This window comes from Balearica regulorum, chromosome 2, assembly GCF_011004875.1.
Source record: "Balearica regulorum gibbericeps isolate bBalReg1 chromosome 2, bBalReg1.pri, whole genome shotgun sequence".
NCBI classification, from domain to species: domain Eukaryota; kingdom Metazoa; phylum Chordata; class Aves; order Gruiformes; family Gruidae; genus Balearica; species Balearica regulorum.
Window position 1 is genome coordinate 134,399,024 of NC_046185.1, and position 72,089 is coordinate 134,471,112.

At 39.6% G+C, this 72,089-nt stretch overlaps 2 protein-coding genes across 6 annotated transcripts; both read left to right on the forward strand.

Moving 5' to 3' along the window:
• Positions 1-20,084: 20,084 nt before the first annotated feature.
• On the forward strand, positions 20,085-39,939 carry TMEM196 (transmembrane protein 196). Of its 5 annotated transcripts, none has more exons than XM_010311883.2 (5): positions 20,085-20,945; positions 32,679-32,735; positions 34,576-34,830; positions 36,687-36,760; positions 39,100-39,939. In XM_010311883.2, exons 1-5 carry the CDS (start codon positions 20,787-20,789, stop codon positions 39,104-39,106), a joined length of 552 nt encoding a protein of 183 aa, XP_010310185.1. In that variant the 5' UTR covers positions 20,085-20,786; the 3' UTR covers positions 39,107-39,939. The 5 variants fall into 5 exon arrangements, with proteins under 5 accessions (XP_010310185.1, XP_075603257.1, XP_075603258.1 ...); XM_075747142.1 differs by having other exon boundaries at positions 20,088-20,951; XM_075747143.1 differs by having other exon boundaries at positions 20,089-20,933.
• Positions 39,940-63,704: 23,765 nt separating this feature from the next.
• On the forward strand, positions 63,705-67,531 carry POLR1F (RNA polymerase I subunit F). The gene is made up of 4 exons (XM_075746051.1): positions 63,705-64,006; positions 64,179-64,320; positions 65,431-65,639; positions 67,070-67,531. The coding sequence occupies exons 1-4, from the start codon at positions 63,789-63,791 to the stop codon at positions 67,467-67,469; spliced, it is 969 nt and encodes a 322-aa protein (XP_075602166.1). The 5' UTR covers positions 63,705-63,788; the 3' UTR covers positions 67,470-67,531.
• Positions 67,532-72,089: the final 4,558 nt, after the last annotated feature.

Consider the following 72,089-nt stretch of genomic DNA (forward strand, 5'->3'; position numbering starts at 1 on the left):
TCTCATTGTGTTTTGCTTAAACACCTCAGCTTTATGTAGTCACTCTCATGATAACAGTAAATGCCCTGAGGATCCACAGAGAGAAAAGGAGCTAGTGGGGAAGTTCTAATGAAGTAGCTTTATTTCTCCAGCATTCAAGAGAGCTATCTGCTTCAGAATAAGCAAAGTCTTACAGAATACATTTTGTTAGCTTGCTGTGAACGATCACAGAGAACTGATTGTTTCTCAGTCCAGCCTACAATAACCAATCCCTCTGGCTTGTCTCCAGTACTATCTAGAAAGATTTCTTCCTCAGGCAAGAAGACTTCTCAATGTGATTTACAGCCAATCCAGCTATCCAGACAGATATTCAGTCTCCTGAGTAGCACAGAAAAAAACCTCTCTCCTTTATTCAACCTAACCTCTTTTTTTTTTTTTTTCAGAGGAAACTTTTGTAGAAGTACTATTAGACTCTGTCTAAAACTTTTTATGGCTTCCTCAGCTGGGGATGCCAAAATACTCAGCATTGATCAAACAGTTCTCCCACCAAGGCCAACAGGATCACAGTGAGCCTCGGAAAGAAGAGCTCCTGAAAAATCACATATCCTGTTAGCCATCTGAGTCCTCTGGGCTATAACAGCAGGTACTGTAGACAGCTATCAATGTTTATTATTTGCATTTGAATAGCATCCAAAACATGTCCTGCTGTGTCCACAGCCCCATAAAGTCCGGGTTGAAGGGCTTCTTTCCCATTTTGGCACTGTCTTAGTACCACCACAATTTCACACTGAGTCCTTGACTCAAAGCATTTACTTATGCTACAACAGTAGAAGATTTTCCTGGGCTCTGTATGTATAAATAGCCTATCTTGCATTGACATTTTGCATTGTGAATTTCACTTATCTTTTTTAATAATTATTTTATACTCTGACATTGTTAAAGCTCTATTGTTTGTGAATTATAATGAATGAAGAACTGGAAGTCTGGCAATAAACCTCCATCATCACTAGGATGTAGAAAAGCCATCTACCCCCACAACCACATAGGACTAATACTGTCAATGTTTTTCTTCTTGCATTAAAGGAAATAGAAGAAAGGTCTGCAAAATTATGTGGCCAGACAAACAAAGATGTGATTTGCTGTGTTTGTTCTTGCTGATTTCATTAATTTTTAATGTGTGTTTTGTAGAAAATATTCCATGAACAATTCCTAAGTAGACACCTACTGTACGAGAAGGATGCTAACAAATGTAATTAGTTAGGTGGGCTTGTATTTAAATTAAAAACTGATCATGAGAAAATACAGTTTCCTTCTTGTTCTGTCAGGTGGTAGAAAAATGAATTGCATCATTGATATAGTTCACTCACCTGAAAAAGTAAGCAGGTAATGGGAGATCAGTGTTTGGCAATTTCACCAAAATAAACAGTGAGAAGATAGTCAAGGTGATTTGCAAGGCCATGAAGAGAAGAAGAAAAAGGCAGCCATTGCATCCAGAAAAGAGCAGAGGATGAGCTTTACTGAAGAGGAGACATCATGAAAGTGCTCGTACCTCAGCACAGCACCAAGCAATCACTTTATTATTTGACCAGATCAAGACTGAGCATGTTGCACGCTGTCTAAATCAGCAGCAAACGTCCCAGCTTCTCTTCCTGTGCACACTTTGGATGCTTTGAGCTGAACCACCCTGCCCTAAGACACTGAGGAGAAAAAAATTACTGGAGTACTCATTTTTGGTGTGCTTAAAACTGGTTTTAACCTTATGAAGTGCACATAGTGTCTTGGAGTTTATTTAAGGTTTTCCAAAAATAACATTGTGAAATACCAGTGCAAGATCTTTCATTATACATATAGCAAACCACTTTCTCATCACCATCATCATCACCATCATCATCATCATCATCACAAGGTGCATGCAGCCCATGTGTATTGAGACAGATTTAATTACAGAAAGGAAGAACTAGTTACTAACAGAAACAAACAAAAAAATTAAACTCTTCATATACTTTTCCATTTTTAACAATGGTAAGGCAAAGTCAGTTCTTACTGTCTTCAAACACCTCCTTTTGTCATGTACTTTGTAACTTTACCACTCTTTTCGGGAGAGATTTTTATAGTGGGATGCCTCTTCCATCTTTAGATTTGTCACCCACCAGCTCATCTATATGGGTTCTTGCTGATGTGGAACATTCTCTCAAATATATATAGGGCTTTATTTTTAAAGATAACTTCTTTGTACTTAAAAGCATATGCACAGCAATGTCTCCAATTGGGCAATTGCTTATGGAATACTCATATCTAGAGCTCACTCTTGAAAAAAAAGAAAATTGAAACTGAAAATTGAAAACTGAAGTGAGTCTTCTCAAATAAGTTGTACAGCACATGACATTTACAAAGTCTAATAGTAAGTTCCATCATTTTTGCTCCACATTCCTCTGGTCAGCCCTTATTTTTAGTGAGGTCAGTAAATGGTATATTTGTAATTACCAAAATGTTGTATCTCCTGTTTAATAAAAAAAAAAAAAAAAAAAATTACCATTATTACCTTCAGAGCACCTCTCCTTAAATAATAAAGATGTAATTAAAAAGCAATCCTTAGAATAAGCAAGGTGCAATTAAAGAGTGAAATAATTAAAAAGTTAAGATAAAAAGAGGCAGAGAGCACACTAGAGAGAAAAGAAAAAACATTTCTAATCATATTTGAAATGGAACAAAGAGGTAGAGAAATATAAAAAGCTATTCTGGATGATTGAACAGATGAGATGCAGCAGTTTTGTCTACACTGAATTTTGTCTGAGCTCAAACAGAAAGAGGTTACCTACTGCATATACCTGGGCATATGCAGTATTCAGGTAAAAAATGAGTAAGATCTCACAAATTGTGGTTCAAGGAATTCAACTGTTATTTTTCAATAAAGACGAAGGGCTGGACACATTTTGAGATAGATTGAAACATGAATATTCAACCCTGATGTTGATAGCTGGCTTCCTGCATGTATACATCTAGTAATGTAGTGTTCTTCAAAGAATTACTTTCTGTACACTTAGAAGAAACTGGCCCAAACAGGTAACTGAAATGAAATGAAAATTATATATGTAACCTGTAAAACCTTTGCAGAGTTCAAGTCCTGGCTCAACTGCCATATCAGCTCATTAGCCTGACTGGCACCAGCAGTAGATGGCTTTTGTTACTCTCTAGTATTAAGACCACGTACAGCAACATTAACTCTGCCATTGATCTGAAGGCTGCAAAGTTCAGCGCCCAAGCTGTTGGTGGAGCTTGAAGAGTGTTACCAACAGGAGAAACTAGTATAACCAGCCTCATTAGGTGTGCATATGGATATTTACACAAATGAACTGCATTTTTGTAACAGTTATGCTATCAAAACTGCTCCCATACCAGCTCATGAGCAGGTACTCATTAATGTTCTGCAGACACAAAGCACATCCCGTTGGCTGAAATGAGTCACAGTGCAAAAACAGAGTACAAGACCAGTATGTGTTTTTCCAAGAAGCTGAGAGACCAAGTCTCCACAAGAATAATTAGCAGCTGGAATAATTAGCAGTGTTAGCTCTTTTAGACCACAATCAAATATTCACTCAAGCCTCGAGGATCCACTGAGTCAGTCTAGGTAAGGCATAGCAGACTGTGTAACGAGCAGCACACAGGGAATTGGGTCAACCGCCTCTTACTCCTGGTCTCAAAAGGATGAAGTGATGGCGGGCAGCCTTTTGGTGTGGGTTCGACCAGTAAGTGCCATTGACAGACACCTTTGCTGCTCTGACCCACAGGTTAATGCAGAAAAGACTAAGAAGCAGCTCCTTGGAAAATTAGCTTCAAAGTAGCTAAATTTAGGAAAATTAATTTCATGGAAGTGATGAGAAGGAAACAACTTGCTGTTTTTTTTTTCTTTTTCTTTCTTTATACTGTGGGTTTCTTTCTCAAAGCCCAGCCACTCAATTCATCAGAGGAGATGAGGTCTCCCCCTAACAGCCAGTGCGTGGAGCAGCAAAGTGCCACTGAACTCAGAGGCTTCCATAAGCCAAGGGAGAATGGAGCATCCTGTCTGCACTGCTGTGATGGAGAGCTGAACTGGCCTCTGTGCTTCCTTTCCTTTTCCCAAAAATGCTTTATGTTCTAAGAGTGAAAAAGGAAACCAGCCAGTAAGAGATCTGCCGGTATCGAGCAGTCTGGCTGCTTGATACCAGGAGAAAAAAAAAAAAAAAGGTGAATTTGGAATTAAAGGAACCTTGCCTGTGAAAGATTCTTTCTTCCAAACTTATTAAAAATAAGGATCAAAAAGTTGAATTCCATCAAAATACATATTTTTAATTAGCTGCTACTGGATCTATGTTTAGGAACTTTATTATCTTTCTGTGAAGCTTTAAATCAAGGGATACTCCACCTAACACTTCCCCCTCAAAATAGTCTCCTGTACTTTGCAGAATCAACATAAAACATTTTACAAAAGGAGGTGGCATGTTGATAAATGTATGTGAGCCAAATTCTACACATACTTAAGTGAAGTTTTTCTTAATAAACACTTTTCTATATAATGGAAACCTTTAGACAAAGATTAACCAGGCAAACCATGGAATAAAAATTAAGAATATTTGTCTAAATCATTTATTACAGTGAGGGAAAACATGGCTTAAGATTTAAAGAATCAAATACACCCTTACCTTGCCATTGAAAAGAATAAATAGAAAATAAGAATAAGAATACTATGTATCAGAAAGCAGAATTTGGCTACCGCTCCCCTGCCTGTTAGCTTGTTTTGTCCATGACACATATTCTTGAGGTGAGATGACTTTATTTTAATTTTGTGACATTTTAGAGTAACTTCATACTTGCTCTGAGCATGAGCTTAGTGGGTACAAAGCAGAAAAGAATGAGCTCAAAGACCTCTTCTCTGCTGGCAGGCATGAGACTTTACAAAAGACACCAGACTGGGGAATGTCAGATGCCTGTCTAAATAATTGACAACTACAACAAAGTAAGGGCAAAAGTCATTCCCAACCAGACTATATTTAAAACTCCTAACCTGAGGAGGCTTCATATTCTAGGAAATGTGTCTGAGATTCATCTTAAAAACCCCGCTGTGTGTTTCCAAGTTCAGTCATCAGCTCCAGTACATTTTTAAATGAGAGATTTACTGAGCCAGTGACTGCACAAAACTAACTGCAGGAAAAGTTACATGGTACTGATGAAAACAAAATATCCTACATTACATTACAGGAAAGCTAACTTAGAAACCATCTGCTGTCATAAAACTTCTAGCTGGGCTTATGCATTTAAAAGAATTAGTTTCATTTATGATCTGAGGTGGTGCTTTGCTCAGAGACCAATCAAGAGCTCGATTAGCTGTGGATGTAATGTTAAATTCCAGTCAACGTATAGGCAGAAGGAAGCAGACCACTATCCAAAGGGTCTGGTGGTTGTATGCCAAACCACTGAGTGGTCACCAAGCTCAGAGGCCAAATTCTTCACCGTATGACTATGCTCTGCTCCTGTCAAACTCAGTGGGAGCAGTGTGCTTACATTGCAAGGCAGAGAGTTTGACAAACAAAGATATTTCTGCAGAGAAATCTTTCTTGTGTTCTTTACGAGTATTGTTTGGGGGTTTGGGGGGGGGGGTTGGGTTTGGTGGGTTTTTTTGTTTGTTTTGTTTGGGGTTTTGGTTTGGGTTTTTTTTTAATAAGCCTGCAAATCTGTGGGATATCGAGAAAATAGATATTGGATGAAATCCCAGTTCCACTAAAGTCATTGGGAAAATTCCTATTGACTTCCCCAGGGTCATCTCCCATCTACAGTATGGTCCCTTGCGTATTCTTTCTTGGTGACACCCAAATAAAATGTGCTTTGCTTACAAATCAAAACATGGGTTGTTTTTTTTTTTAAGCTGCTAGCTCTTTCAGCTCAGCATGGTAGCTGAAATACAAGCTGTGCTTTTCTCTGCATCTCCTATTATTACCTGTCATAAAGAATCCACAATTAGGGTTTAGCTGGCAATTTCATTGCTGATATATGAGGCAGATGAAAATCCAGATTGTTCTTCCAAAACTGTTTTAGCTGTATGTTGCCAATGCAATAGCTTTTTGTGGTGGTGTTGGGATAGTAAGCAGATATTTACCTCCATCCACACTGCCAGATCAGAAGCCCAATGAAATCAATGGGATGGACTCTGAACTAGTAGAAAATTAATATACTCCACAATGTTGCTATCATTTAATTTCTACAATCCTGTGGTTGGGTTTACCGCAGCAGCTATTCCAAAGTACCTGATCTCTGCAGGAATTTTTTGAATGAATGCCTTCAGTGGCATCAGGACCAAACCTGTAATACTTGACACCAGTACCTGCAGATACACACAGGAAGAAGCTGATAGGTTTTGGGGGGGTTTTTTGTTTGGTTGTTTGTTTGTTTTGGTTTGGTTTTTTTTTTTTTCCCCCAAGCAAATGTGACTTTAAAGAAACCAGAGTAGAAGAGAAATATTCATAGATATGAGCATTTCTACAATACCACAGTAATCTGTTGAGAGACTTCTGTTTTACCTACTTGAGAAGTGAGAAATGGAATGCGAGAGAGGATGAGTAGGGAACAACACAGGGTGTTCAGAGTATGAAGAGGGACTATTTTTCTTTTGCAGATTGACCAGTGGAGCAGGAAATGTCTTGTACCTGACTTAGGAGTTTAAGTCAGGCAATTTCTTTACATATGGAAAACATTAGTTTTCAAGTTGCATGCAGGGCAGACAACCTAGTTGGCCTACACCTTAATCTCTGTAGCTGTTGAAGATGACTAATAAAATAACTTGTGGATGGTGTCAGAAACCTAACACTCCTTTCTGTGAGAAATGCTTCTAACTTGATTTCTGTCCTGTTGGAACAAATTCAAGTTAAAACGTTTCCTTTTGGCACAGAATGTCAACATCAAGTTAATAGTTATTATTATATATAGAATAATTTCACATCAATCCACAAAAAATGGAAAACAAAATGACTAAGAGGAAATAAAGCAAATATTTCACATTTTTTTAATTAAAAATGTTATTGAAATCGACTCATTCCCATGTAATTTATATTTTCTCGAAAGGACTGTTCTCTTAAAATTGTTTGGACCTATCTATTTATAGTTATTGTTTGTACTGCTCTTTTTATTTGTTTCTTTTTGCATTACTGCTCAAATAATTTCAAATTGTGATTTATGCTTATATGGCAACACAAAGGATTGAAGCCAGTGACATCTATTAAAATAGCCTGGGTCAGAGATTATGCTGTATTTACCTCATCCTGAGGCATTTTCCTGTGATATTTTTGAATTAATTTAATTTGAAAAATGTTGTTCTGGAGCTAAAATACACTGAGTAATGGTTGTTTTGGAAACTGAATAACAAGAAATAACTTCAGCCCTTTTTGTCAAGCTACTAATTGTTTTGTTTATTTAAATTAAGAGAACTGTATGCCTATGGACATGTTATGAATTCTCAAGATTATACAGAATTCTTTCTGCCCAGCAGCAAAGATTTTTTAAAAAATATCTGTAATTAATGTTTCCTTTCACATACTTTTGTAAATGGAGAGCAAATAAGTTCAAACCAAAATATTCATTTATTTCCAAAAAAGGAAAGGCTGGTTTAGTGGCTCTTCAGTTAATTGGAGGCCTTTATCCTGCTTGAAAGAAGAGTGGAAGTCAGGGACATAGCCTGTCCTCAAGAGCCGGGGTGGTTATCATGAACCATCTCACAAGGAAACCTTGCTTAGGTCCAATAAACAGTTGGGGACCTTCCTTTTAATGAGGATGCTCTATTGCTGACAGGCTCTGGGCCGAAGCATCGTCGTGTCTGTCCAAAACCACAGAATATTGTGCCTTGAGCTGTCATTGCAGCAAAACCCTACTGAGTCAGACCTGGAGTGACACCACTTACTGCTTTCCTCTACGTGAAGTAATGGCGCTGGCATAGGCACAATGCTGACATGTAACAAGAACCAGCCTCTGAGGAGGGCATGCTTTAAATCAAATCAGACAAAAAGGAAAGCACAAGGATTATTTCTATCCTACAAATGGAAATGCAGTATGAAAATAAGAGCCTGGTGAGAGGGCTCACATGGACTTAATGTGCATAAATACCTGAAGGGATGGATTATACCTAAATACAAAGAGGATGGAGCCAGGCTCTTTTCTGTGGTGCCCAATAGCAAGACAGGAGGCAATGGCACAAACTGAAGCATAGGAGGCTCTGTCCGAACATCAGGAAACACTTTTTTATGGTGGCTGAGCAGTGGCACAGGTTGCCCAGGGGGTTTGTGGACTCTCCATCCTTGGAGATATTCATAAGCTGTTTGGACATGGTCCTGGGCAACCTGCTCTCACTGGCCCTTCTTGAGGAGGGGGGTTGGACCAAATGATCTCCAGAGGTCCCTTCCAACCCCAACCATCCTGTCATTTTGTGATTCCATCTCATCAGTAAATCTGGAAACCGACTCTGCCACTGCTCACCCTCAATCCTGTGGCGGGGGAAGCCCCTTACTCTGTGCCTCTGAGCTGAAGTTATTTGTGGAACAGTTTATTCACTCCTTTTTATGTTATTTTCAGGGGACAAGAGGTTCTCATTTAATAGACTGAATGACAATGAGAAGCAAATATCCTGATTCTTATGTATACTGAGATTTCTCTATGCTGCTCTGGAAATGCAGGCATTATACACGATCACGTGGTGTCTGAAGGAAACACAGAAGTGTTTCCTCTCAGTTTTACATCTGCTGATGGCACACTACTTTCAGTCGCATATTCCTGATTGATAGTGATATAAAGGAATACAAAATATATCTGGATGGGGCTTTTTTTTATTTAACTTTAAATATGACTATGAATTTGGCTTAGTAGATTTGTGGCATATTTCACCAGCCTGGCAAATTTTACTCCAGTGAACATTTTCTGTTTTGTTCGTTTGGTTTGTTTGGGGATTTGTGGGGTGTTTTTTTGTTTTGGTTTGGTTTGTTTGTTTGTTTTTTCCATTTGTGATGTCCTGTTTTCTTTATCAATATTATATACATAGGGCCATATACAAATAGCTTCTCTGTCTTTCCATGCTAAGAAGATTTCAGATCCTAAACAAGTAAGAACATATTTTGGTTGACATATTTAAATTATTTGAATGCTTAACCGGGGCAATCACATTCTTCTCTGAAAGTGCAAATATTCCTTCTAAATCAGTAGGTAGAAGGAGGAATGTTAAATAATTTCAAGCAATGCTAAACCAGATATAATTTAAAAAGACAGTCTCCTGTAAACAACATGGGTTGTTTTTCTATATTCTTCAAATTCCATATCTTGGTTTGTAATCTATATCTACAGTGAGGGGAACCATAAATGAATTATGAATGACAAGACAATCTTCCAGGGGTGATGGTTTTTCCTGAGGTACTACAGCCCTGAGAAATAGCTGATGAATAAAAAAGGTGTGTGTGATGTGGTAGGAGTAGGCAAAGTTAAAAACCATAATTATTCTGTAGTTAAATATGGGTGCTTTAATTCATATCCATTCCCACAGGTTAGATTCTCGGGTGATAATTCATTGGTTCAGTTCCACCAGATTTAAAATAGATTAATGCACTCAATGCTTAATTTTAAGTCTATTTAAGTCTGTAAATGACAGAAATTTTTTTGTTTCATCTATATTGAGTTGCATTTGACCACATTAGCTAGGAACCAGTTAAAATATGCTTATTTCAATGATGTTTTATCTTTTCCTTCCGATTCCCAAATATCATGGAGGAGTAAGCAGAAATCTATACTGTTATTTCTAGAGTGCTATTCAAAGGAAATCAGGTACCATGGCCAGAGGTAAAATATATTTTCTTTTATTATATATGTGACTTCTCTTTTTTCCTCCAAAGTATTTTTTTTGATAAAAGCGTCTATTTCTGAACTGTCACCATTTATAATGTAGGCATCTTGCAGGCATGACACAATTTACATTATATTTTAATTTCATTTTAAAAATATCATTAAAATATTTTTTTAAAAATTATGTGTACATTTAGCATTTCATTTTAAAAATGAAAATAATGTTTTGGGGACATTTAATTTAGATTAAAAGTTAATTTTTGAGAAAAATATCCAGCTCAAGTGCATTAAAAATTATTCCTAATACACTTAGGAGAGAAGGCTCATATCGAATGTACTAAAAGGGAAACACCCTGAAACGGCTGGTAGGTCATAAAAATAGTTTTTCCTTTTTTTTTCTTTTCCATGGTAATGTTAAAGCAGTCAAAAGATGCAAAGTATAATCAGTGACTTCTGTGGGTATGGTTTGAAGTGAGAGAGTTTGGAACAATGGTGGGGGAAATCATGCTTTTGCAAGAGACGGTCTGTTCAGGCCCAGTGAAACAAGAAATGTAAAAAGCAAATGGGAATGAAATCTCCTAGAGATGGCTGAGAGTGTCTGGCCGAAGGCAGTGCTCTTCCTCGCCTACAAAAAGGTCTGGTGGAGGTTCTCTCTCAGGGTGGCACGGTCCCAGCTCTGAAGGAAAATGTCAGTCCCGTGAAGATAACCCGCTCCATTCCATCAGAGGCTGCGGTGCTCCCAGATGCAGTTTAAGGAAGGCAGCATGAGAGTTTGTGAAAGCTTTTCAAACACACATTTCTTAGGCTACTATTGTTTTATTTTAAGATGCTTTGATTTTCTTTCTACATACACAAAACCCCTCCAACACTCAAAAATAATTATGAAGTAATAGACAGTTTTTAAAGTAGTTTGGTGTAATTATCATACTGAGCTATAACATACAATGTCAAAAAATGTATCAAGAACACATGTTGGGGAATGTGCTTTGAAACCAAAACCACAACACAGGTCTGTGATCACCTTTTCAAGATGGAAAGCGCTAAACAGAAGTGAAGATATTATTGCAATATGACTGCTAGAAATTATTACAAAATCAGCCTTTACTATTAGCTAGTACTCAGTGTTCTGCTAGTTGGGAAGGTATGGAATTTTTTTGATTTCTGCACTACAGTAATTGCTGCCAGATGGATGTAATTTTAAGATCATTATTTGTAATCTTTCCTGTGCCCTCAGTACTTTATATCTTGAAACAATTGCAATTAAGATGTTCCTCAGCAGTTTTTTGCTGAGATACATTCTTTTCTTGCTCACCCAGGTTAAAACGCTACTTAAATTAATCATTGTACAATTTAGATAAGGAATATAGTTTTGTTGATGCGCTGTTATTTTTAACATTTAATTAGAAAGAGTCAGAGAGCTGATTAGCAGTACAGTATGACAGCACTCAAATGCAAACCTAAGTGCACTATCTTGTTCCACCACATGCAGGTGGCAATGACCTGAGTAAGCAGAGCTCTCCTGGCACGAAGTGCAGCAGTAGCTAAAAGTGAGGGGAGATTTTGATGATGGGACCTGGTTTATTTGTCAGATATGTACAAACTGGTGTGACTGAAATTCATGGGAATCACATGCACCAAGGGCAACCAGCAGTCCAGAGGACTCAAGCTGTGTCTCTAGGGGTGGCTGTTTCAGATACACTTCAGATGCTCTTCAGAGCTGTAAGGCCAGAATTCTAACTTGTAATATTACACCTACAGCATATATTCATATAAAGCCCAGATGTGATTTTATTAGGTGAAAAAGACTCAGGGTGTCTTTGGCGTCCTCCTGCTGTGAACACTGGCCATTTTTGCATAAGCTCCCTAAGCCCATGACAACGATGTGACTGGACAACTTTCCCAGCCAGACAGCAGATCTAGCTGCTGCTGCTAAACCGTCATCAATATATAGAAAATATTGACCAAAAATGTTCTCAGTTTTATAGATGGATGTAGTAAGATTTTAGTCTAGCAACATAGCCCGTGTTGTTTCAGCCGTAAAAACTATTTGTAAACGTTGACCAACTAATAGCCATGACACAGCTATACCAAATTCAACTTACATTTCATTCAGTAGAAAGATTTCTAACAACTAGACAAGGAATTGGATCAGATGAGACATCTTTAATAAAATCATGTGTTACAGAAACTAACAATTTGCTGGGTGTAGTCCAAGAAAAACTATGATTTCCAGGCATGTTGACAAATCACTCTTTCAACTCTATGCCATCTGAGCTTATCAATTTGGAATCCTTTTTCACTTTCTCCATTCAGTGTGTTTCTTATAAAAATTTGGCAGAGAAAAGGAGTTGATGGAGGCATGTATGGTTGAAGGAAAACCTTTTTGTTAACCATTAATTCTTATTTTTGCCTAATGAAAAAAATTGGTATAATTAAAGCTTAGTCCCCAAATACTTTCATTTTTATTTTGATTTTTTTAATGATTTTTTTCTGAACTCTACCGTGGGCACAAAAGCTTAACAATTGTTTTGCAAAAATATAATGCAACAAAAGAAAAACCAGTTCCAAATCTCCTCAGGTAACAGCCCAGATGCCCCATGCTGAAGGACTTTGCTAGACACAATGCATCTCATCAGTGGAAAAAAATTACTCAGTGGGAGATAGATTCTGATATAATTAAAAGAGCTGGCAAAGGGGAAATAACCACGCTCCTTATTCATCTGCAAAACTATCCTAACAGGCTTCAGGTTAGGGCTCTTAACAGGGTTCGTCCCAGCTGTTGCCTCTTTCATGACTCATCCAAAGAATATGAGCAGGCAACAGCTGGAGCCTGGACTCTGCCTTTTCCTTCAGTGTATTGGATGCTAAAAATGAGAGCGGATACCGGTCCTGAGGCTCTCAAGTGCTACTTTCTGGGTTGGCACTATCCCTAGTTTCTGCAGCAGCATAAATTCCTATCATGCACGCGTTATACAGTCTGTCAGGCCACTGAACATGTGCAGGTTTGTTCCAGCCCTCGTTCAGGCCGTGGTCCCATTTAGGCAAACGTGAGCTTTGTGAATCTACGTGATGGAGGCTGTAATGACTCTGATTCAGCAAAGCCCTTTAGTGCATATTTAGCTGTACACGTGGTTGACCCTCATTCAGGAGAGCGTTATTCATAAAGTGAATTTTGAACACACACTTGAGTGCCGTACTGTATGAGGGCTGATATTACTAAGACACCTTCTAACCTTTATTACTTGAATATGCTGCAGGATTCTAAAAAATGATGGCAGATCTATAATGTATTGAAGTTCTAGTTAGACACTCATTTCATGGCATTTTAGGTTTGAGAACACTTTATTACAGCCTGTACTGTAAGAAAATATTTTGACTGCATTCAGATTGGAAGGGTTTAATTGCATCTCAATTTAATGGACTTCTGCAGAATATGAAACTTACCCCACAAAGTGAAGGCCAGAGACTGAAAGATGGCAGAATGTCAGATGGGTTATGTAAGTCATGCAATTCAAAGAGCACTTTAATTTACTATCCTGCAGAGACTGTTTATACATTCTGTTTATATAGCAAGACAGTAATGATGTTATCTCACTTTTGCTTTGTTTTGAACATCCAAGGTTAATGTATTAAAACAAAAAGAGGTGACTAAGTCAGGATTTTTGCCGGGCATTACATAGAATGAATTATTTGGAATAAAGATTTGTGTTCCTTTTCTTATTTTGGATCAGTATGCTTAGTGTTCATCCCAACCAGCAGAGTAAATTGGTGGAGGCTTCTTGCAAGCAGCGGCAACATAAATGACATTTAAAAACTGCTCATTTTATTGCAGAGGACAAGATGAAAATGAAATGTATTCAGATGTCAGTGAGATCCTTGTGTCACAGCTGGTGGTAGGAAGTGTATCTGGTAACTTCTGTATGTTCACACCTAGTATGGTAGTGCATTACTTAAAGTGCAATAGCTTCCAGACTGTAGGCAGGTTTCAGAAATGGTCTGAACAAAATGCTCGCTGTCAGTAAATTTAATGATTACTGAGTAGAGTATAAGGTAGCATTGCATGACAATGGCTTTTTTTTTCTTTGTAGAACTGCTATATGCATGCTATATACCTCTATAACACCTCCCTGTAGCTTCACAGCTTCAGGAGTGGAGCTATGAGATGCACTGTAGAGCTATGGAATAATTTCTCCAGTGGTTCAAAATGAGAGTGAGAAATTCAAAGTGCTTCTATTTAGTGTATTACTGCAGATCATCTTCCTGGCAATCATCGAGGCAAAGGTCCTAGATGGAACTTTTCTTTCTGACTTAGATCTAGAGGTGGTGTGAAAATCCTTCTCTCCTGTACCAAGTTTTTCAGAGCATCCTCTCCAACTAAGAAACCTTGAGATGCTAAGATGTGGATTGTAATATACACGTCAGACAGAGAGAAGCTGGAGAGTTCAACAAGGACTCACTCCTTCAGTATAAGACCCTGTTCCTACCCCAGTTTCTCATAAACAACATACATAATAGCTTAAGTCATCAGGTTGCTAGGGGGAGCAGATTATTTGGTCAGGCTTATGTCAGATGAAACAGGGACTGAATGGATCAACATGGATCTCTGTTTCTGCTGATGCACAGGTTAGAGTGTGCAAGGCAGTCTTTGTCCCAATGCTTTTTATCTCACAACCTCTGGGCATCAAAATAAAAAGTCCTCAGCAAGATTTTTCTGAGTTTTCTATCCCACGCTATTTCTTCTTTTCCCTTCTTGTGGAAAGACTGGCATTATGTGGCCCTTCTTTTCCCCTCATGTATTCAAAACATTCATGTGTAAGGGCTTGGGTTTGTAGCAAGTCCAGGCATGGATAAGCAAGAAACAAGAACACCCTGCATTACTTTCCAAACACTCACTTCCCACTCCTTTCATGGCCCTGCTGCACTGTCCCACCTTCTCTCACAGCCCCAGCCCACCAAAATAACTACTGATTCCTCCTAAACTCCTTGACCCCCCATGAGCACTGCTGACACTTCCCAGCCCTGTCAGTCCCCAGCAATCCCTCTCTGATCTCCTCCTCACCCTTTTCCAACAAGCTACGTTGCCATCATCACAAAATTGCATTTGCTATCCCCAAAAGTGGGTAGAAAAATGTAACGCTTGCCTACATTGTTAAGACGACTAGTAATGGCTTTGTCTACCTTCCTCATGGAAACAAACACAACAGGTTCCATTAAAATGTTCTCCCCCTCTGGCTATTGGCATAAAACAATGACTCAGCTCAGAACAATAAGTTGCTGACCTCCAGTCTTTTCAATCGCCAGCCCTCTTTACTCCTGTCCCCCAAAAGCAGATAGCTCCAAGCCTTTCTTCTCCATGGTAGGGAGAATTTCCCTGAATCCCACAGAAATCCCACGTCAAGATCTTTTTTCCTTACATCTAGATCTTACTCAGCAGGGTCCAATCCTAGACAGATACTATCTCCAGAAAACCCTCCCTTAACAGCTTAAATTACTTTGTCCTTCAAAGCAGGGAGAGCTCCTTCTCAAAGGAAACTGTGCTGACAGGACACTACTGGGCCAAACAACTTTGGAAAGTGAGTACAGTTGAACTCCTCTATGTCCCTAGTAAAGAGCCTGTCCATCCTGCAAAAGAACATAAATATTTTAATGATTGTCTGGTAAATATAGAATTACTTCATACACACAGTGTTTGACCATGCAGTTCAAAACAGTTCTAGAGCAACCAGTTTTCCATTCTGCTTTAGATTCCCCAGTGGGTGACATCTCCTTTTAGTGGATCAGAGGTGACGGGCCCATAAATCTCATCCCTCTGGGTTACCAAATGTCATTTCATCTGATTTATGTTTCCCAGATCTCTATGAGAGGCTATTTAGCATAGGACTACTGCACAAAGAAATGGACAGGAACTGTTTTATAAGCATTAAATTCATAATAGTAACAGAGGAGTACTTGTTTTAATTAGGCATTTCAGTGCTGTCTATTATGCTCATGAACAGAGCTGCTGGGTGAACATGGGTCTGCAGATGTGTCCAAGGCTCTTCACTGGCAGGGAATTATCTGTTGTGGAGCTAGGGAATCGCAGTTCCTGGGAAAACTTAGTCTTTTCTGAGGATTATCCTTTCTTGTGGTTTCCACAGAAAACATATTAATGTAGAAAGTGTGTTTATGTAATAGAACATTGATGTTGGATGAAAGAGACCTTCTCAGTTCAGCCTCAGACTTTATGTACCATGTTAGGCACGTCACTTTAAAGATTGTGTGACTCATATCCTTGTATGTAACATGGAGTTAAGTAATTTCACATGCACTCTTAATTAATATTTTGATGAATAGCAGGAGACTTAGAATTTGTGCACAGATTTCTGATCTCTTCTACTGAAAGAGGATCCTTCTCCCATCTAATCAAGCTACTAAAAGGTGCCTTGAGGGTAACAGACTTTCTTACAGTTCTAGACAAAAGGGGGTAGTTAAGAATAAATCCAGGAAAAAGTAATTTATACCCCCTTTTAACTTGGGCTAGATAGAGTCCATCCAATTTTCACTACCTGAAGCTGAAAATATGTGAAATTTTCCACCCAACATCAATGACTATCATAAATGCTCTAACTTCTCTTGAATGAAAACACATGCCAAGTTGTTTTAGAGTATGTCCTTAATGACTTGATCCAAGAAAATTAATTTTGACCTAACAAACTTACCAGCCACATAAGTGCCACAGATTCTAGTTTTTCTGGGGCTGACCTACCCATTCACCAGAAAGTTTGTCTGAATATTGAGTTTTAAACAGACAAAATCAATCACAGTCCCTTATATCTCCCATACAAGATTCTGATGGGGTTTGCTTCCCATTTTAGAACATCAGTGCATGCTAATATACATGAGTATGAACAAACTAAGGAGTAAAATGTGCTAAGAGTTGATTTTGTACAAAAAAGAGGGATGTTGTAAAGGCTGTTTTGTATGCATTTCTATAGATAGGATGCAACTATACAGCTGGTTTTAGAATGAAATCAATGGACATCTCTTTGTAGAACCCAAGGCACTGTGGCACCCCAAAGACTTAAAAGACATTGTTAGATTGGTGGTCTCCATTGCTTTTGCTTCAGACAAACTTAATTGAAGGAATTCAGGCAACAAATCAGTGTAAAGAGATGGAATCCGCAAAGAAGGGTTAAAGCAGAAGGTGCTTGTGAAAAGAAGAGGATTTGCAGCCTTGAGGCTGAATTTTCCATTTCCTAAAGAATGTCCTGGTAGAAGTCATTTAGTCTATGTCATTTATTGCAAGATAGCTCAACTGGTACTCCTTGGGATTGGCTAGAAAATAAATCCACAAGGTAAAAGAGTAATCCAGCTTCCAACACCACTCAAGTTTCTGTTTATTTTCCCAAGATCTGCATCCTAGTAACACCAACATTTAGGGAGTACCTCCCCTGTTGGAACTGCACCAACTTATTTCTCATCTTCTAAGCAGCCATAGGATGGCTGTACAGTTTCAATTTTATTCATAATTTACCTAGGCTGAATTGGATTCAATGGCCTGAATTCTGATTTAATGCTATAGGCCCAGTTCTTATTCACAATAAAGCTCTTTAAAGTATTGTTTTAGAGACACATGGAATTAGGGAATAAATAAATTCAACCACTTTAACAGGATATATTCAGCTATGAAAGCATGCTCGAAAGTGTTACATAAAACCGGTCATTTCCAATGGAGAGGCTATAACCTTCTTAGTGGCCCTCCTTTCGGTCATCAGAGCTGTATAGAAGGGACTTAGTATAAATTAATCTTTGTACTCTGATTTCTATTTCTTCATTGCCAGTACTATGTCATTCAATTACCCTTCATCCCGCTGTGTGACTAGAATTTTTGTCATGAACTATTTTTAAAGTTCCCAATGATAAAAAAGAGAAAAAAAGTTTTCCTTCAAAGAAGTCAAGAAGAATAAGATTGATGACTTTTGTTCATGAGTCCAACAGTTTCAATTAAAAAATCCAAAGCCCTCATGACTCTAGTTAATTGTACTTTGGAGACAGGATTTCAGTATTTAACTTTCTGCAGTTATAATGAAAACTTGCCTGCACATTGAATTATTTTTAATTTTTTCCCCTAGTATTTCATCATAATCTTTTTGTTATGGGAATCAGAAATACAGGAAACATTTCAAAACCATCCAGCTGAGACAATAAGCAGTTAAATAACTCTGGAAAAGAGTGCGTTAATGCTGCAAAGATGTAAGCATGTGCTGAAATGTATGCATTAATAGTCCCATGTGTAAAGTTAATTGCCTAGATCAGCACATAATGATGATGCAGTACCATAGTACAAATAAAGTGATTACATGGACAAAGACTGTATCTTTTCATTTTAAAAAGATAATGATTAGAATATTACATTTCCTTCCTGTCTTTATTTGAAAGGGTGCAAAACAGAGATAACTCACGCAGCTCCTCCTGGGCAGTCCTATTAACTCTGACTGAGGTCTTGCTTAGCTCTTCACCTCTCTGTGGTCTGCAGATTAGAAAGCAGGGACCCAGAGCACTTCCTCTCCTGCCATTGGGTTCCAGTTTTACATCCCTGCTTTAATAACTGTCGCATGAAGTGATCTCCATCTAGGACACACTTTTCACAAGGTCTCTTCCCAACCCCCCTCTTTCTGACAGCTTATTGTGACTGAAGTGGAAATGTTATATAAAACAAGCTGTTTATGGAAATCTTATTTCTGTCACATGAGCTCTATCCTGATACGACAAGCACTTTATCTGGCTGCAAGTATTAAATATATTAATTATATCTGTCATTATGCAATTCCCCTCTTATCACCACTGGTTTTTATAGTCCTGGTAAAATATACTCTGAGCAGTAAAATCATTGCACCTTAACACACTTTAACGTTTATAACAATCTGACATAATAAGGATACTGTCATTGCAGAAACACCTTCCTACACCCATGTGGGTACTTGAAAATCTGTGCTTTCTCCATCCTCCTACATAAATATAGTAGCTTAGGAACTTTTATGCTGTGCCTTGATTTTTAATGATAAGAGATGTCAGGTACCATTTAAAACATAAGAGATGAAAAGGGGACAATTCAGCTTTAACTATAATGCAGCTTTCCTTTAGATGTAGTCACCTGTTCTGCTTCTGTGAGCTGGGAAAAGTGTGAGAAAATATGAAACAGCTAAAGTTTTAAACTAGAAAGCATTAAGATCCTATTTTAGGACACATTTCTCTCACTCTTGGATACCTAAACAATATAAATAGCTTAAGGTGACAGACTTTGATCCCAGTCTAACTCCACTCACAACAATTAAGTATGCAAGATTTCTACAAATGAGGTCTAAACTCTGGCCTGTAATCATGGATCTAATCTTCTCAAGTGTATATAATACCTATCTATAGCTTGTTCTCTTGCACTTTAGCAAGTGCTCATGACAGTGGTTCAATGGCATCTTCTCAAAAGATAACACACACATTTTGGAGCCCAAAGAAATAAGTTCAATCGGGACTGTGCTAATCTTATGCTCTTGCCTCCAAATTGCACCATCACAATAATGGATAAGTCTAGACTGCCCTTCTGGATTCTGATGTCTGAGTGTAGGATTTCTATACAGGTTAAGAATTCTAGATTTTTGCATACAAGAAAAAAACCTTATATGTTAAGTTCAGATTTAACAAAAAAAATCAGAATGTTTATAGAGAAAATTAGCTAAATCCTACAGGACACTGATATTTTTGAATCACGATCTAGATTTTGGCGATATAATTGTTTAAGTAGAGCTTTTGCCCTGCTGTTAAGGTAAATGTCCAAAGGTTGGTGATCCACATTTAGGAGAGCCAAGGTGCTAGATCGAGTGTTTATGTGCTACCATGTTGTGCTGTGATTGCAAAACCGCAGTTGGAGTGGCAAAACATTCCCTGTATCTGAGCAGCAGAAATAAAGACTGGTACCAAGCAATTCAGTATGGCTCAAGTAGCAGCTCTGGATCTCTTGTTATATTTTGCTTTGTTGCTTGTTTGCTTTAGGACTGACACAGTTCTGGCCGTTGTCAGAGTGACAAGGATGGCTACAGCAGTTGCCTATTTCGGCAATAGTGTTTTGGAAGAGACCAGAGAGTTTTGCAGACATGACACGCTCCTGCCCTTAAGCTAACACAAGAGGAAAATGGACTTCCTCCTGAATTTTGACAGCAGCACCTGGGAGGAGGGAGGCCTGCGCACACCCCACCGAGGGGGCTCACCTTTTGCGGAAGCTTTGCGCGGCGGCAGCCTGCGGCTGGCATTGCCACGGCTCTCCGCGTCCTGCCGCCAGCCCGATCGGGCGCGGGACGGAGGAGGTGTGAGAGCCGGGGTGCCGGGGGGAGGACCGGAGGAAGGTGCCTTGCCTTGTGGCCCTGGGGCGGGGCTGCCGTAGCGCCTCGCCTGTGCATTGGGTCCGGATTCATACATAAATATAGCCGGGGTGGGCTCGCCACACTCCTCTTCCCCCCACCCCCAACCCAGGAAGAGGGGGGGGGAGACAAATAAGAAGGGGGGGGGGGGAAAAATCCCAGTGAGGTCATTTCAATGAGAGCGCAGGAGGCGATCAGACAAGGTCGACTTTTCCGGAGGAGGCGCAGCCCCTGAGGAGCGTGGTGCTGCATACCGACCGCCGCGCTGCCCAGCCGGCCGGCAGCGGCGCCCTGTCCCCGCCGCCGGGCCGGCACCTTGGAGAGCTCCGCCGCGCCGGGGCCGCGCTCGCTGCCGGCGCGGCGCTGCGCGGCGCTGCGCGGGGCCCGGCGGTGCCGGGGCCGCCCCGCCGCCCCTCGGCAGCGCCCGTCGGCCGCGGATGCGCCGCTCCGCCCCGGCTGCCGGCGAAGGAAGAAAAGTTTGGGGGCGACTTAGGGCCGCGGGAGCGCCGGAGGAGAAGGCGGATGCGCGGTTTCCCCGGCTGATCGGGAAGGAAGGATGACCGAGGGAGGATGTGCACCAGCAGCCAGATCATCGGGAGCCTCCTGGTGCTCTCCGTGCTGGAGATAGGGTTAGGGGTGTCCAGCGTGGCCGTGGGGGCGGTCAGTTTCAGCCTGGTCCTCACAGAGCATAAACCTCAGCTGGGAGACTCTTCTCCGGTATGGAGCGGGGTGTGTGTACGTTAGCCATTTCACTCTCTCTTTAACTCTTTATGGTGATGATCAGACCGTGCGAAGGCATCCCCCTCCCTTCCCTTTCCTTCCCTTCCGCGTGTGCATGCTGCGCCGAGAGCCTCGCCGGGTCCATTTCCGATGTGCATGGGCTACAGTCTGCATACTCGTGGGGCGAGGGGGGGGAGGCATGGTGGGGAGAGATGTATGTGTGTGTTGGGGGGAGACCCCTTCTTTCTCGCTCCTTTTCATTTTTCAATTTTGCTGTTGAACAATTGAACTTTCTGTGAACCCATTCTCACACCTGGGAGAGCCCGATGCCTCAAGTGGAACATGGGCCATAGCTTACAATCTTTACATTGACTGTGAGTTTTGCTTTTAAAAAAGAACAGCTCTGTCCCTTATGGCAAGACTGACAAAAAGGGGTTTTAAAATAATGTCAAGGGTATGCCAGCTGAGTTCTGAGCTTTTGGAGAAAAAAGAGAAAGAGGAAATGGGAAGGGAAAGGAGAGATCTGTTCTCATTATCTGGGTACCCTGAGCTTCTTGTAAAATGAACAAAAAAAATCAGACAGCAATAATGGGTTAATAGAAGCAGCATGTTCATATCACAGAACATTTCTCACTTCTCAGAAACATTTCTTATTTTTTCAGTTTGAGATATGCATGTTTCTAGGAAGAATTACCCTCCAAATGGTTATTTATATTTAGAATAGGAAATATTGAATATTCAGCCTAAACATGAGTGGGCATTTTTGAACTCCAAAGCTGGTTTTGGCCAGCTTGGATTGTACAGCAGTATTTCTAAAAGGATTGTTTGCTTTGCTTGAGATAAAATGATAAATGCAAAACACTCTTGGTTATTCATCAGCATAACCTCCTGTAATTTATAGATTCATTCTGACAAAGTGCTTCATGTAATATTCTCACTGTCAATAATTATTAATTATTGACAGCAGTCATAAATATTTTTGGCAGTATATAAACATACACACAATTCTGCACTGCAGAATAGGTAGATGAGAAATGATAATGAAGACCAGATAAGATAAGAGAGTGGCCAACAGGTAATCATATTGTCAAAATCACTTCAAAGAGGGAGGTTTCTGATCATTGCTGATGAAGAAAAAAAGATTTCTCAAAAAGATGTTTCTGTCTGAAGATTTAACGACAGAGAGCAATATCCTGAGTTTCACTGAACTCAAAGAGTTTTGACCAGTGAGATCAGTATTTTATGCAGTGATTGCATTTTGTGACAACGCTATCACAGCTGATACCATTTCATGACAATGCACATTTCCTGCACAACTGCCTCATTCATTTTTATGGTTTCTGTTACCCCAGAGTTTGTGTTATCCATAGATTTAAGATCCTATTACATTAGATGTTGGCTCCAAGGACCTTATAATCAAAGCAAGAGACAGATGTAGGATAAAAGGATGTAAGGGAGTATAAAGAAACAACAAACCAAAATTGATTGGTATAACAGGTGGCTGCATTAACACACCAGCAGTCTGACTGATTTCAAGCTGTTCGTAGGGAGAGTTTGAGAGAGGAATAAGACAGAAGACAATGAAGTGATTTTTGCAGATATTTATAGGAAATTCTCGCCATATGTGAGTGCAGAAGCACGGAAGGCAACCCAAAGGGACTTGTTTGAAAATGTAACAAGTGCGTAAAGGATGTCCACAACCAGAGCCAGCAGAGGCAGGCATCAACTGCTAGGAACTGAGGAAACAGCTGCAGGTTGGGTAGGCAGAGAGAGGCCACAAAGAAGGTGTGAAGTGGAAGCAAGCAGCTTATGTTTCAAGTAGTAGAGGAAATGAGAAATCACAGTGGTATGCAGAGTGAGGTGACATGGTTATACGGGCTTATCTAGTTGGCCTTGAACTAAAGGCCTTTGGTCTAAAATACCACCATTATGGCACCCTCTTTGTACCACTCCAGCAGTTCAAATTGTCTGCTAGGTTGTGTTCTTCTCACTAGAGGACTAGCAGGTGAGATAGGAACAGAAAGGGGTGAGAGATCTACTGTTCTCCAGGGATGCTTAGGGCCATGATTAACTAGGTCCAAATTAAAACAACTGGAGAAAGGTTTGTTTGGACAATCCTCAGAATTCTCCTGCTGCAGAAATGGCATAAACTGCCTTTCTGCTCACTGGATCTTACACTGAGCTCATGTTGCTTGTGTTAAAGAATATCCCGTGCATAAAATATGTTATGTTTTTCCAATTCACACTCTTGAATCAAGGTTTTCCTTTGAGAAATAAACAATAAGGAAAAGAAAGGGACATTAAAGGAAAAACTATTAGTTTGCCACGTTAGGATGGAAAACAAGTTGAACAGTGTTATGTCTCCTGTTGTAATTTACCTGGAAATATACTGAAAACTTTTGACCCTTTTCTATCTTTTACTTATGTGGGTGGAACTCAGCAGAGGCCCAAGTTCATAAGGAAGTAGATGAAGATAGCATCACCATGGAAACCTTAACCTGAATTTCTAAAATTTGGGCATCTTAAAATCATGCACATTCTACCTCCTATATTTGCCTCCTTATGATGCTTTGCATTTGATGCACATTACCTTTTTTCTTAAAAGAGTTGTTCTTATTGTTCACTGTCTCCATTCAGGCAGATAATTTACTAACGGACTAACTTTAAGCATGTGAATCCCACCCATAGGATTAGAGATACAACTGAACTTAAGAATGGACTGAAGTGCTGTGATCATTGCGTGCCCTGCATTATGTATAAGCAAGCCAGGGAAAGTGGAGTGGACAAAAATGAAGAAATGGAAAGCCTCGACAATGTCGACATCAAAAATGCATGGAAACGGGAAAACAGTTTCTAAATTTGTTGTTCTCATTGGAGTTGAGTTGGATTGAAATAGTAAGAGTTGTTTAAAAAGTAGCCAAAAGAAAACAACTGAAGGTGTGACTGACTTCTCAAACTATCTGGAGCATGTAGAGATGACTATCCAATTTATTTTACATCATATCAAATCTGTTCTTTTTAAAATAGACCATAGCTGCTAAATTGAAAAAAAACCCCAAAACCCAAACCAAAAAAAAAACAACACCCCAAAGCAAAAAAACCCAGTCCCATATAAGCTACAGTGAATGTGTTGTTGATTTCTGGATTTTCTTTCTGTTTGTTATGATTGTATTGGTATAATCTAGTGCACAGGCTTTACTCAGTGTCTCCCAGATTTCTTTTTTCCAGAAATCGAGGTATATTTCTGAAAGCCACCATTCCAATTCAGTTACATGATGTACTATAGAAACGATCCAACCAACAAGCATGCTGAACCACTAACACTAACATAACAAGAATGACAGAGCAAAGGCTTTTGCACAAACAAACAAACAAAAAAAAAATCAGAAGATAATCTTTCAAACACTATTCGCAGTAATTTTTACATGGTCACATACTTTCCCATTATATTTAGAACATAATGGTTGCACCACTATCACTATGATTAGTGACTATATATTCACACACACACATATGTGTGTATGGCTCTAATTCTCATTTATTTTGCAGTGGTGAATAAATTCTTGCTATAAACGAGATTCTCTCACAGAAAGAATGAGAGACAAAAGCCACATCTTTAGTCAAATATGCCATCTATCTTCATATGCAAGAGAGATACCTGATGATTCACTTATGGCTATGCCCCTCAAGAGTAATAGCTTCTTCCCTTATAAAGACAAATATCTAAATGTATTTGAGACATATGCATTCTCTGGATGTTGGTTGGTCTGTCTGTCTGCCTGTTTGTAGGGGCAGAGTTATTGTTTCCATGATTTGTGATTGTAGCACAGTGGAAGTCTGCCTGCCCATTAAATCTGCATTTATAGTTTGGCCACAAAAATGTGCTCCAAGTTGGCACTTGAAATATTTAATTTCAATTACTTTTTTTTTTTACTCAGGATTTGAAGGAAAAGGTTCAGTCAGTATAGAATTCTCCCAGAGCAAGAACATCATTTTGGACTGTTAAATCAATGTTGGTGGCCTAAAATTTTACAACATTAAATTTTGCATCTAGTTTTTAGTGCTGCCAAGTTTCCTTTGGAAAGAGCAGTCAAACTGTGTTTTGGTTTTGGTTAGGGTTTGGGTTTTGTTTTTGGCTTGTTTGTTTTTTGTGTTTTGTTTCAAAAGAACACTAAAAAATCACATTATTCTTTAGCATGTAGACAAAATGCAGATGTGATCCTACTTTATTTTAGCATGTGCATTGCATTTTCATCAAACTGACCATATTTCTGGTGGACTCCTGCTCCTGATGAAATGAATCGCAGCACTGTCAGTGAGCTCAGTGGAAGCTGGAGAGAGTTCTGCACCTAGAGATGAGGGAGGACGTACCGAACATGGGAGCTTCTTGCCTTGGAACCAGGACAATTCACTCCAGCTGAGAAGTCTTTCAGTATGTTTTCTTTATCATTCAGACCTTCCAGAAGCATAAACCAATCTGGAAGAGGGTATATCCAAGGGGACTTGTACTTCCTAGGTTGTATTTATGAGGCTCTCTTGAATATAGACTAACTTAAGCATATGCGTAAATGTTTTGCTGAGATAAGACTTTAGTTCACCTGCAGGGAATAATCTTTAATTTATTACTTTCTTGAGATGAAAGCAGTCATATTCAAAACTAAATATTTGATACAAAATCCAAAAAGCTTTATTTACTATTTGTTATTCTGATAGGCCTAAACAAGTAAATAAATATTATTATCTTGTGCTGAGAATTTGAGTGGTTTTCCAGATGACCAGAGGTTTTTTTGAATCACTGATGGCAGGTAGACTTTCAAGTTCAGAGACCCACTTCTAAATTTACTTGAGTGTTTCTAAAATCCATTTCCCATTTTTAAAGCATCTCTGCAGGCCTAGAACCAGATGAAAGGATTCACTATTCAAAGGGACTGGAATGGAATTTAAATTGCTTGAACATGGCTTGAATCAGTGGGAATTCTAGCACCACCTGAGCTGATATGACCAAACAGGGGACAGCCAGGTCAAGGTATTAGCTCAGATTTGACATGTCTTAACACTTCAAATAGCAGAGCCCCTTGTTTTGTCATGACAGAATTGGTGGGACACAGGATTTGGTTGTGGCAATGCTGTTGCTTCTGGTTCCAGGTCTGGATGACTTGCAGCCAGCTAGACATTCCTGTCCCCACAACCCCTTGCATGGGACAACAACAGCATAAGAAGTTTCTATGCCCCTTTTGCAATTATCGTGTTTCTCTACGGAGATAACAGGCAAACCTATTACCTAGGCTTGCTCTTTTTGCCTGTTGTCATTTTTCTCTGGTTTGATGCCTTTGTTTTCATGAGTGGATTCTGTGCTTTTTATGCCTGCACTAAGAAAACTTAATCCTTGTTCTGAAATACCGCTTCGAAGAAGAGTTACAATTAGAGATACCTTCCCTGCTCAGTTCATCTGTTAGGGATATTTCAGCTTTTTTTCTCATTTGGATAGAGTTGAAGCAACAAGATTATTAGAATCATCCTTTCTAGTCTAATTTCAAAATCCTGGGTCTTCTCATGGCAGTCACATGTTTATACAGTTTTAGTGTAAAATGTAGATTTTCTGGTTTACCCCTTGACAAGAGTAGATAGAAGTGAAGCTGTTGATTCTGTCTTGATCATTTATTCTTCCAAGTGGGGGATTATTTGAATAGGTATGATATGCTTACATTTTCACTGAGTTACATTCAAATTTGGAATAATTTCCTTTCCTTTATTTCATCAGATACATATGGATGACCCAGAACACTGGAGGGCTTTCCACACAGTGTATGTAGTTTGGGCTTCTTTGTCATGAACACTAACTGGGGATCAAGCAGTCCCTATATTCAACAGATTTTCTCTATGATTTTCTTTAGCCTCTCTCCAGAAGGATTTTCCATAGACAGTTTTCATTTTCTCAAGGGAATTACACTCACCATTGCTTTTGCCTCCTCAAAACAGAAGAAAGAAAGGTTCCTTAGCTTCAATATACAAAATAAAATATTTTCCTTTCTTCTGCGTGATGGAAATGAACAAATCTTTGGCTCTCTGCAGATATAACTAAATCTGAATCTTTTTTTCAGTAAGAAACCCCCTTTTTCCAGGAGAAAGTGAAAGAGGCCAAGTCTTTCATTCCAGAAAATATGAAATAGGGATGGATCCAAACCACAGAACTTGAATCTAAATTGAGATTTCAGCCTCCTTACTGAAATTTCTGGGTGTTTGGTTATGTTTCAAGCCCATATTTAACATAAAGTAAGTTCAAGCAGGCCCAAAATAAACACTCTCCTTTTCTGGGGCATCTTTGGTTCTTTATTCCAAAGTTCAACAGATTGAAAGATTTTCAAATATGCGTATAGAACACAAGCAGGCACAACCACAGTATGAATGGCAAAAACTCCACAGACAATGAGATGCTCCTGCACCACCTTGCAATCACACTAGTGCTATCAGAGGGACTCTGACTCTGTTAGGTCCCAAGCAAATCTTCACTGAAAGGGAAACTGAGGCACTCACAGCCCACTGAGTCTCTAAGTACCTTTTGTGCTTTGTAGTCACTTTCTTTGGACTTATTACACATCACCCAAGAGTGGTTTTTCGACTGTCTATTACTGGATGATGCATTCAATTCTGGCCTCCTCTGCTAGTCTTGACATGAAATATCATGTATCATAGGAGGTATGAATAAATCTGCAACCAAAAGTAACCCAGAAGTAATGGGAATTTGTTGCAAATAGTGATCTATGGAGGTTTTAAAGTGAGATTTTGGATATTTTAGCCTTTTATGATTTTTCTGATTAATAATAATTAAAACAAAAGTCCAACAGTGAAACATCTGCCTCAATGAATTCCAGCTGAAGGTCCCTCTCTGGCTTCCAGGGCGTTTTGGAGAGCTTATTAATTTAGCTTATTCTTCACAAAACGTTTTAGCCTTATTCTTGGTATGAGTTGTGAACACTTCAACAATTGATCTTTCTTTATAAGGAGCTTACTTTCAGTGATATATTTCTTTTCCACTCCTGATTTAATATATTTTCAGTGTAAGTGTGTTTTCCTTAACTTAGTTCAGGTTTCACATGGTTAGAAAATGTAACTACATTTAAAGAGTCCAAGAGGTTGGTAAAAATTGACTGAGGATAATCAATGATCACGTAGAAAGGGGCAAGTCCTCACCCTGACCATGTTAGTTAGTTATGGGTAAACTGTAGTCGAGAGTAGCTCAACAGTTACTAGTCAAGTTTAAATGGTATGACATATTGACATGAAGATAAAGGCTTTTATGATAGCCATGAACAGACAGAGAGTGACAAGACAGCAGAGCCCCTGGCGGCTATATTCCAGTTGGCAGCATTATAAAATAGAAGAGTTCAAAATTAAAAGACAAATAGGAACAAACATAAGAAATTCCTTTTGAGTCTGATTTGTAGTTGCATCTTTTTCTGGTACAAAGAGCTAGCTCTCATCTACTTTTCACTGCTGCTGATCAGAACACTGAGATATCAAAAATTTTACAGGAAATTACTATTGCACCAACAAAAAATTCCTGAGGCCCTAGCTATTCTACTGAAAAGCAATGATAAGAGTCACTCACGTAGTCCCACTGACTTCCTAACCTTTCTAGAGGTCTCCACGTGGAGAAGCCTGGCTAAGGCAACTCTGTGTGAGCAGTGTTCCTGAGACCTAGGTATTGCTAATATTCTCTCTGTAAAGCAGGTTTCCACTCCTTCCAGTGAATCAGAATCCTCTGCAGCTTCAGAAAAGAGTAGTAAGCTTGGCTTATCATTTTCAGAGCTTTACATGAGGATTAATTGCCTGACATTGTGGCTCAAATTCATCCATTGGTTTTAATAGCAAAATGCCTGCTGACATAAATGAATAACCATAATTTTTCTGGGCAAGCCTTTTCTCTATGAATGTAAGACACTGTTATCTAAAAATCCGCAAATAGTATTAATCCTTTGCTACTGCCTAAGTGCTTTTCTCCCAAGGTTTTTAGCATGGTCAGGCACACTAGTGCACTCAGTTTCAGAACTTGCTTGTCTCGTAGTCATACGGATTATAAAACTTTGGCATGACCTTCTCAAGCTCACACAAAAGAACATGGAAGACCAGGAATACCAAACTCCTCTGAGTCAGAATAGACTAGACTATACTAGACTAGAATATTTCAGTTGATTCTCTCTTGAGTTCTCTAACTCCAGGACACCTTATTCCTTGTGTATATGTATAAATATTGTAGATGTACAGAGAGAGGAAATACATACAGAGTATAATACAGACCCTGACACAATAAAATATTATTGTAGAATCATACAATATCTCAGGTTGGAAGGAACCCATGAGGATCATTGAGTCCAACACTCTGCTCCTTGCAACTACCTAAAACTAAACCATATGACTGAGAGTGTCATCCAAACGCTCCTTGAACTGTGACAGGCTTGGTGCCCTGACCACTTCCCTGGGGAGAGTGTTCCAGTGGTTGACCACCCTCTCAGTGAAGATCCTTTTCCTGATGTCCAACCTGAACTTGCCCTGATGGAGCTTCATTCTATTTCCTCGTGTCCTGGCGCTGGTCACCAGAGAGAGGAGGTCAACACCTCCCCCTCTGCTGCTCCACTTGATGAAGTTGTAGACTTTGATGAGGTCACCCTTCAGCCTTCTCTTCTCCAAGCTGAACAAACCAAGTGAGTTCAGCTGCTCCTCACATCTTTTGCCCTTGAGGCCTTTTACCGTCTTGGTCGCCCTCCTCTGGACACACTCTAGTAGTTTGATGTCCTTCTTATAGCGAGAAGCCCAAAATTGCACACAGCACTTGAGGTGGGGCTGCACCAGTGCAATGCAGAGTGGGACAATCACCTCCCTCGACTGGCCGGCTACGCTGTGCTGGATGCACCCCAGGACACGGTTGGCCCTTTTGTCTGCCAGAGCACCCTGCTGACTCATATTCAACTTGCCATCAACCCAAACCCCCAGGTCTCTTTCTGCAGGGCTGCTCCCCAGCCCTTTGGCCCCCAGTTTGTACATATAACCAGGACCACCCCATCCCAGGTGCAGAATCCGGCACTTGCTCTTGTTAAATTTCATACAGTTGGTGATTGCCCAGCTCTCTAGTCTATCCAGATGTCTCTGTAAGGCCTCTCTGCCCTCAAGGGGGTCCACAGCTCCTCCTAATTTAGTATAATCAGCAAACTTACTTAATGTACATTTGACCCCTACATCCAGATTATTAGTCCAGACAGTCCCTCAGATACCTGAACAAGTATGGAATACAGTAGTCACCACTTGGTCTTGAGAAGCCAGTACTTTAGGGCTTGCAGATTAGCTCATTCACTATTTGGATTTCAACTGGGAAAAACTTAGGTAATATATATGTATATGGCACTACATAAAGGTGGTTTGGAAAGGTGTGTGTCCTGTTCTTGAAAAATAGTAAAGAATAGCAGAACTGCCCAAACTAGTGGGTTCTAATGCTGAGTGAATCTGTAATTTGTTGTTGCTCCTTTGGTTATACACAAGGCTAATAAAACTTGTTCATTACATTCCCTTCTGGCTAGCAAAGATTGTACAATGGAAATAGAAAGTCTTCTCCTATCGAAATCAATGGTAAGAAATCCATTGACTGTAACAGGAGCAGAATTAGAACATTCTTGAAAAAATGGGTGACCTATTCTTTCATCTTTGAAGGTAAATTATCAAAAACCCAGCTTTTTAAACTAGTTAACACACACTTGTTACAAGCTGAAACCATCTTTGATGGTATCGTCCAGATCTTTTCTGTAAGCTTTCCAGAACTCATAAACTTTTCCTTACACAAAATTTTCCTTTAAAGTCTATTCAATCACTACAGAGAGAAAATATATTATTAATCTGCTTTATCAAGTCTGACTGAATAGAAGTGAATTACAGTGATGTCTTGAACAATTTTTTTTTCTCTGAGATTTCTGCATTAATGTTGAGAAATACAAAACACATGTGAAAATCTGCAGCGTGCCATCAGTTGAAGGCAATCTGCAACGACAGGATTCAGAGTGAAACTCCAAAACTTCACAGAAAGTCTGAGTGAAAACTCACAAGGCAGGTGTGATAGTTCTGAGCTGAAATCTCCTCTGCTTGTGGGAAAGGGGCAGAGTGAGCCCTTCCCTTTTTTTTTTTTTTTTTTTTTTTTTTTTTTTTTGATTGCTATTCCAATGAGCGAGCTCTAGCAATTACCAGTTGTATGTCCTGGTATGGCCTGAGCCATTCAGCACCATGGTCTACCTGACCTGGACCTCTGCATAACTGGATTGGTATTAATTCCACAAGCTTGGTATACAGGTACATAATATAAAAAAAAAAAAAAGTAACCATATTAATTGTGGGGAACTGATTCAATGGGTCTAACTCAGAGTAAAAATACATCTCAAGGCTTATACTTAGCTACATGCATGAACTACTTTAGTTGGAGGGAGATAAACTATGTATTAAAGCACCTCCTCAACTGAGATACTGAAATTGCAAAATTTTGGAGGGTAAATGAGATGTACGTGCAATATATTACATGGAACCTGAATGATGTTTAGAAAATGCTTAATTTTTTTTCACTTCTTATGTAACAGCCAGGTCTGTTCTGTGATTTAATCCTAAATTAAGGTCAGATAGAGCCTTTTGCTAGAAATACCATCTCAATGCAAAGAGGGTGTGGAAAAATCCAGTTTTAAAACTATAAAATTCCAATGGGGGTGTAGGGTTAGCTTTACTGAAAATAAGTAGCATAGATTTCTCAATAAAGGAGTTTATGAGGTATCAAAGAAATCTTTTGACAGTATTACAAACACATGGAGAAGGCCTTATTGCTTTCATAAAACAACTGTATTCCCAACCATGACTGCTCCCTCAGGGACTGTTCGTTGTTCCCCTTGTTAAACTTTTTTGGAGGAGGAAAAAGAGCAGTCAGAGAATGTCGTCTGGCTTTGACACAGGTCACTAAAAAGCATTAATATCTATTCATATCAGCTGGTAGGGGGCATTTATGTTTTTGTTAATTAGTTTTTTGCCTAATGCTTGATGCGACAATTAGCAGATCAGTTTGTGAAAGGGAACTACATGAAAAAAGTAGATACCTTCATGCTATCTCTTGCAAAGTAGGCTATCTAGAATCTGAAACAAATTTTCCTGCATGTTCAGTGTAGCCACACCAACAGATGTACTTGTATTTACATCTGCACCCAAAGAGGTGACCGAATTGCATTCTTGCCCAGAGTTCCACTGGCTTGAGGACAACAATCCATGTATGATCCCTCAGTGGTTCACACTCTAGGATCAGGGCATTAAGTACCTCAGCTGTGCTTGAAAGCAGATGATTTGGATCACTGACTACTACCTCGGTAAACTTTTCTGAGGGGAAAACCAAAAAAGGGTAAAAAGGCATCTTTTTCTTGCAACATTGTTTTTTTTTTTTTCCCATGTTTTGTTTACCCAAGTGGCTTAAAAATAGGAATTTTTTTTTTTTCTTTTTTAATGAGTAATCATCCTCAGTTTGATTTCTCATTCCAGTTTCTTCTTCTCGGATAAGTGTGTTTATGGTTGAGTTATAACTTCCTGAAACATAAGGTTTGTGATAAAAATTCTGACAACAACTGTAACCATTGCCTAACCTACTGTTGTGGTCACCACTACAGCAACACAGAAGGATTTAAACTTGAGACCTTAAATGATGAAATAATTGGTGTTTTTTTTTCTTTGCAGTTTCTGCTTTGTGGCATATGTGGAATATTGTGTGCCAAAAAAAAATCTGGACTTGTTGTAAGTTTTTCCACTGCATATATAACACATAAATATTTGAAAGGCATACTTATCTAACTTGAACTCCTTACTGGGGGCTTTCTGAGTCCAAGTGTTTCTGATAAAAAGGCAGTAAAAATTGCAAGTCAGCAGTCCAAAAAAAGGAATCAGCACTTTGGGTTAATCAAGCAAAACAAGGCAGTTCTGAAATGGTCTATTTAGGTCATGCTTATTTAAGCCATGCATCTCTATTTATCGCTGTCTGGATAAATATGGATGGAAAACCTGTTGACACAAATTTATGTCAAGTCAATAAAAAGTTCCCCAATAACTTCACTGGATTGTAACTTCTCTCCCGCAAAAACCCATTTCTGTGTAGTGTGGCATGACTGGGCTGCCACCTCAATGAGGCTGCTGACCAATTTTGATTCTAGATAATGTACCTGTTCAGTTTTAATTTTTTGCAGTCAGAATCAAGAACAAGCGATGGAGGATGTCTTCTATCTCTGCTAAGAATCAGAAGTACAGTATTTTTTCTGACTGCAGCAAAAAGGTGTTATTACAACACAAATCACAGCAGAAGTGTATGTTAAAGATATGATCCTATTGTAAATGATGTCTGGCTTAATTTTCTGTCAGCTTGATCATTCTGCCATATACAAATGGAAATAACGTAAAACCAGCATAAGTGTGAAAGGAATCAAGATCTCTCTCAGATTTTTTTTTAATATCAATGATATATATATGATATATATATATATCAATAACCCTGTTACAATGACAGTCTCATTTCTTAGAGCACGTGGACCAAAAACAGTTTCTAAAAGCTGTCTATTCTGGTGGTCTCATGGAATAGTCATTTTCCAGTGGACTGCAACGTACTGCCTGAATGCCACATTTGTGATGAAATTCTTATCCCAGTTGTGTACAGAAGTGGTCTGTAAGGCTCCATAAATTGTTCCTGCCCCAGTAGATAAGCACATGTACAAAGTCATATTGACTAACATCAAAGGCCAGTCTAGATCAACATCTGACAGACCAGCAATATCAAGGGAAGTAAATAAGACAATAATTTAGTAGTGTCTCCATAATAAGGTCTTTTGCCCTTGAGTCATTTGTGGCTCAAGGACATCCTGAACCAAGGTGGCATCTTTGTGATTAAAGTGACAGGAGGTCCTTAAACATGTCTCATTAATTGAAGCCTGTTTCACATCCTTCTAAAGTTCCTAAGTTAATGAAGTTAAAGACAAACAAACACATAGTCACCACGCTAATCTTCTGTAGAGCTGCATCACAGATTTCTTTGTTGTTTCTATTGCTTCTTTGTCCAGCATATTCACCTTGAACACTTTTGAAATCCCCACAAAAGCTGTAGGAAGCCACCAAACTGCTGTCTGACTGAACAAATTGGAATTGAACAAGAGGCAGAGTCAGGTGGCACACAAAACAAGAGAGATTAACTGTGAATACATGAGGCGTTTACTCCTGAGGAGTGGTGAGAAACCGCACAATAGAAAATTATGACACATTCTATCATGTTACTGTTTTGAATGAAACGCTGGAAATCAGAAGATTTGTGTCCTAGTAGCCCTTTTATTGACTAGCTTTTAACATGAACAACTCATTCTACCCAACTTTATCTTAGATGCAACATCAATCTTAACTCTTGTACACCAGAAGGTATTGTATTCCCTTGGAACTCTGAGGGGGCCGAGAGAGTTAAAAATGAATATCTGTGAAGTGTTTTGCAATCCATGATGCTACTGAAGCACTGAGTTATGGTTAGTCTCATTTTTTATATGAATGAATCTGTCTCTGAAAAATGTTACTGTGACATAACCTCTCTTGTCTTTCCTGACAGATGATACTTTTTTCTGCCTGTTGCATCTGTGGACTAATCGGAGGAATCTTAAATTTTCAATTTCTTCGTGCTCTGACAAAGAAGTCATCTGCTCTCTATTCTTTGCATCTTGCCTCCATGTCTCTTGCATGCATTGGAATTGGTGGTTGCACCCTTTCTTCATGGCTCACTTGTCGGCTAGCCAGCTATGAACAAAGGCGAATGTTCTCAGAAAGAGAACATTCACTGCATCACTCCCATGAAATGGCAGAAAAAGTGAGTTGTGTGTCCTCCCTTAATTGTTCTGCTTCTCCTAAAATGCTACTGTATGTGTTACCATTTACAATTGGCAAGAGATGTATTCAGTTTTCAGTTTTATGTGAGAAAGAACTTCTGGGAAATGAAATGCTGCCATTCTGTGTAAGCTTTATTATGTTGCATTATATGGAGCTATTTTTAGGTACTGTATATTTGCAGTACATCCATTTCAATGAAGTACATCCATTTTCAACATAATTCCATTGTATAGCTATTCAAGAGCTTAGCTGCTAAATTTAGCACTTCATAAATAATTGGAAGCCTTATTAATATGGATTATCATGTATTGTACTGTGAAAAAGCACAGAATGCTTTCTGTAACCACATCATTGCATGCTTCCAGGATTTAATCAATTTCTTCCTCTCCCAAGTACTCAGCTTATAAAGCAGGTTATTTAAACACAAAAGCCACAGTTCACAAACCTAGATGAGTAAACCCACACATTTAAGGGCATATTTAGACAACTAAATGAAACTGGTCAGATTTGCAGCAGCACTGAGCATTTATTGCCTTCCTCTTTAAAGGAAGCTTACCAAGGTGTTTAGGTCTAAGTTTAGGTGCCGAAACAAGCTCCCATAGGGCCAAAAAAATTAATTGAATAGAATTCTTGAAATCAGCTCTTTGGATTTACAGATCTGATTAATATTTGAGGAGTAAAATGTTCACTGACATCCTGTGCTTTACATTTGGACTTTGTATCCAATGCCTTTCATTTGAGAAATGAGTAGAGAAGGGAACAAAAGTCAAGTGGACTGCCCATCTAAACCTCCATGTGCAAGTTTGCATTACAGTTAAGTTCAACAGTCTGTATCATATCTACTGAGATCTCTGAAGAGCAGAGCAAGGATTAATTCATTCAGACTGCAGAATGTTTTCAGATTCCCTGACAAAACATGATGTAACAGTTAATTGTCCATTAAGTAAAAATTACTTGTCGCTATTCTTTGGATTCTTAACTGAGATGAGACTCCAAGTAGAACTATAGACTGAATTCACCTTAGAAGATATTTGAAGCATATTTTCAAAAGTTAAATAGGTTACAACAGTAACGTAAACCAGGGTGATAAAATCAAGAGAAGAGATACATTTCTTCCTCTCATTCTAAAATGAAGCAGAATTCTTATGAGCTGTGTAGGCAAGTAAGACCATGGTCTTGCAGATGGTAGGCTAGTTCCTGCCTTTCAAAGACACTTTTGCCTCAACAAGGACAAAGCCCATTTGAGAGAAAAAGAGAGAGGTAAAGAAAAAAAAAGTGGCCTGGGAAGAAAAACCTTTCAAAATACAAACACCTGCCAACTCTATCAATTTGGGCTGAAGATGACCGTGTATAGCAGTAGTTCACTGCCTCCTTTCCTGGCCTGTTGACCTACTGAGCTTTTAGACACTTATCAGTGAGGACTGCCAGGTGCCCACTTATCTTGGGTGAAGGGCCATGATGCATGTGCAGAGCAACCCTATTGCACATGCTCAGCGAATGTGGGATGTGCCCGCCAATAATGGACTCCCTGCATGTGTGTTGTAGAATCAAGTATGCATGCGTAGATAGTCTGATCTGGGACTTCTTAGACCTACAGCCTGTGCACAGCCTGCTGCTGGCAGGTTTGAGTACATTAGCTCAAGGCATGCCCCTAAAAAATAAAGAAGGCTACTTAAAAATTTACATTAATTAGGCCCTGATTTAGAAAATAGCTTTAAAGTGTTTTATATATAAGACTATTTTGTATATGTATACTGATAAACAGTAATATAGACATGTACTGCATGTGCATTTGTTTGTGCTATATTTATTGTATAATTGTTATATTTATATTAGAGATTGAGGGGTATTGAAATAACCGACCTGCCCAGCTGCCCGGTGGTTCCCCCGACACCAGAGTTACCTCCAAGGTACGCTGAACACTAGGGAGTTACCATGTTGTTATGTCACTTCAGGAAGTGCCACCTCTAAGAGGAAGTCATAGTTTCAGCTAATCAAAATTGGCTGATGCTGTGATGTCACTCTGAGTCAGGAACGGTGCTTCCAGGTAGTGACATAATTCTATGTGGTGAACGCTGCAATCTGGAAGTAAGTTGAGTATTTAAAAATATTCACCCTAGTTATAGACATCCAAATGCTCCTATTTGGATGTTGCCACCATTGACTCACTCTGCTTCTAATCTCTGTGCTCCTTCATTTCTTGAATTCAGCAACATTTTTTAATTTATTAATACTTTTATTTTTGAAAATAGAAATATTGGGGGAAATAAATGGTTTTCAATGTTTTCTGAAATAATGATGATATTCTAAGAGCTGATGTCTGCAGACGATTCAAGTGATAAAGCTGACAAAAGGAAACTTACACTCACTCATGCGTAGCCTTCTGACAAATCATGACTACCAATCTGTGGCTGACTGATGGTTAATATTAAATGGCTTTGGCATTCTTGGTCCCTTTCCCAGCTGACTGATATGTTCAGCTTAGATCCAACAAAGGGTTTAGGCACCTACAAACAGGCAAAACCTAGTGCCTTGTTTCAGAACAGACAGCCCCCAAACTGGGATCCAGAGACCAGTGTCAGGCATGCATTTTTCTCTCCAGTGTACGAAGAGAATAAGGTGCCGTACAAAACCATCCACCACCATCACCTGCCAAATGGAGAGCTCGGTAGTACAAAATGCTCAAAATTCAGTAAGTTTGCACACTTACTTTCTCTGAAGCTTAAGCTTGATTGAGGAGTATTAATTGGCAAGGCTACTTGTTTTGATGGCCCTAAGTTTACTTTGTAGAAGAACAGGACATCCTTTTTTTTCAAAAATTTGGCAGGGAACAACTAAGTCTTGTGATCTGCTTTATAATGTAGCTGGTAACACCTGAGAGAGGAGGCACCAGTGCTTCCACTTTATGTTAAAATCTAAGTTCTGGTCTTTGCCTCCCAAACTATTAATGAATCAAATACTGTGGATTAAAAAAGAGAGAGAAAGAGTCAGACTAGGAATAAACACCAGGCCCTAGAATTTTCTTCTCTTTACCAAGAATCTCAGGTACTATGCTATGGAGTCAGGCTTGCTCTTTCTGTCTTTCTCTCTCCGTTTAGCCTAAATTTAGACTAAATGAATTTTGCTTTACTTTTTTTTCATAGAAACTTCCACAAGAAGGGGGACAAACAAATCCTTGTTCTTCCCCATTTTCTCAAATTATACCTAGGAGGTAGAAGAGGTGAATCCTTCCGTGCAGAGAAGAGCTTCTGGTTCTCATGCAAATATTTTAGAACTAGCCCAACAGTGGCACCTCCACCTCATCTACCTGAATTTTAAAAATAGCCTAAACTGCATTTTTATGTGTGCCCATTCCTCCTGGCATGTTCTTTGGGATCTGTCATTGGACATAAGCAGCAGATCATTTCTGTGTCCGGATTCAATTTGGTATGAAATAGGCCTAGAACTGCTCGGAATAAGGCAGTTCTGAGCTTAAACTCTATGTGGCTTTGCAGTCTTGAGGGTCAGAGAACTGCTTAATTAATGTAGCCATCTCTAGGCTTAGACAGCTGCTAAGCAGGTATTGTTTGGACTGCAATTTGAGAATTATAAGGTCTAACTCCAAGCAAATCTTGGTTTAGGTGCTTTAGGATTCTGACTCATGATCAGGTCAGCTTACTTTGGAATGACTCATCTGCCACTTGAGTAGCAATTGCTGAACTGCTAAAAATTGTAGTCTAGCATACAAAGGGAAAACCAAAATCAGTCCCATCCCAGGGCAAGCAGTCAAAACCCTTAGATCCTGTTAGGATGTAGACCTACTTCCCAAATGTCTATCCCAGCTAGCATCAAATGGCATCTGTTTGTAGCATGTCAGCACAGAAAAAGGTTTGAACGGAAATGAAGACTTAATTACCATCTTGTTCCTTTGTAGATTACCACCCAAGCTTGAGTTGATGTACTTTCAAAGGACAACGTCACAAAACTTGCACGGATGCCATCAGTATATGTGGTCCGAGAGTAATGTCCAACTCAATCAGTATCAAAGAGTCTATTAGCTTTCAAATGTACTTAATTTATGTAGGAAGAAATGTGATTTCTTTTTTTTTTACAGTGAAATTTATCAAGCCAAATAAAAAATGTAAAGTTTTTCTGAATGTTTGAAATTCAGAGTTTGTTAAATTTTTATTACAACCTTAGCTAACTTCAAAAATTTCAAACACCATAAAATAATTGTAATTTTAATCAACGTTTTCTGTTCTTGTTCCAGGAAATGACAGACAACCTAAGCAATGGTGGCCCACATCTGATTTATAATGGAAGTGTATATTAAGAGATTTTAAAAAGTTCCATGGAAAGAAGTGGTTTTAGAATTTTCTTCAGGAAAAAAATGGACTCCAAGAAATTGAGGAAATGGAACTATCTTAGCTTTTATGGCTCAGATGTTACAACTGCAGAACAGCACAGTTGCGTTTCCCTTTTAGAAACATGTTCAAAATTTGTCTCCTAATCATTTTGCGGATATACAATATTTATTCACTTCCTGGCTACTCTCTTGTTTTTTTGTCTGAATAACTTTTCAGAATTGTGATAGTATTTGAAATAGACTTCTCAAGACTCTTCTTCTCATGAAGACTCAAAAATCAGAAAAAAATTATTGAACTGGACGACATCTAGCCCGGTCACAGGACTCCTAAAGAGAAGACGGCAGAGGAAGGATGGCTCAGGGGAATCTTTTTCTCCTCCCCACATAGCAGCATCTGGTGCAATACGATGGCTTCAGATGATGTGGCATGGTACCAGCAATCCATCTGCACAGTCCCCCTCCCCACATTGCAAATGCATCCAGCCTCAATTTTCCCAGTAGATCGTATCAAAAAAGAGTGCAAATTACTCTTCCAAAAGGCTCCCATTTCACATTCAGAGTGTAAATGAACAGTGTGCTGAAAACACCAATGTCTTTGTTTTGAAAGACAGAATGCTCTAAGAACGCCATAAATCAAAACCTCAACAATGCCTTGTTGTAAAGAAATTGTAAATATTTCCAATTTGTGAATGAAGTATATTTCGTAATTTGTTCATAAAAGAAGACAAATAAAATGAAATCTAAACCAGAGACTTTAGAGAGATCTTTTGCTTTTTTCTTGTAAGAAAGATCTTGCAAAGCTGAACCATCATGCTTGCAGTTTTGCACAACACATTGAAAGGTTCATAAAGGAGTGAAGCAAGCTCAGAAAGGAGAAAAATAAAGGTTGAACAGAGGCATGGTCAAGGTCATAACACACTGGCAATTCTTCACACCCACAATAGAGTTTGGTGTCTGTTAAAGCAGTATATATATTCAGGCAGCACTTTGACCCAAAACTTTGCTGTAGGACTTACTGGCTCAAATAGCCATGAAAAATTGAAGATATGATCTGTAGCAGAACATATACAGCATACTATTCATATAAAATATTCATAGAAAATCACTCATGTTACATAGTGATTGTGCTGTAAAGCCCATGAGTTTGAGAGGTGAGCATTATTTATGACTGGCAACATTTGGTAATGTATACCCATTTTCCCAGACAAGTGTGAATAGAATCTTATTATCATTCAAGCCATGCCATAAAAACTTCTAGAAATTATATTGTTTTGTGAATCTCTATGGTATAAAATAATCTTTAATTCAATTATCTCAGGATTTTCTAAGTCTATAAGAGAGTTGCCCATCTAATTACAGCATAGGAAACATCTTCACTGTTATTTAAGGCTCTCACTTAAACTTCATGAAATTAGGTGGATGGTTAAGCTTGTGAGTCAAAAATTGGATCACCTTAGAAGGCTTCTCTTCACTTATCTACTGTCTCAAAGGGCTTTTGAATCTTCTCTAAGCCCCTGATATTCTAATATGTATTATGTACATTAGTAATTGCTAAGGAGACTGTTCAAGTTCATAAAGAATATAGATACTGCCATAGCAAAAGAATTAGATGTTAAGGTATCTCTGCTCAAGGAAAGTGGTCCCTTTCCCAGGTCCTACCAGCCTTTAGACTGTCTCCCCTGCCACATTCCAGCTTGTTTGGGCTTTTCATAGGTGCCATGGCCTCTTCAGCTTGATGCTGCTCTTCCTCAGCAATGGGAAACATGGGATATATCTGTCCTCAACATTTGCCCCTTCCAGAAGCACTTTTGCTGCAGCTCTGGACACAACCTGTCAATGGCAAGACTAGTGCCTAAATGGGCTGCAGTTTCATACAGGTTGAAGAAATCCATACTGGACATAGAACCAGGGGAAATGGTTCTGCAAGATTCCCTTCCTTGTTGCATCAGTACGCAGAGCACAAAAGGACCTTATCAAAGAAAAGCAAGAGTAAAATAAAAAATGGCTCAAAAATTCACCTTAGAACTACCTGGCTGAGGTTCATCATTAGCTCTGTATGACAACTGTAAAATCATAATTCATACAGAGGTATTATGGGACATTTCAGGACACTTCAGGACTAGGAATGGTAGCTTTGGATCCTAGAGAGTGGTTTGTAACTGCAGTTCAGAATCTGCTTAGGAATGACATGAAAAAACACACCGTAACACTACACATTTACTTATCACAAACACTTCATTTCCCAGCAGGGTAGTAAGAGTATGGGATGGTGCAGGGGAACAAGTGATTCTTCTATATCCAACGTGGTAGTCCACTTTCTCATGCTTTGGAGAGGAAAGGAGGATGCATTCTCCAAGTCTTACTGTAACTTACCAAATACAGCCACACTATTTTTGCTGCTTTTCAGGGGGTGCAGGAAGGAGAAAGACGAGATCTGGGCCCCAGAGAACAAAAGATTCAATTGTTTGGTGAGATTTTTTTCCTTCTTTTGCTGCCAAGCCTGTAGAATGCAGAAAAACTGGCTGGTCCCTGCTCTAATAAAAACCTTGAAAATGCAAAGCTGGAATTCAAAAGACTTAGGAACAAATGTGATGAAGATGACTTTTCCTATCTGAGACATATAAAGAGGATCAAAATTCTTAAATTCAAAGTAAATTACCATAATATATAGATGTGGTAGGGGAATTCTAGGAAATGTCTCACTTCATTTTAATGAAGTTTTATTCCATAACTGCATACAGAGTTCAATTGTAATAGAAATATTTTCTGCATGCTTCATTACTGGTACAGTTGAAGGACATTTATTCCACTTCTCCAACTATATGAAAACTAAAACTTTCGGTTTTCGGAATACTACCAGACAACATATCTACACCAATATCTTGAAGGGTGGGCACCAAAATCCATTTTAATCTAAATAATATGAAGCACGTATTGTCCTTGATGCAGTTATTTCTGATTCATGCTGCTATAAAAGCAGATCCTGGCTCAGATTCTCTCGGAGATATTCAGCTGTTACTTACTACATCAAGCAACACTCTTCCTGAAGGGGGTTACTTATTGAACTTGGTGCATAGGACTTAACTGGCAAGTCCTTAATGTAGGTTTTAATATTTTAGGTTATATTTTAGGCTGTGCTTGGCATTTCATAGAACCTCAGCCTATGAAAAACACATGTTTTGAATTTACAACAGTCAACAGTTCTTATTGCAAACTGTGCAGAAAAGTGCATCGAATATATTTTAAATCTTTGTCTTGCACAATCTTCAATATATATTTGTTGCATTAGGACATACGAATTTCCCTTCAGGTGGTCTGGGGAGGTATGAAGGACAGTGGAACAGGTCAGATTCAGTAGGAAATCTAAATGCAGTAAGCCATAATCACAAATAGTCATATTTATACCAAAACTTTCCTTGAGACTGTGATTTTGAAGATAGAAAGAAAAGAGGGTATAATGGTTTAAACCATTTTTAATCTTTCAGATCCCAGTCCTAGGCAGGTTAAGGAGTTAAAATGAACCTTTTATAATTAAAAGCTTAGAAATATCTAAAAGCAGACTGGTACTAGGTTACCATATTGTTGTAGATATTAGTGCATAGTGATTCTAGCTAACTTTCCCTTCCTGTATCAAAGCGACATCTTTAGCTCCACTATAAACCTCCAACAAGTTCCACAAGGATGTTGTACATGCATCTGGAGACAGATTTTGAAGAATATTTTTAGAACTTGTACAAGGGCTAGGCAGACAGACTCACAATCTCCAATGGGGGAGAGGGGGGGAAGCAAAATGTTTTTGGTAAAACATAATTTAACCAGAGTGAAGATGTTAAACCGACCATAGTTTAATATTGTCAGCCTGAGGAACTCTGAGTGAACTTGAAAAGCTTGTTTGGGAAGGCCTTTTTTCTTCCTAATTATAAAGTTATGAAAATGTGATTCAGTGTTCTGAAGGAAAAGAGTGAACTGGGTGGGATGAATTGGTGGCTGGAATTTCAGCAGCTAGTTATGTACCTGGAGAGATTTGTTTGGCTGTGCAAGTGTTGTTCTGTTTCAGAAACAAGCAGCTTTGATTTGGAGCAAAAAGTCCAAAGGACTGCACCAAGGTCTCTCTCATCATCTCTCTACAAAGTAGTCAAAGAAACATTGAAAACACAGGATAGACACATCTACTTCTGCCAGGGAACTAACAATAAGCTGTGTAGAGCAGCCTCACAATTGCTCTGTGGTTCCCTCAAATGAGCCCGGAGCATATATAGAATTGGCAGTTTGTTTGTTTTTTCCCCCTTGCATTACAATTGAGTTGCTTTAAGGTATCTTTTATGTCCTTTATGTCCTTTAACCACAGCAGGTTGCTTTAATGGTTTCCATATCAGTGTAATTTTGCTTTGTAATCAGTAGAAGGTTTTTTCTTGTTTCTTTTTTTTTTCCCCAGAGATCCTTTCTGAAATACAGTTTTAATCATGCTGTAAGCTGCAACATGTGTCCTTCTAAAAATATATGTAGTCACGGCATGTTGAACAGGTTGACCACTTACATTAATTAAAAATAACTCTGCATCCATGAAAATAGCTGTTTTGATGAACTGGCATAATGTGCAATGGGAACATGCTAGCAAGGCAGGCAGGAAGAGAGACCACAAGCAAAACTGAAAGAGCCTTGAACTGCAAAGTGCCACTACAGTGCTGCATGTAATTCCACTGATATAAACCAGGTATATGAGTCAAAACAACTTCTCTTTGTATCCTTAAGAAAGCAGACATAGATTTAAAAGGAGCTAAGAGTCATTAGGATTTCCTGCCCTCCTCCTCGTATCTCATTACTAGTAGCTAGTGTGAGACAAATCAAATAATGTAACTGGGACCACAAACCTGTGCAGCTCCTCTCTCACATCATCAGGTGAACCTTTTTTTCTCTCCCTCCCACTTCATGCTGGTTCAAGCTAGGAGGGCATGTCTGATATCTTCCCTTATCTCTTCTGTATACAGCTGATAGAGCTGTATCCTTTAAGGCATTTAGTACTGAATAAATTCTTACCTTCCCTGTCCAGAGAAAGCAAACACAGATCATTGCCTTCATTTTACAGCAAGATTGCAAACAAGGCAAATCTAAATCTAAACCATGAAGTCCAAACAGCCAGACTGACAGTATTAAATTCCTGTGGTTTGTTACACTTACTGATATCATTGCTGTCTTCCCCCCTAAATCCAGGCATAAACTCCAGGAATGCTGACAGCTAATATTTTTCTGAGGACTATTTATTAACTGTGTAGCACCCTGGAAGATTATGTGTGTCAGAGCTCCTTTGGCAACCATTACACATAAAGAACAGTAGGTTAATATTGATACCCACACTGTGGTGGTAGCAGCAGACACCTTGAAATGGCCCAAGAGTTCTGGACCTAAATGCTACAAAAGGCATGGGATTCTGTATGATCATATTTATGCAAGGAATTGTTTCATTTCTATTTTATTCTTGCTAAAAATATTGTATAAAAACCATGAATGACACTGTTAAGTTTGTAAATTAAGACATTCAAACATGAAGAAATACTTGAGTGGATTTTAAGACTAGAAAGCACCTTATGATCAACCAGTTTTTCCTTCTGTATAGCACAAGACATGATACTTGTATCAATCACATAACATCTGGGTAAGCAACATATATTTTTAGAATGAAATCTGATCTTTATGTAAAGACTTCAAAATATGTAATCTATCACCTCCCTTATTTCAATGAGCAGAAACTTTCCCACTTTAAAGTGATTTGTTACTATGCAGAATTTTTTTGCTTTATTTCCCAGGCACTGGCTCTCACTATGCTCTTTTCGGCTAAATTAAGGAGCCTGGGAGAAAGTGAGATCAAGTCATGTCTTAACCTTCTATTGGGTGACCTTCTCAAAGTCCTTCCCTGTGGGGCAAATTTCCAGACATCATATATGTGTGTGTGTGTATATATATATATATGTATATTACTTCTTTCCTAAACCTTTTCCAATTTTGCCATGTAAATTTATTCTTTCATATTGTGCATACGAATTATGACAGTATCTTTAACTACTTATCCCATTCATCCCTGCCTTACCAAAGTTACATTGGACTGACAGCCAGCAGGCTAAGCGTTCTTATCTCTTTCCCTGATTGTTTTGAACTAATGTTTACACTATCAGGATTTTAAAATTGAATAAAATTTCATACTCTCTCAGCTTTCTTTCCCCAGTTTCTTCTCAGACAAACGGCCTATTTTACACCTAGGAGTAATGAGGAAAATAAGGAATTCTTTATGTTTTAGAATCTGTCTCCTTCCCTGATTTCCATCAGTGGACAGACAGATCTTTTGTGTGAGCTTGTTTCAGACTGGAAAGTTTCCTCTAGGATCTTAAAAGGTTTACACCACGCAATAAGGAATTCTGCAGAACCCCCATAATCCTCAGATGCAGAACCAGTTATGGTGTAGTTGTATTAATGAGGCACTCCTGGCCTGAGCTAATTAGCCAGAACCACACACATACAAATATATTGCTTCTGCACATTATAGATCATGTACAGTAATGGACTGTATGGCACAGGCACACCTATACTGCTTCGAACCCATGCCCAGCTCTGCACAGAGAGAGCTCAGCTTTAACTTTCAAAGCCAGCTGTTAAACAAAGCTGAAAGACTACGGTGAGATTACATTTCCATCTGTCAAAAGAAAGATGTCTGCCTCATGTTAAGTAGTTTGCTCAAGAGGGAATGACCTTTCTCCCCCCCTCTTAGGATATACGTTAGCTTTTTCAGAGTCTATGCTATGGACTTGGATCATAACAGCCCCTTGGCAAGTAATGCAGCCAGAATGAGCATCCAACAAAACAGCTTCAAGAATATATAAATACTGATTTGTTGCAATTTGCCATTCAAGTTAGTGTTGCAGCACTCTTAGCTCTGTGGTATTTCTATGGCTGCAGTGAAGAGTTCGTGTAGGCACAAAGGAACCAATTGCATCCCTGTTGCAAGATGGGAAAATTTGGAAAAAAACCCTTTAATTCTGAGAAAAATGATTTAATGATATATTGGCACATCATACAACTAGTGGCAGTTAAAAAAAAAGAAGGAAAAATTCTTCACTTTCATTTTAACAATTTTTTTGTGTTCAATTTATTCTCTTATTTCATGTGTTTAGGACTCCCCTATGCTGTATAGTATTATAGTCAATATTTGGTTTGAAAATCCCACACATATAAAATAATGAAAAAGGTTTAAAATTAATTGTTTGTGCTTTATGAACAAAGGGTAGTATGTACATGTACCTTGGGGCCCAACTTCTCAAATCCTAAATTAATGTCCCTTTTGAGGACTATATATAAATATGTGCTTAAGGAACTGCTTCCACTGAGAGCAATGAGACTAAGACTTATGTTTAAAATTAAACCTGGAGAACTGTCTCAAACGAGGATTCTTTTGTGAATGACAGCCTAACATTGAGATGAGACAATGACTAATAACTACTCTTGGTTTGCAGTGTTGTCAATGTGAGAATCAGGTCTTTAATCAGCATCACCACGATGAACTCTGCAAAAATAGCAATTGGATGTGCAGACCAAAGGCACAGAAGTCATCAATCAGAATGAACGGATTTTATAAGTACAGAGTTACTGGAGGGAAAAAAAGGAAAAGGACAAACAAAGGGATTTCTACTTCCTTCTCCCCACCTTTCCATTAGCAGCCAATAGTGAAAAATGCCCATTTCTACCATTCAATGCAATCAGAGCTGCCTTGCCTGCACAGTCCCCTGAGGTAGACTGCAGTGTTCGTCACTCCTCACAGCACCCACATTTATAGTCTGCAATACTTCTAAGTCTTTAAGATGACTCTTTTTAATGGTTCCCCCAAATGCACTACTCTTAACCTCAAAAAAGGTTCATGCTTGCACTGTGAAGGTTTGTTTGGAAGGATTTACTCTTGATTTCAAATAAATGTACATTCTGGGGACTTCCAGGATATTCATTTTGTCTGTCAAGGAATGGAAACATAACAGATGCCCACCAGCTTACTGGCAAAGAGAAGAGGTTCTATCAAAACAGCATATTTATTTGGAATTAAGAATCTAATTTTAAATCTCCTTCTTTGGCAACACTCATATCTTTGGCATTTACATTTCCAGTGTTTATACTACTGGCTTAAGAACATTTAAGTAGAACCTTTATTTCCAAATAAAGTTTCATAACTTGGCAGGCTCATGCTCACTTTATAAATATAAGAACTTTAAATCCTTTTCCATATAAACATGTGTAATATTTCCTACCAAAAGTGTGTGACAGCCAAGAAGTTCCATTTTTCTCAATCTGTAAATCTGTGCAAGACAGCTCATCCAAAATAAAGCATCAGCTCAGGCATAATTACAAATATACATGTCCAGTAAAGGTAAATAAATAAATACTCTCTAAGTATGAAATACCAGCAATTTGCCAGGAAAATTATATTGTATGTTAGAATATCCCATGGGTTCACTGGAATACAGCCGCAGTGAAAAATGACAAGAGACCTGTTCCTCCTAAGTATGTCCACAGTTCTCTGCTGAGCTGGAAATTAGCAAAAAGTGAGGAAGAGAAAGACACCCCAAGTTGTCCTCTTTGCTGGTATGCACCCAGCCTGGCAGGGAGGAGGCTGCCAGGGAGAGCTGTTCAGTTTCTCCTGTCAGCGAGCATCTGTGGAGACGGTCCAAAGATGAACACTGATGTAGGCACCTTGCCTCTTGCTCTGAGACACAGAATGAAAACAGGATGAAGAAAAATGAAAACAGAACTGATGCCCTCAATATGCAGTGCCACATGAACAGCCCCACTGATTGCACAAGGGGGTGATTGCAGAAGCAGACACTACTCATCGAGAATGAGTGCGGTGCTGCTTTAGCCCAGATTACCTAACTTTTTGGATAGGTCAGCAGCAAGACGTTAGGAACGGACCTGAGCATGGGTTCAAGTGTGCTGAACCCCATGGCCTTCACTGTTCATAGCTCCCACCGGCTGTCAGCCTGGCTGCCGCAGCCACGCTGCTTTGGAAGAACTAAACCTTGGCCATCTGTGAGTGAACCGGGCTGCACGCACTCACACCGCACCCCCATGAAGAAGTCGCGCACGTACTAAAGCATGCAATGTCCTCACACCACTCTTGTCTGGAGTTCGGCTTGAGCCTGGTTGTACTGGTGAACCTGAGCTGGACAACAGGTCTGGGTTTTCTTAGAAAGCCTGCAATGGAAACAGCATAACATGGACACAAACTGAGGCTAAGCATAATTTAAGACCATGTAAAGTTAAATCCCACTGATGTGTCTAGTACGGCGTTAAAAGGCATTAGATTCTGATAAACACTTTGGGTGGCTGCAAGCTAGGCCTTGCAAGCCTGATATCTTATGTGTCTTCCTCTTAAAAGTTTCTTTAGATATTTGGTGAGTCAGGGAGAAAGGGGTGAGCTTGCCCCTCTAAAGGAAACATTTCCTGCTCTCGGGATCCAGAGCTCTGTATCTTTATCTTAAATTGGGAATCTGTGAAGGAACCGGGCACTTAAAAACTCGAGAGGATTTCATGGTTCTACCTCTTGAATGGTACCTTGGCAGCAAGAGCCCGTTTTGCTCAGCCTGAATGCATCCAGGCTCTTATCCCCATTTCTCAGGAGTGTTCGCCAAACATATTGCAAAAGGTTAAGCTGGGAGGCCCTCTTCTGTTGAAATGAAGCATGCATGATTTACTGCACAGAAGAGCACACAGCTCTGGGAACTACTGATTAGGACAGTCAGCTACAAGCCCTCAATTTTGGTGTCAGCTTGTTGCACCGTTTCTTTCAGGTTTGGGTCTTGGGGGTTCTTTCATCCACGACTGCCTAAGCAAACCTGAAAGCAGAAGCAGACTACTGAAAAAAATCAGCATTACCCAGTGCCAACCTCCCTCTCCAGCAGCTGCAAGATAGCCCAGTTTTAACCCAATCTTTTTTTCCTGTCCTCTCTCAGCCATACAGTTAGGTCGTTAAAGCACTCCTTGATACTGCAGGTTTGCATCTCCACCCGCTGGGAGGGGAATCAAAGCCACTTCCCAGTTCACTCTTCTGGCCACTACATAAGTGCTTGTCATCCACTTGCATTTGAAAAAAAGACTACAAACCTGTTTAAGGGAGTAGACAGCTGATACTATTCATGTATTTTTACAGGTATCCTCATCATATCACACAGATTAGGGCCCTTGAGACCTGTTCTGCTTAGAGGTTGGCTCCCAGCAACGTTTAGGATGGAGCTGGCGAAGAAGCCTTTTGAAGTGGGGCAGGTCAGCCCTGTGCACCACACTAAGCTCCGGGTAGCACAGAACAATTCATACTGAGTTTTGTCCCAGGATTAAAACGGAGTTTCTGAATTGGCACCTGAAATCCACCTCAGTCCCATTTTAGCTGCTTAAGTCTTTCATAGGATCTGATTCTTTTTGCACAAGACAGTTCAGGCCTTTGATTCACCAACACAATGCAGCATAACAACAGTTCCTGCACTAGTATCTGCTTTGCTGTAACCAATCTGGTAAAAAAGAGGGAACGTGCCCACACGCCCACCCCCTATTAGTTGAAAATTCCATTTCAGACTTAATTAGCAAACTTTATTTCACTCTCAGAAGCAAAGACTTAAACCAAACCACACAGATTTGTTACCTCCTCTTTCTTACCCTGGCTGAAAATCAGTATTTCCTTCATTTAAACAGCAGACATGGGAGAAGAATCAGTTCTGACTGACCAACAGCAAGACCCTTCCAACACCCTCCCAACCTACAGTGTATGCATAAAATTAACTAGTGAGGTGTCCAAGCTGCAACTGAAAGCATAAATGACTTAAGCAAGTCAGTGTTTTTGAGGTTGTTCCTTCCTACCATTTCCCAAAAACAACCATGTGGGATGTTTTTGTATTCCTTTCTTCATTAGAGTATTACCCAAAGGAATGATGATAACCCACCACAGTGATCTGATCACCTGAGAGACACTATTACTCTACAAACCATCTTCCATTGGAATTACTTTAAAGATGACAAATAGCTGCTCCTTCTACCAGTGATAAAAAAATAAAATAATTTTAAAATACTTTACATGAAAGAAAATACTTTGGGTTTTGATAATTTATTGCAATAAACCTGAGGGAGTTACACTATTACTAACCTGAGGCTTTTGTACAAAGCTGTTGTTCATGGAAAGCAACTCAGGGTTCAAAGGCTTCATTTATTATTCTTTTTTGTTATCCTTCCTAGCTGAAAAGGGACCGGATAGATTTTTTTCCCTATTGTGGTAGAGACAAAATAGTTTTCCCCAAGATTTTGTGTCCTAATGTTGCTGTGGCGCTGTCTGATTCTTTGCATGCTGACAACAGTATGAATCCTCATGCTGACTTCAGTTGGCAGTTTTTCAAGTCTGAGGTTCTCCTTACCTACATATAATTGTGTCCCATGGTTTGGACCACTGGAAAGAAAAGACCTCATTGTGTAGACTTAAAAGGAGTACAACTACTGTGACATGGCAAAGTATGACTATTTACTCATGTGGTCTTTTCTTAGTGAGATAAACTACCTTTCTTTAATAGTAACAAAGCAGCCGTAGTTCAGTCTCTCTTACCGATAATTACATATGTAATGCTGCAAAGGGAACCATGACTACATAAAATCATGGCTTTTATATGAGGAACACTGAAAGATGGGGTCCAAATTCTATTTTAAAACTAAAATATACATACCATGTTACTGGCTCAGTGGCTAAAATAACACCATGCAATAATATGTTATAATAAGTAAAAAAGCGTATTTCATGTAGTAATGTCAAAGTACTTAATGAGCAGGAATTAAGGCTTACAACATCTGTGTGTTTGATTTTATTGTACCAAACTGACACACAATGTGAAGTCAAGATAAATGTAGTCAAGCTGATGGGCCCAAAGTCTCAATCACTGTCATAAAATCATAGAATCATAGAATCTTAAGGTTGGAAAAGACCTCTAAGATCATCAAGTCCAACCATCAACCCAACACCACCATGTCTACCAAACCACGTCCCGAAGTGTCACGTCTACCTGTTTTTTGAACACCTCCAGGGATGGTGACTCCACCACCTCTCTGGGCAGCCTGTTCCAATGCCTGATGTGTCAGGGCCCTCAGACCATTCCCTCCCTCCTGGGGGTTTGGCTGCTTGGGCAGGAGACCCAACCTTGACAAGCAGCTGTCAGGCCTTGAAATGGTTATGAGGTCTCTGAGAAAAAGTTGGAAGAAGCCTCAACAGAAGCTCTCTCCCCTTTTCTTGGGAGACACATTTAAGTGGAGGCTCAACCTTGGTCCCTGTTGCAGGTCCACACGTGCTTGGTCTCAAATCCCTCCGATTCTGAACCTGACCCTGACCTGGCAACCTTACTTTTACGCTTGACCTCAGAACTGCCTCCTCTCTACAGACCTGTTGGGCTCGTAGTGGACCCCAGCCAACCCTGGTTACCATCAAGGAGATGCTCTGCTCTTCTAGGTCAGGTCCTGTGGGACAATGCCCTTGCTGCAGCCTGGCAGTCACTAGCATGGCCAACTGAATGAACCAAGCATCTAATTTTAACTTTTTATCAGGCAACATGCTTCACAGACACATGTACACACATTTCAACATAAACACAAAGTTAGGCTTACAAAAATGGTACAGGAAACCACCAATTACATGATCATAATTTTAAAAGAAAAAATTGTTGTATTTCCAGAGTGTCTGAGAAACTCTCTTATAGCAACAGCAGAAAGAAGTGTTTTAACAGCAGTAATATATAGCTTCTTATCACTACCAATAAGAACTTCCACCGTGCTTTGCCTCATTACTTCAACAGGGCTATTACACCCTTTAGCTACTTATTAACCTAACCAGCAGTAACCAAAAAAATAAAAAAGGAAATCACACACCATGAGCCTCTTACTAATCCCAAATAATGCCATAATAATAGTAACCAGACCCAAGAGGAATCTTTTTTAGTTGATTTTGCAGATAGAATATTCAAACAGCTAAGCTGCATGTTTAACTGATGTATTTAAGGAAATCAGATCATTTTCTTTCAGCATATTTGAGTTCCTTTATTGATGGGAACACTCACAAATATCACAAATATCTGGAGATATTTACAATAAATCAACTTAAGTAAAGAAAACAAAAGCAAATATTTTTAAATCCGTGCAAAACATGCTAATACAGATGTTTACAAAATATAAATCATGGATAATGTATGTGTGGTAAGTGCAAATTATTCTAATTGCACAATTCAATCAAGCTGTCTGTAGATTCAAATTCCTCCTTAAAACATATATGTTTTCTTTAAATTCTTTCACTATTAGCTCATTAAGCTCCGAACATAAACTTACATAAATAAATACACTTAGCATTTCAGTTTCCCTATCTAATATGCACAGTCCTTATCCTTACAAAAATGCATGCAATGAAGAAATACCCTGTGGGAAGTTGCACTGCTTTCAATAAAAGTTCTCATTTATATGTTTTGCAAGACTTATAAGAATATATAAGGGGAATACAGGGTCTGTATATAGACCATATGCAAGGTCAGCATTAAGCACAAGTATTTACAATGATTACACCTGATCATTAGCAAATATCAGCAATGTCACAATACTGAGCAGCACTGAGAGTTGCAATTGGAGGGTCGCATTATTTTCAGAGCACAGAGCGCTTTGAAAAAGCCTATTTCAATTTGCAAAGTACGCTGATGCAATACTCTGCTGGTGTGCTGAGTAAACATGTTAGTTATGCTTTGTCTCATCCACCATATACTACGCAATCTGAAATATCTGCTGAGTAGCAGAACAACAAACGTCATTAGTTAAATGTCAGTGAACCAACAGTAACCACACAGTGGCATCTAGGACATCTGTTTCTGGATTTAAGTTGAGATGAATACTGCAGGACTCAGCAACCACAGAGTAGTAATTTTTGGTGTAAGGTAGTTGCCATTTTATGGGTAACAACCACAGTGACATTGCTGTTTAACATCTGTTTAACTGAACAGTGGCATCCTGTTTAACATCTGCATTAATGATCTGGATGATGGGACATAGTGTAATCTCAGCAAGTTTGCAGATAACACAAGAGGAGGAGGAGTGGCCGATGTGCCAGAGCGCTGTGCTGCCATCCAGAGGGACCTTGACAGTCTGGAGAAATGGGCTGACAGGTACTTCATGAAGAACAAGAAGTGCAAAGTCCTGCATCTGTGAGGAAATGATCCCATCCACCAGTATATGCTGGAGGCCACCCAGCTGGAAAGCAGCTGGCAGAAAATGACCTGGTGGTTCTAGTAGACACCAAGTTGAACATGAGCCAACAATGCGCCCTTGCTGCAAAGAAGGCAATTGGTATCTTCAGCTGCATTAGACAACATACTGACAGCTGGTTGAGGGAGGCGATCTTGCCTTTGTACTCATCACTGGTGACGCCACACCTGGAGTACAGCTAACAACCACCAGGGTCTCTGGAGGAGTCTCTGTCCATGACAAACTGACACAATGGAGCCACAGTCCCTATTTGTCCCTGGAGCAGGAGGAGTGCAGTGATGTGTATCTTACACTATCTCGCAACTAGAGAGCACTTTCTAAGTACTCCTTGAGGCATCTAGAATGCTTCTGCTGATGGCTGCTATATAGAGCTTCTCAGACCACAGGACAGATTGAGGGCTGCTGCAGGGCACAGTCGTATCTGTTCTGCTTTCCTCAGCTTTTAAGAGTATGAACTTTGATTTAAAATATTCCATGGCCCTGTTTGTGTCACTGCCAAATATTTCTTTTTCTGTAATGAAGCTGTCATTCAATCTAGAATCACAGAATAATTTAAGTCAGATGGGACCTTTGGAGGCCATCTGGTCCAAAGCATTTTTTCAGTATCTCAAAGAATAGGCATCCCATAGCTTCTCCAGGCAACCTGTTCTAGTGTTCGATCACCCTAACTGTAAAGAATCCTTTCCTTTCATCTAGTAAGAATTTCCCCTGCTGCAACTTGGACCTGTGGCCTCTCATTCTTTCACTGTGCATTGCCAGGAAGACTGGGTGTCCCCCTTCTCCATGCTAATCATTAGGTTGTTGAAGACAGCCAATTAATACCCCTGTTGGCCTTCTCTTTTCCAAGACCAAACAAGCCCAATTCTCTCAGTCTCATTACACAGTCATTGTGCTATTTTTCCCTGTGTCAAATATGACACAGCAGTGTATTTCCTTTACTCACTGAAGATACTAGTAATATTTCATTAACCATACTAATTGATGAAGCAAACCTGGCCATGTGGGACTCAAATGTCTGCGTCTTTACTAGCCAGAGTGCTCAAGGATTGCTACTATGTTAATCCTGTGTAGTAGAGGCAGAAACCATTTCTAAAGGCCCAATCCAGAATGTACTGAAATCAAAGTAAAAACTCAGTCTTGGCTTTAAGTCAAGACTCTCCAGTTTTCAAGGTTTTTTTTTTTTTTTTTTACATCTTTTTTAACAATGAAACAGAAAAAGAGGAGTTGTCCCCAGTCAGAGTCAACTTGGTATTTCTGAATAGGTCCAACAAACACTTGAAAAGAGTTCCACTGCATTATGCACAAACAAGAATTAGAGACAAAGTAGGTTATTCCTCACATACAGAACAGATATACTTTCACAAGGCATTCTTAAGTCTTCAGGTCCCTCTGTAGATTTCTAAGGCCCAAACAGAAGCAGATCCACTGCATCATAATATTTTATTACTCTGTGATGCTAATAACTAGACCCATTTTTCCGACTGCCATTGCGTCATGAAGACGCCATTCATGTTTCCCGTCTTTTGTGCATTTTAAAAAGACAGCAATAATTGCTTACTATATCTGTTAATATAGGCCAACTCATGGGGCCCACCTCTAGAGCAAATGGGAGCATGGCAGGCATTACATCCTCCCTCCATCACACACAAGAGACTTCCTCTCCAGCTACTTGGTGCATAAGTAACTGCCTATCCTGTGTGCAAACCAGTACTGGCAGAGCTGGCAGGATATTATCTGTTGGACTGGAGTGGAAACACAGAGCACTGCATTGTCCAGAGGGCAACCCAGGGCTCACTTCTATCAAACAGACACCTTTGCTTTGGAGAATGGGTGTGATGCTGAAGGCCACATTGGGGTACTTATCCGATGGAGCCAGCATGCCACACTGGTCTTTACTCAAATTCCTTTGGTTTCAGTTGAAATTTGCTTGAGTGAAGACTAACAAGTATCTTGGGATTTGACTATTGCCTCTCACTTGCTTCCAGGAAGATGGCAATGGTAAAAATAACAATAAGAACCTTGTGATTATTGTCACATTTACATTTACATAAAGGACAATGCTGCATTTCAGAAATTTCTCATGCTTTTAAGGGATCCGTGTAAGAGAAAAGAGAATCTGAAACAAGAGCAGGATTTTCCCCACACTGCATTTATTTTTTTACTACTTTCACCAGTCTAGGGAACATTAAAATTGTACTTTTGTCATGACTCTCACAGACGAGTCTCTGATTCTCATGTTTTGTCTTGCTTTGGTTGTTGTGTGATTGATTGTTTTTTTGGGGGTTTTTGTTTTGATTTTTTTTTTTTTACTATAACCACGACTTCTGTTATCTTGGGATTTTTGTATGTGGGTGGATGGATGTGATGGTAAGCAGATGAATCAGTTCAATGAGAACCCTGTGAGCTGCCAAACTAAACCATGAACTCAGCAGGAAGTTAAGCGAGAACAAAAGTTTCTCTTTAAACTAGGACAACCTGGCAATTGCCTACCAATCATGCTAGGTCTGTTCTTAAACCCTATCATTCAGAGATATCACTCAGGCATCAAGCAATACCTAGCCTTGAATCACTCAGAGGTGAGTGACACTCAAATAGTTTACAAGATAAGAGATACTATAGGCACAGTACATTGGAGATGACCTGAACTACTGCAGGTGCATTTGCTTCAGCACCTACAGCTGCTGTACTCAAATGCAAATAGTGACACAGAGCTCTTCAGTATCCACTCAGAATAATGACTACTACCCTTTATTTGCCTGAAGGTAGATAATGCTGCTATCGACAGTCAAAGTCTCAGCTCTTCTAAGAAAATTAATGACATTAAAGTTTTTCTGAAGTACTATACACTGCTTGAGAAGGGCAGCAGAAACATAATAAATCTGGAATTGTTTTACACTGATGTAGTTATTTTTATGCTCGTCTTCAAGCAGAGATTGAGGAAGAATTTCTTCTTTAGGCAGATTTTTACATACCACATACTGACTAAAAATAATTAAAAGCTTACCTTTGAGTTAACAAAGGATATTCCTGGAAAAGGAATCCCAGTATTTTTGGAGAATAAACATAATAAACAGCCAAATGTTATGATGCTTACTCAGCCTCTTTGGTTTACAATATGAGGACAGAATTCCCATCAGATTTGAGGTATTTTTTTTCATTCTTGTAGGCTGGAAATACAAGAACAACTTTTTCAATGATATCCAAACAAGTCCATATTTGACCCAAACCAAAACCATACAGTCACAAGACAAAAACTACTCACATTTTCGAACCTCAAAAAAGGATTGTCTTTCATTTCCAGTACATTTGGGGTAAAGGCTTCAGTTTTTTCAGTCTTTCAACAGAAAAGCATATACCTTTAACTACAGACAAAAGAAATTAGATAATTTGTTACCATAAATACAGGTGATAATCTACCTGTTAAAGTCTGTAGATTAAAAGAAAAAGAATATCCACATAACTGAATTCCTCATCCGTTTTTTTAATACTTCTCAAGTGTCAACCTTCACGAAACTCACTTACAAAAATCAGATTGCAGGACTGGGGCTTTAGCTTGAAAACAGTCTAGCGTATATAATCAAATGTCTTTCATTCAAATATCTTTTCATTCAAACTTTGGATCTCTCTTAAATTGCAAACTCCTTAGATTAGGGACCTGTTCTCCAGACCAGAAGGATTAACAGTTTCCTATTAAAAAAAAAAAAAGGTAAGAGATGCAAAAGTTAAAAATTTCTACACCTTGGCAAAAACTATATAATTTCTAGAGTTTTGTCTGAGCAAGGACGTAGGTCTAAATGTCTGAATGTTCTTAATTTCATTATAAATGTCTTCACAATTCTTTACGTGATTTAACAGGATATGAACACTAAAAAGACAGAAAACTAGTAGAACCAGAATATTATTTCGCCTTCTGTAGTATCTTGAAGAAGTAGAGGAGTCATAAAACAGGATGACAAAAACATATTTTCTACTCTTAAAATTAATAGCAGCTGGCTTTTCTGAAGGTAGTCCCCTGTGGATCCTTAATTCCTATCTTTCCTAACAATTTTAAAAAAGCAATGGGTTGCTTGAAGTTTCTCAGAGTATGAACCACAAAGTAGCACAGCCACATTGTTAAGAGACATCTCATTTACCCCATTTACAACCTATGCATCCATCCCATATGTTAGCACAATTCCTCAGAAGCATCTACGATGCTGTAGAAAAGCCTTACTGTTCTTTACATTGGCATAGGCTGCTTCCCTCCCATGTTTCTGTGGCAACATCACCTCTTGTATACATGGGAAAAGTCACGTTCTCACATTATTTGCTGTACTTCCAGCCAGTATTTGAACACACTTCACTCACTGGCTGGAAACACAGAGGAGAGACTTGGCATCAGATCAAGTCAGAACTCCACAAGTCATGATGTCTCTACCATTGAAACTATGCCTTCAAACGCCAGCAAAGCTGGAGAGCGGCACCACAGCTAGCACCAGCCATCCTACAGCAGGTTCTCTCATTTCCACAGGTGTAAGGCCATGGAGCTACTTCGATACAGTTCTTTTAGTAATGTATTTATAGATGAGATGTTTTATCTCCAGAAGAGTGATTCACAGAGTAGGCAATACTGATTGCCAGCCATATCAGCCATTTCCTGGCAGGCAGCAACCTTCTTGGAGAATCAAGATCCAAAGGCAAATCTAGGCAGTCCCCAACTGTTAGGAGATGTCCATCCCAGACATCATAAATGTCACTGCAAATCAAGACAAATTATTAGCTGAAAAAAATAATTGCTGTCTTATCCCATTTCTTTCCCTTAATGTTTCTCTAAGTAATTTCCTAGCTATTAAAGATTGACCTCATAATCACTGACAAAACAAAGCACACTCTGCATATTGTAATACAGACTAAATCTTCAGCCTGCCATGCAGTAACTATGCTCTTGGATGACGGCACTTTTCAGTATCAAGGCTTTAGTGTGCCATCTGCTGGATTTTCAGCATTTGGTACATTTTGTTTATGTGCAAACCACTGATACAGAGATACCTGATATACACTGACAGGCATATCTACCTTCATTGGCCAGTGACAGTATTCATCTTATCATCCTGTATTTGCTCACATTAGATTTTTGCCTGAGAGTAATAACTTAATTCCTCTCACACTTCCAGCCAAATGAGTTTTCACTCCTGTAACTATTGTAACTTTAGCTAGTCCCTTACACTGATCAATTTTATATCTAATTGAATGGTGGTTCTCTCAAAAAAACTTCCACAAAATTAGCCTAACAGAATTCCTCAATGACATTTAGACGCTTAATTCTCACTGTCCAAACATGCTAGGATTAGTCTATATTTGGGATGAGGGTCAAAGATATTGAAGCAAACCTATTACTGTACAACTTCAAACAAAACTGAGAGTTCGAGTACTGATTTTTCGTTCTAAGTACCACAGCAACAATCACCATTAAAAATATTGTAGGTTTTTATGTTACCACATGAAAAATGTGAAGCCAGGTAAAATATTTGAAAAAAAATTAAATAAATCTGAGCATGAGTTTTCTATTGTATCCACCCTTTCTTGTAACTGTGAGGCATTTCTTCATTTCTCTTTTTTTAGAGAGCACGAGTTGTGTGATGAGGAACCTGGGATAGATTCAATTTCAAAATGCACCGAGTCCTTTGAGCGCACAGCCCTAAGAGGGAGTGTATCTTCTACTACAGCACGGTGCCATAGGCACTCTTCCACTCTGCACGAGATGCAGTATATTCCATTGCAGCTAAGACTTCCAGGATTGTAATGCTGAATGGAGGCTGCCCTCTGAATGAATGAGCTGCTGCTGCCACAAAAGAGCATGAATGGGCAGTTGGACAAGGCTTCTACCCAACATATGATGTCAATTCAGAAACCTGGATTGAAGATGGCAGTGACTGTATGGGAATAAAAGAAAAGACCAGCTGAGAACTGCTGGATATGTGGCTGTTAATGAATCTCCGTACTGGAGTCTGGCCTTCTTTCCATAAAGAGAAAACAAGACAAACACAGATAAAACAGAAAGGAAAAGAACAGCAGTGATTGAAAAGGCAGCTTTTGGTTTGGCAGTCCTCATTGTTACTGGCAACTGACCGCTACAGAAAAACAGTTTTATCAGCCACTGCGAGACTTGGCAAATGTACCGATGCTGTGCTGTTTTAGACATTGATTTTAGCTGCCTTTTTGGACACAGGCTCTCTGCAGTGCTGCTAAGAGGTCAGCTAAGACAGACTGTTTTTAAACTGAAAGCTAACATCAAGAAGTGAAAAGAAGATATACAACTAGGGAAGAAAAATAAGACAAGAAATGAATGTGAGGATATCAGATTTAAGTGTTAGTGCCCTGGTGGTTTTCAGAACTGAACTGTGACTGAGGGAGGTGGCAGTTGGACTGAGATTCCTCTCTTTGGTCAGGACATCTTTTACAATTGGTAACAAAAACCCAAGTCATATGATGGGTCTGAAGTCTCTAGGAGACTGCAAGACAATGCTGCTTTTGGTCCAGATATGTTATGTTGCATCAGCAAGCAGTGTGACCTCACAGGTGTGGATTCACAGAGAAAAGCAGCTGGTGCTGGGACCAGGTATCTACACTAAAAGAGTTTCAGGGAGACTATTTTGAATTAGCTCTGGCCTGACCCCACAGACTTAACAGTCATTAGGATTTAAACTTCATCCTCCAGATTACTTCAGCCTGAAAAGAAATCTGGAAGTCCCAAGAGCCCTTTGCAATGAAAAGCAAAGCACAGTAGCAAGGATAAATGGAGATTCAATTAGAAAGTGCAGACCTGATCTCAACTAAAATACCTAGACATGATCACAGCACCATCTGCCTTGGGGAGCAATTCTTGTCTTCCAGGCCAAGTGGTAGCGTGGCTGCTAAAACACAACTCTCTTTAAAGACTACGAGCCTTGTCCACGTAGGTTAGGGCTTAGCCCAGCCCTCTGCAGGCCCCCTACAGTATCTGTAGGCCTTAAGACATTACTATTGTCTTGTAGGTTTTCAGTTTTGAGTACCTGAAATAAAGCAAAAGATTTTTTGCAGCCTGCCAGAGTGAGGCTTCCTGTAGGCTGCCAGAAAGTGCAGGTGCTGCGTGCTCCGGAGCATGGCTCACACGAGCAGGGAGTTTTCTGGGGGCAGAAGTCCGCAGGGATAACCCTGGATTGCTGCAGAGGCAGAGAGCTCTTCTGGCACCATCTTGTCCAACCTGCCTACAGGGAGAAAGACAGACCTCCACATTTTTCTTCATGCTGCCTTTCCATCTTATTCAGAGTTTTTATTTAAGGACCAGAGTTAGGTTTTTATTATCCTGGATAAAGTTGAGTGTAGCCCTTAGTGCATTATATGTTCTCACTGCAAGCTAAATCCACTCATAAATAAGAGTTATAAAATGTGTATTTCATTTAGGAATAGAAGTGGATGCAGTTATTGTATAAGGTCTTTAAGCGAGATTGAAAGCACATTGCAAGGATTAAATATGATCTGAATATATGAAATAAAAAATATAGGTATTTCTTCCAGAAAGCTGAAAGCATATAACATACAATTAATTTCAACAGACATTAAATACCTTGGAGGATTAAAGCCACAAGAGAATACAGATTACAGTAGTTCAAGACATTTTCTCTTTCAGTTTTGAAAGTTCAGTCTGACATCTGAAAGCCATTTTTATGTCAGTTCTTTCACACTAATCCAACTTTACTTGCAGCAAAGTACTGCAAATTATACCATTTGTTTTACCTGTGAAAACTAACAATGTCCTGTCTTCACAGTACCTTCAGTCAAAGAAAACCTTTCAGTGATGTAGTATTTGAGTAGTTTCAAAGGCTTTTGCATAGCTTAACATTTTATTGGGAGTTCAAGGATTTCTGATATCTGATGTAACATTTGTTTTTATAGAACAACAGCATTTCTGAGGCCCCCACAGCGTAAAAGGAATTTTAACACCTTTAATGAAATTGATATATCAAAAATTTATTTTTATAACTCCCCATGTGGATTCAATCAGTTTGAAAGTGTACATTCACTAAAACAAGTTAAGCTGATACACAGATTTAAATCAAAGAAAATACCTTTTTCAAGGTTTTGCACCAGTTCAGTTAAATCAGTTTAAAATCAAATCTTAAGGCAACTTTGTGCTCATATAAAGTCTGACTTTTCTGGACAAAGTCTTTACTAACCAGCCACAAATTCCATTGGTTACAACAAGACAACAAGCTCTTTTTTGCTATTACTGTGTCTCACTTCATAGCTCATTTGCAATGTACAGTGCACCAGCATCCTTTTTTTGTGAATTTCATAATTTTATCTTTCTTCTTCTAGCTTTTAATATGTGCTTAATAAAGCGTTACTAAATTTCTCATTATATGCACAAATTACACTCAGGCCCTAGCAACAGAGAACAAATTCTATATTCTTAACATTGCCACATATGAAGAACACCACTTAAGGTAATTCGATATCGTAACAGAGTCTTTTATCTAAATTACCAAATGTTCAATTTAAATTTACGATGACATCATAACAGTGTTTTGTCTAAACTACCAAATGTTTGATTTAGGTTCACGGGGCAATTGGATGCGCGAGGAGGGGTCATTTCATGCAACATCAGTTGAAAAGAGAAAATAAGTAATGCTGATCACGTTCCTGAAGAGGAACAAAATGGTGTGCTTGAGCATATACATATGGATTATGGAGATAAACTGCAGTTTCTAGGTGCTGCCACAGACTACTACATCTGTGCAGGGCTGCGGCACAGACGGGAGGAGAAAGGCACAGCCTGTCAGCAGGCATGTGGGGGGCCGTGACCCCAGATTGCCACAAGCTGTCCTCCAGTGGATGAGGAAAAGGCTGTGGATGTTGTCTACCTGGACTTTAGTAACATTTTTGACACCATTTGCCACAGCATTCTCCTGGAGAAAGTGGCTGCTCATGGCTTGGATGGGTGTACTATTTGCTGGGTAAAAACTGGCTGGATGGCCGGGCCCAAAGAGTTGTGGTGAATGGAGTTAAATCCAGTTGGCGGCCAGTTACAAGTGGTGTTCCCCAGGGCTCAGTACTGGGGCCAGTTCTGTTTAAAGTCTTTATCAATGACCTGGATGAGGGGATCGAGTGCACCCTCAGTAAGTTTGCTGATGCCACCAAGTTGGGCAGGAGTGTTGATCTGATTGAGGGTAGGAAGGGTCTGCGGAGGGATCTGGACAGGCTGGATCGATGGGGTGAGGCCAACTGTATGAGGTTCAACAAGGCTCAGTGCCGGGTCCTGCACCTGGGTCACAACAACCTCATGCATGGGGAAGAGTGGCTGGAAAGCTGCCTGGCAGGAAGGGATCTGGGGGTGTTGGTCTACAGCCAGCTGAGTATGAGCCAGCAGTGTGCCCAGGTGGCCAAGGCCAACAGCATCCTGGCTTGTATCAGTAGCGTGGCCAGCAGGACTAAGGAAGTGATTGTCCTCCTGTACTCTGCACTGGTGAGGCTCCACCTTGAGTACTGTGTTCAGTTTGGGGCCCCTCAGTACAAGGAGGACATTGAGGTGCTGGACCATGTCCAGAGAAGGACAATGAAGTGGTGAAGGGTCTGGAGCACATCTTATGAGGAGCAGCTGAGGGAACTGGGGCTGTTTAGTCTGGAGGAGGCTGAGAGGAGACCTTATCGCTCTCTGCAACTACCTAAAAGGAGGTTGTAGTGAGGTGGGTGTTGGTCTGTTCTCCCAAGTAACAAGTGATAGGACAAGAGGCAATGGCCTAAAGTTGTGCCAGGGGAGGTTTAGATTGGGTATTGGAAAAAATTTCTTCACCGAAAGGGTTGTCAATCATTGGAACAGGCTGCCCAGGGAAGTGGTTCAGTCACCATCCCTGGGGGTATTTAAAGGACGCATAGAGGTGGCACTCAGGGACATGGTTTAGTGGTGGACTTGGCAGTGCTAGGGTAACGGTTGGACTTGATGATCTTAAAGGTCTTTTCCAACCTAAACGACTCTATGATTCCAAGCCCCGGGATACTCTGATGCTGAAACAACCAACGTGGCTCCTCACAGCGGCTTCCCTGCTTGCCCCAGTCCTGCAGCCGCCACGGAACCGCCATGACCCACCCCAACCGGCGGCGCAAGGACCGCGCCGTTCCCCGCCACCGGCACTCGGAAGTGCGTCACTCCCCGAGGCCGGGACCCCGCCATTCCGCGCCCCCGCTCCACCGGATGGTGCATGACGCCATCGCGGCGCGCCGTGGCGTGTTGAATCTGTGCTGCTGCCCGCGCGGCCCAGCTGGTGCTCGCTCGCAGCATGGCTGTGGCGGGGGAGCCGCCGCCGCTCGCCCCCGCGCTGCCTGCCGCCGCCATCCCCTCCTTCGCTGTGGCCCGCGGCCTGGTGGGGCGCCGCTACTCGTGCCTGGTGGTGGCGCCGCACCGCAGGCACGTCGCGTTGGCGCCGCGCTACCTGGGCCGCAAGCGCACCGGTATCCGCGCCCAGCTCGACGCCGAGCTCCTGCGTTACTCGGAAAGGTGCAGCCGGGGAGGGGCTCGGTTCGGGGTAGGCCTCAGCACGCCTGGGGGCCCCGCGCCGCCGCCTGGGCCCACCGCGGCCGGAGCGGAGGGGGGAGTGCCCCCCGCCTTGTGGTGGTTGTCTCCGGCCTAAGAGCTAACTGTGCCCCCCCCCCCCCGCTTCTCCTTCCAGCCTTCAGGGTGTGCCGGTGGCTTACGACAACATCAAAGTGGTGGGTGAGCTCGGGGACATTTACGACGACCAAGGGTTCATCCACCTGAACATCGAGGCGGATTTCGTCATCTTCAGCCCCAAGAAAGGGAAAAAACTGGTGGTATGTAGGCACGTTGATGTCTCACGGGGCATCTTTTCTCTTAAGCAGTCAAAGCTTGGCATGCCCATCATCAACAGAGGTCTGGGACTTAGATGGAATTATATTTTAGTTTATATTAGCATGTGGGTAGCTTAGAGTAATTAGTGGTTTATAGTAGTAGTTTTTATTTTCATCTGTCTATACTATTTGTCCTTATATTTGTTAAATTTATATGTAATATAGATTATGAAAATATTGTCTCATAAGGGTTATGTTTTATTAAATACGATATCATAAATTTGTATATTGTTTATATATTCATATCAATACCTCTTTCTGAAGAGCAGATAATTTTCAAACAGGTGTGCTTGTTCTTATTTCATAGTGGCAGGAACTTTTAGGATCTTCTCATAAGTTTATTTCCTTCAAGTACAAGAGCAGTATATCAAGTTGAAGCTTGTCTTTTAGTAAAACGTAACGTCTGGCTCACAGAATAGCTTTAAGCTTGGTAACACCTTTGTGACACTACTTGTCAGAAAAATTAGTTGAGAGTTGGCTTACATTTGCTGCTGTGCCATACCTCTTGCAGGATAGCTTGTGCCTTTCAAATGTGATTAAGAAATTCTGTTCTCTAGGAAGAGAATGGAAAAACCCTCAGTGTCTTTCATTCATCCTTGGGGAAAACAAAAGTGAATAAAGTTTGACGTGCCAGTGTGACAGAAATGCACTGAATGGAGTACTTAAAAGTTTTTTATGTGTCATTTGTATCTTTAGCTGCTAAGTAGTGTTGTGCCAGCACGAAGGCCATTTTAGGCAAGTAAATCAGACTTAAAATGGCTTTAAAGCAAAGTTGATGGCTGTAGAGTGAGGAAAGTGTTACCTTCTCTATTCAGGTACTTGTTGTGGCCAAATCTCATGTTTTGACTTTCTCTTGCAGATACAGGTTCATTCTGTTTTGGGAGGAATTGTATCAAGAGTAGATAGGAATAGCTTTGATTTTAGTGAAGAAGAGTTAACTTATTTGCTAGATAAACTGACTTTGTAACTTGTGCGTAGGAAACTAAACATGTCTTATGTGTGCATTTAAAGGGGTGATCTTTACTATAGCTTCGTATGACATTCTTTTTTTAGGGTGTAATTAATAAAGTGGCCCCTAGTCATATTGGCTGCCTGATACATGGATGCTTCAATGCTTCTATCCCTAAACCTGAACAAATGTCGATTGTACAGTGGCAAGAGCTGGGGTTAAAAATAGGGGATGAACTGAAATTTCAAGTATTGCACTTGGATTCTGATGCAGCTGGAGTGTTCTTCATTCGAGGAGGACTCACTAAAAGCAGGTATTGTGCCATACTAGAGAATATTTTTAACTGTTTTAATGGGTTTGTTAAAGGCTAAGTGAATTGAATTAACATCTTAATATTTAAGCTTTCTTGCTTGTATACAAACCCATGTCTATATATAGTCTGTTTTAGTTTTCTTTAAACTGTCTAGTGTTAAGGACTTGCATGGAAATTTTCTCTGGAAAAATAAAAATAGATATGTTTGAGCTTTAAAAATTTAAGTGTGCTGACCTGTGAACTGTTGATTGTATAAACAGTATGTGTTTAGAATAGCACTCCCAAATGTCTAGAGTAGCTGTGTTTATGAATGTGTATAGGCTTTTCAAGTGAAAACAATCCAGTTCCTGAACACAACGTTTACATTGGTGTGTACACACATACGCACACATTACATAACCACAGATGTGTATAACTTCAATGCTTGCTGAAACATAAAAATGTACTTGGTCTCAAAGATGATATGGGAAAATGTGTCACCTTCCTCCTTTCACTTCTGCCTCTCAATTTTTAGAGTAGCTCGCGAAAGTAGTGATATCTTTAAAAGAGTTCATTCAGATGTTTTCTTAAACGGTCATTTACTGAGCAATTTTTTTCTACTAATGTGGTTATGTTTTTAAGTTAAATGTACAATATGATTACTATTGACAAAATCATAACATTTTTAGAGGTCTCTGGTGTTGTTTTTTGTTTGGTGTTTTTTTTTTTTTTTTTTTAAATCTGGAAGGATGCTCTGGATTGTTTTAGTAAACTTAGAATGAAACTTAAAGATTTTGTCCTTAATGCCTCTGGGGGCATCTCCTCCTCCATGTTTAACTGCATTCTTTCCATATTTGTCTTCCTAGACATTTTCTCCAGTGCTCTGAGTTGCAAGGTACCTGCTGGGTTTTTGGATTTTTGTTTGGGGTTTTTTTTTTTTTTTTTTTTTTTTTGACTCTTCTGCCATCACCTTTGTTTTAACTGTATAGACTTCAGCAAGGCAATTGCTTGGTAAAACCAGCAGTGTGTCTCATGTGATTGAACAAATCGTTGGCTGTGCATGTTTGTGAATAACTTAAGGGAAGAAAAAAAGGTTTACTACACTATGTGTAATTAGGCATTAGTGGATGAAGGAGTACAAGAAAAGAGTAGATATTGAAATGGTCTGTACAGCATTTTAGAGAAGAAATTTAGGCTAAGATTTTAAAGAGAATATTGATTCTATGGTAAGAAGGAGGCTAGTTGGGTAATAGAAATTAAGCTGAAAGTACTATACTGGCTTAATGATTTTCTGTAGCTAGAGCATCATGTTCTCCATTTACTGTTTTTAGCAAATGCTTATCTTTTATTTACTTAGTGTAAATACTATGTTTTAGCAAATTTTGACATTTCACTGTGTGAGGTGCACTTAGATGTGTCTGTTTCAGCTTATTTTGTATATTTCTTTACAGCATGCAGCCCAAACAATCTGAGGCCGTCACTGGCAGTGCAAATGCAGATGAAATTCAAAAGCTTGACCACCCGGAAAATGGCTTGAATGACTCTGGGGGAGATAATGTTACAGAGGAGCCTCTAGGTGAGACGGGTAATACTGGGAGGGAAAATGCAGAAGAGCAAAGTGTTGATCCTGTGAATGGATTATGTGATGATGATAAAAGCAAGAAGAAGAAGAAAAAGAAAAAGCATAAGCAAGAACAACAGGAACATGCATTGCCTACCAGTGACTCCAGTGGTTACCAAAGTGACCATAAAAAGTCAAAGAAAAAGAAAAGAAAGCATTGCGATGAAGTTGAAGACAGTGAATTATCTCAGCTGTCACAAGAACCCAAAGCTAAAAAGAAAAGGGACTAAGGTCTGAATAAGATTTCAGACATTTTTTATAAGCTTCCAATAAAATCCTGTTTTCAAAATGTGTATGTATATTTCTTTACTAAACAATCTGCTCTGCTAGGTGGGATGATGTTTGCGTGCACATGTGCACCAACAGCTTTAAAGGCAGGAGGGTTTAACGGAGTGATAGAAGAAATGGGATAGTAGCAAAATCTACCTGTTTTATTTACTGGAAAATAAGGCACGGAAGAACAGTAGAATGTAATTACAGGAGCACAGACATCAGCTCTCTGTCTGCTTCCTGGTTCCATGCATTAACCAGTAGCTAGTTATGGTCTTTGCTACCCTAATTCCATCTTTGCTGCTCAGTGTCTTGATTTTATATGAGTAGGTTAGGCTTACCTTTGGGGTTCTGGGAAATCCGCCTGAATTCCCGGGGGCTGAGAAGAGAATTTTTATTTTTTTCATTGTAATAAGGGGCCATGAATGCCTTATCAATGAAACTGCAGCCTGACTTAAAAGTTAAGCAAACTATTGAGCGTCTTGGATCATTCAAAACACCTTTGGCAGTACTCTAGGAAAACCAGTATGATCAGTTGATTCAGAGCAATCGGAAGGTGGGAGAAGGTTAATGTAATCTAGTATAATGAAGTACTAACTGGTTAGAATACCATTGAGATGTAGAATGATAAAGCTGTTGATAAAACTTGACAAAAGTTCATTTTTATGCATCAAGCTCATTGACTTCACAGTTTTCTTTTTAAAAATATGTTAAATACATCTCCAACTTTCTGTCCTAGCTGTAACTTTCAAACACTACTCTCTAGAATAGCAGGTACTTACTGTCAGTATTTTCCAAACTTGGAATTAACGTTGCTGGAAAGTTCTGACAATGGGAAAACAACAGTCAAACATGAACAAATGTACCTTTATAAAGAACTAATTTTCCCGTTGTACATATATTATAATTTTTTTAATATAGGTACTTTCAATTGCAGCTCTTTTCTATTGTGGGAAGTTCTGGGGAGAGCTGTAATATGGCATGATTTGGCTAATTCTTTAACCGAGGTAGGAGGCAATGATTACTTTGGTATTGATTAATCTATTGTGGGAAGACATCACCAGCTCTTCTGAAGCCTTGTGAGTAAATAGTGTGTATGTGGAAACCTGCTGTTCATGTGTTTGTTCTCTAGGTGTTCTCAGACAAAACATGTTGCTCCAGTGATTATGCTGGTACTATTAGCTGACTTTACTATTATGCACTACAGTGCATAATAACATACCCATTCACATTGAACGTGTTCTAGATTTACAGTGTGGTAATACTTGTTTTAGGGCTCACTTTGTACTATGTTACTGTCTTTCACATCTTTTTTAAAGCTCCAAATTCACCAAGATAAATCTAAGTTTCTGTCTTCCAGGATTGATGGCCTGGCAGTACATCATAGGCATTTTAAACTAACTATAACACCATAAAGAAATGAGTTTTTGAAGACCTATAACATGAGCTTAAGTATCTGTTTAAGGGCAGAAGAAACTTCAGTGTATCCTCTTTTGGTTGCTTTTCAGCATATTTGATCTTGAAACCAGTTTCTGATGTGTAGGACAGTCCTGAGATGAACATGAATTGTCCCTGTTGTGTTCCTACACGTGACAAGGCTGACATTTGAACTGCATGCAGTTGCATGGATGCTGTCTTGACTGCCCATTCTTTACTATGACAAAACCTGAAAAGTCAGATAATGTGTTTGTAATGTGTTTGTTACAGCTTGCTGCAGGGTCAACTGCGGGCAGTACTCTGGTGTGTTAGGTGTCGCAGAGAGTAACACAAAAAGTCCCACCCTAGCGTGCTTAAAATTTAACTACGCAGGACAGGCGGAAGGTTGGGCTGTGATTTAACAGATAATTTCTGACTATAGCTCCCCCTTTGTTTTAATGGATTGGTGTAGAGGGATGAAGTTAGATGGGTAAGTGTGGAGGATGTGTCAGAAAGGAGGATGGCAAGTGCAGATTTTTTTTGTTGATGCCTGCAGGAAGAGAAGGATGGAGGCGGGTGCTATTGCAGATCAACCAAAGACTGAGAGTTGTACGACTTCATCTGTTTGTAATAATCATTAAAGATCACTTTCCCTTTTAGGGAAGGGATACACATCTTCAGCATACCCACTGCTGGTGACTGCGGTGTGAGTCAAACCCCACCAGTTAATAGAACCAGCTTGTAGCACCACGAGTTTGTCTTGCTCTGTTCCAGCTTTTCATCGGCGTGGAGAGAAGGGAGATATTGAGGGGATTGCTGAAGCTGCAACTAATGAATCAACTAGCATAGATAGTATAAATGCCTTCAGCACATTGAATGCTCTTTTTCGACTTTTGCTGGTTTGCCATTTTCTTACTGAAAGAGAATTGCCTACTGTAATTTAACAAACTATGCAGACCGGCTTTTTTGAGGGTATTAAGCAACTTTTCTGAAAGCCTAAAGTGATCTGTCTCAGTTTTGGACCTTACTTAAAGCCAACTTTAAATTTTTTTTTTAATTTTTTTTTGGCACACAAGTGTCGCCAGCACCCTCTTGTATCATTTTTTCCTTTTCTTTCTTGGCTTACAACATAATAGAGCAACTAAAAGTAAATTAAATGCAGGAGCTGGCAATTCATGATTTCTGAACAAGTTGTTGCTCCAATGTGGCAGATGCTATAACATGTTACGTTAAATTCTTGCTAGCTTGATATGCAAATAGCAACTGTGCTACAAATTAAAATTGTAGATTCTTTTGCCTGTCAATTGTACAAAGCAGTTGGCTTTTTTTCTCCTTTTTTGTGTCTTTGGAAGGGGAAAAGTGAAGAAAAGACTTAAAAAAAAAAAGAAAAAAGTGCTTTTCACAGTTGGAGCCAGTATTGGCAGCCTCACAGCTGCACTGTTGATGTTGCTGTAGACAGTGTTTCGGCATTAGCTAAATATGGCAAGAAAACTTGGATTATCAAACGTGAATTGTCACTCTATTCATTACTTTAAATCACTTCTCTTCGTTTTTTTCCCCCCCCCTAAAAATACAAGTTCCGATGCTTGAAATTAGAAAAGAAACTGAACTTGAGACTTTCCGAAATTTCTCTTAAGTTTGACTGTTATAAATGTTAAGCTTTCTGTGCTCTCCTGGGCTACCAATGAAGAGTTTTATTGGGTTTTGAGTTGAGCCAAGATTATGGAGTATCAAGAACAAACATTTGTAAAGCTTCCAGTGGGACCAGGTGACTTTCTATTTGTTTGCATGACCCTTCTGTACCTTTTTTTTTTTTCAGAGTGCGTTCCAGTACAGCTCACTCCTGTCACATAGCAGAAGGTAGAAGCTAGAATTGTGTTTTGTCCTATAACTATATTCATAGTTACACCAAGGTAACTATCAGGTAACCGAGAGAAAACATACAATGGGGTTTTTTTCCCTCTTTTAACATTAAGATGGCAACAAAGCCAGTATTCACTTCTCTCTGTGATTAATAATAATCTTTTGTCTGTATTATGAAAAATGGAGTTCCAACTGAACCAGCTATGATAAGTTTCCAAAGCAGGGACTGCTTCTTTGTAGTATTACAAATATTTTGATTCTGCAAACATGTTTCTCAGGGTATTGCACACCTTTGGCAGAAGAGCAAGCACTCTTAGAAAACATCATTTTTAGCTCTCTTTAAAATAATTGTTTTATGCTCCCTGAAGCTTGCAATGATCTGCAATGTTAACTTTTGCCCTTTGTCTTTTCCTTCCTTCTCTTAGAAACAAATTCTGTGCTTTTGATTTGGCAGTTTGCTGCTGCTTAAAATGTGCAGCCCAAACAGCCCAGTGGATGAGCTCTAGGGAAGGGATTTTTAAAAGGACCTAAGTAAACTAGCTGCCTTTTGGAAAACATGAGCCTTGATCAAATCTGCCTCTGAATAAAGAGTTTGCCTTTGGAAGCATCCCAACCTTTGATAGCCCTCAGACAGTACAGACCTTTGCTGCAAAAAGCAAGGGGGTAGTTATATGCACAGATTCTTGGAGTTGTATTTTTTTCCATATACCTATGAAGAGTGTATGTGATCTGATGCTCTCAAGATTATTAGGTTTGGCTACGAAAGCATTGAAATAATTTCATTCTAATAAGCGTATTTTTTTCTTACCATAATGTTGATTCTATTCCACTATTTCAGAAATTGTGTAATTTCAATAAAGCCTGAAGGACTTCAGTGTCCAGCAGATACTTTTGGTCTCTGAAGTTCTGATACTTATTAAGAGTGCAGCTACCAAGATATGACTGGCTATTCCTCCTTTTCCCCATGCTCCTTCCTTTACGCTTTCTTCCACTGCTGCCTGTGATGTATGGGGACTTCTCTAGGAATATTCTTACTACACCTGAAACATGAGGCCTCATTCAAGAGCAGGATTGCATTGTGCTGCACAAATTGATTGAGAAGAACCATGTGCTTAAGTAGCTCTGGTAAGAGCCATTCTGTCAGTCGCTGTGTTGTTCAGAAGCTCGCATTAGGCATGGTTGATCCTCTAGGAGTTTGGACACCAAAAGAAGCAGATCTTTGTCAAATACCTTGACCTGAGTTGCAATTAAGGTTGCATTCAGAAATAATATTGCAGTTCTATCTGCAAAGCCATGATTTG

Excerpts from the sequence above, each read along its gene's own strand:
- TMEM196 (XM_075747142.1), top strand. The coding sequence starts at position 20,787 with ATGTGCACCAGCAGCCAGATCATCGGGAGCCTCCTGGTGCTCTCCGTG. Across the intron at positions 32,736-34,575 it reads AAAAAAAATCTGGACTTGTT|ATGATACTTTTTTCTGCCTG; the intron begins GTAAGTTTTTCC and ends CTTTCCTGACAG. Across the intron at positions 34,831-36,686 it reads CCCATGAAATGGCAGAAAAA|AGATTGAGGGGTATTGAAAT; the intron begins GTGAGTTGTGTG and ends TATTTATATTAG.
- POLR1F (XM_075746051.1), top strand. The coding sequence starts at position 63,789 with ATGGCTGTGGCGGGGGAGCCGCCGCCGCTCGCCCCCGCGCTGCCTGCC. Across the intron at positions 64,007-64,178 it reads CTCCTGCGTTACTCGGAAAG|CCTTCAGGGTGTGCCGGTGG; the intron begins GTGCAGCCGGGG and ends TTCTCCTTCCAG. Across the intron at positions 64,321-65,430 it reads AGAAAGGGAAAAAACTGGTG|GGTGTAATTAATAAAGTGGC; the intron begins GTATGTAGGCAC and ends TTCTTTTTTTAG.